The 64,435-nt window shown below is 49.6% G+C and overlaps 6 protein-coding genes across 8 annotated transcripts in view; 3 read left to right on the top strand and 3 right to left on the bottom strand.

The window, feature by feature from the left end:
• Positions 1 to 3,994: 3,994 nt before the first annotated feature.
• Positions 3,995 to 7,339, bottom strand: Dand5 (DAN domain BMP antagonist family member 5). Its single transcript, XM_015489599.2, has 2 exons — positions 6,658 to 7,339; positions 3,995 to 4,466 (listed from the first exon to the last, which is right to left on the bottom strand). The coding sequence occupies exons 1-2, from the start codon at positions 6,919 to 6,921 to the stop codon at positions 4,218 to 4,220; spliced, it is 513 nt and encodes a 170-aa protein (XP_015345085.1). The 5' UTR covers positions 6,922 to 7,339; the 3' UTR covers positions 3,995 to 4,217.
• Positions 7,340 to 18,628: 11,289 nt separating this feature from the next.
• Positions 18,629 to 20,622, top strand: Gadd45gip1 (GADD45G interacting protein 1). The gene is made up of 2 exons (XM_015489115.2): positions 18,629 to 19,015; positions 20,269 to 20,622. Exons 1-2 carry the CDS (start codon positions 18,666 to 18,668, stop codon positions 20,588 to 20,590), a joined length of 672 nt encoding a protein of 223 aa, XP_015344601.1. The 5' UTR covers positions 18,629 to 18,665; the 3' UTR covers positions 20,591 to 20,622.
• A 512-nt stretch (positions 20,623 to 21,134) lies between these two features.
• Positions 21,135 to 27,350, bottom strand: Rad23a (RAD23 homolog A, nucleotide excision repair protein). 3 transcript variants are annotated; one of them, XM_015489112.2, is made up of 9 exons: positions 27,139 to 27,350; positions 25,846 to 26,007; positions 25,525 to 25,706; positions 25,332 to 25,387; positions 25,081 to 25,208; positions 24,749 to 24,827; positions 24,521 to 24,654; positions 21,946 to 22,110; positions 21,135 to 21,862 (listed from the first exon to the last, which is right to left on the bottom strand). In XM_015489112.2, exons 1-9 carry the CDS (start codon positions 27,208 to 27,210, stop codon positions 21,749 to 21,751), a joined length of 1,092 nt encoding a protein of 363 aa, XP_015344598.1. In that variant the 5' UTR covers positions 27,211 to 27,350; the 3' UTR covers positions 21,135 to 21,748. The 3 variants fall into 3 exon arrangements, with proteins under 3 accessions (XP_015344598.1, XP_015344599.1, XP_015344600.1); XM_015489113.2 differs by having other exon boundaries at positions 24,521 to 24,651; XM_015489114.2 differs by having other exon boundaries at positions 21,674 to 21,862; positions 22,011 to 22,110.
• Positions 27,351 to 29,591: 2,241 nt separating this feature from the next.
• On the bottom strand, positions 29,592 to 34,164 carry Calr (calreticulin). Its single transcript, XM_015489111.2, has 9 exons — positions 33,986 to 34,164; positions 33,530 to 33,631; positions 33,128 to 33,331; positions 32,551 to 32,645; positions 32,240 to 32,449; positions 32,038 to 32,151; positions 31,711 to 31,854; positions 30,447 to 30,539; positions 29,592 to 30,357 (listed from the first exon to the last, which is right to left on the bottom strand). The coding sequence occupies exons 1-9, from the start codon at positions 34,074 to 34,076 to the stop codon at positions 30,154 to 30,156; spliced, it is 1,257 nt and encodes a 418-aa protein (XP_015344597.1). The 5' UTR covers positions 34,077 to 34,164; the 3' UTR covers positions 29,592 to 30,153.
• Positions 34,165 to 39,075: 4,911 nt separating this feature from the next.
• On the top strand, positions 39,076 to 46,982 carry Farsa (phenylalanyl-tRNA synthetase subunit alpha). Its single transcript, XM_015489110.2, has 13 exons — positions 39,076 to 39,263; positions 41,236 to 41,373; positions 41,459 to 41,557; positions 41,630 to 41,748; positions 43,197 to 43,289; positions 43,381 to 43,509; positions 43,582 to 43,697; positions 45,161 to 45,245; positions 45,325 to 45,424; positions 45,519 to 45,687; positions 45,767 to 45,844; positions 45,961 to 46,075; positions 46,585 to 46,982. The coding sequence occupies exons 1-13, from the start codon at positions 39,117 to 39,119 to the stop codon at positions 46,718 to 46,720; spliced, it is 1,524 nt and encodes a 507-aa protein (XP_015344596.1). The 5' UTR covers positions 39,076 to 39,116; the 3' UTR covers positions 46,721 to 46,982.
• A 4,109-nt stretch (positions 46,983 to 51,091) lies between these two features.
• Syce2 (synaptonemal complex central element protein 2) overlaps positions 51,092 to 64,435 on the top strand; it is a 15,175-nt gene continuing 1,831 nt past the window's right edge. Inside the window, exons 1-2 of the mRNA XM_015488825.2 lie at positions 51,092 to 51,227; positions 62,911 to 63,085. Of these exons, the coding sequence (XP_015344311.2) occupies positions 51,127 to 51,227; positions 62,911 to 63,085 (276 nt within the window). The 5' untranslated portion in view covers positions 51,092 to 51,126. The remainder of the gene's footprint in view (positions 51,228 to 62,910; positions 63,086 to 64,435) is intronic.

The raw sequence follows: 64,435 nt of genomic DNA, 5'->3' as shown, positions 1-64,435 counted from the left end.
CGCGTGAATGGGGCATTGTTCATCGCGGCGCCCGGGCCGGGCTGTCCTGGACCCACCCGGACCCACCCGGGACCGGCAGAGGCAGAGGGACATCAGAGGTGAGAGAGAGACATGGAGAGACAGAGGTAAACGAGGAGATGAGGTGGAGAGAGGGGAAAGGTGGGAGAAATGGAAACCCAAGGAACTGTTAGGGTTGGGACGGCGAGGACAAGAGGGGATGGAGAGGGACAAGCAGGACTTGGGAGGGGAAAGAGAAGAGGTACAGAGGTGGCAGACCAGGAAGAAACAGAGATGGGAGGGGAGAGGAGGAGAGCCCCAGCCAGACAGAAGAGGTGGGGCTGGGAAAACATGGGGACAAGACCCTTCTCCAAGACCCCTGAGCTCACTGTGCCCAGTGCTGAGCAAGGCAGAGGACGGGACCCCAGACAAGGACTGTCACAAGCACTGAGAGGCGGAGAGGTGGAGGGCTCCGGTCCCACCTATCCAGTCCTCTTTGCGCGCTCTGGGTCAACACTCTCAGAACACACACCTGTGTCCCACTACCCAGGCATCATCCACAGTGACGCAGCTACCGGGGACACTGCTCCTGACACTCCAGGGCGCCTTCACCCAGGGACTCACAGCCTCATGGGAAACACAGTGGTGCTTCATACGTGTGGTCACAGTCACAATATGGATCCATTCAGATGACGCATTACACAGTCAAGGACACAAACACATTCATATGACAAAGACATAGGCTCCCCACACCAGAGTGACACCTCACTGTGGCTCTGTCACATGAGGACTTTGTCACACATGTGGTCTCTGTCAGACATGGCCATACACCATTACACAGGCTCTCTGCCCTGGACCATTGGGCACCCAGACATACACTCCACCCTCACCTCAACCTGGACACTCACTGACACTCATGCATGCACCTTCCACTGCACACCTGACCCACTACTTGGGTGGGTGACCTATCCTGGGGACAATTTGGGGGAACTTTGGAAATGCTGAGTTCAGTTCTCCACATTTGAGCCAGGGAGAGCTGATAGAGGCCAGTCCCCAGTGGAGACTAGGAAGGCTGAAGCACAACCCAATCTCAAAGGAATGGGTCAAGCCAGGCCAGCGAATTTCCCTAACTGGACTGGGGCTAGGGCTGCCAGTCACAAATCTGGACCAAGGGCGGCCCCTGGTGGCTACATGTAGTCTCTGCACTCATCCTTAGGGAGATGACTGGCTGCCCCGATGCACAGTCCTGGGGGAAGACAGGCCTAGGCTGGAAGGCCAGAGTCCAAAAGTGAGAACCCAGACTCGGAATTCAGAAACTGTATCCAGACCTCAGAATGCGGAATAAACACCTAGATTCTGGGCTTGGGGACGTAGGTCAGTGATACTGTTTGCCTAGCATGCACCAGCTCCTGGGTTCTATCCCCAGCACCAAGGAGGGTAGAGAGAGAGACAGATAGACAAACAGAGGAAAGAAAGATCTAGATTCCAACAATACCAAAATCAAAAATCAAGATCCAAGAATGCAGCTGCTCATGGTCACTGAGGGAGGCTGAGGCAGGAGGATCACGAGTTCAAAGCCAGCCTCAGCAACAGTGAGGCCCTAAGCAATTCAGTGAGACCTTGTCTCTAAATAAAAGACATAAAAGGGCTGGGATTTGGCTCAGTCAGTGTCGAGGGCCCCTGAGTTCAATCCCTGGTACTTCCCCCCCCAAAAAAAATCTACGAATGCAGAACCCAGAATCTAAAATCCAGATCCATAATCCAGATCAAGAACCCATCCTCCAGAACCAGAATCCAGAAATGTAGATTATAATACTCAGAATTAGAATCCAGCTCCAAGAACCCAGAACCTAGAATCCAAAGACCAGGCTACAAAATTCAGAGCCCTGAGCCCTCTTCTGAATCCTCTGGCTTAGAGCCAGGCACAGGGACTGGTGACGGTGGGAACAAGGCTAGAGGGCAGGAGAGGAACCCAGCAGTGAGCTCATGCCCCTGCTGCCCCATGGCCTGCCCAGCCTCCCCCGTGTGCGTTCTCTCTCACACACAAAGAGGAACACACCACTTGAAAGGCTCCTGCACACACAGCCACACCCTCAGATGCCTAGCTCGTGACTGGCAGATGCACCACACACACACATACACACCCTGACACAAACGTCACCCAAGACCGAGAACCGCACCATCAGCTGCTCTCCCAGCACGGAGATGTGCTCACCTGCACACCCACGCGCTGTCAGGGCTGTGCCCCAGCCGTCCCACCTCCAAGACACAGCCACCACCACCCAGAGACACAGAACCCCACGACTCTCAGCCCTGCACCCAGACACATTGGAAGAATAGTGGAGGAGGCTGGGATGGGTGTGTACGTATACACATGTGCACGCTCACACACACTCCTCCTAGCAGAGAAGCCCGTGCCTTGGCAGCCACGCAGCCCCTGGGAATGGGACCCCAGGGATGAGGCTCACCATGTACCCCCACACCCACCCCAGCCCTCCCCTGCCTGGCCGGCTGGCGGGCTTTAATACAGATGCCAAACTCATAATTGTAACTGAGGGTGACAGGGTCACCTTGAGCCCCAGATGCTCGCGCGGTGACAGATGGCGTTGGCAAACCTGATTAGCGGCCCCTGTGCCAGCGCCTGTGGCACCTGCATCCCCACCCCTCCCCCGCTCCCCCAGCACTCATTACCCACCCATTACTGGGCCTGGGGGATGGGGTGGGGGCTGGCTGGCACTGCCCGGGAGGGGACAGGGACTCTGGGGGCCCCCTGGCACCAAGGTCCCCAGCTGGCTCTCCTGGCTGGCAGGGGGTGGGCACAGCTGAGGGGGTGAAGCCTCTTGCCCGCTAGCAAGGGGGAGCTAGGACTGACTGAGCTGCCCACTCGGACATGCCCAGGGGTTGGCACCAATCTCTAGAGGGAGGGGGAGGGGGCACTCCCGCCCCAGGGCCCAGTGAGCCTCCCTGCTGGCCTCGGAGCGGGGTCTTGAGAGCCGCCTGCCTGGCCCTTTCCCACCCCCTGGTGCAGGCCTGTGGGGTCAGAGGTCGCAGGCTCCCACGCCTGCGGGCCCATCTGTTTCCTCGCCGCCTGCTCCCTCACCTGGGGCCTTCCTTCCTGAGGCAGGAAGAGGGCTGAGGGGGACCCGGCCGGCTCCCCCGCCTGCGCTCCGGGGGGCATTTGGAGGCAACACTGACAGTGCCACATGTCCCTGCCTCTATGCCAGACAGGCCCATCTGCCAGGGCCCTGGTTCCAGCCGCCCAAAGCCAGGCTGCCCTCACCCGCAGTAGACCCTGGGCCCCAGCTGGAGAGGGAGCACCCCGATACCCGCACCCCGTCCCGGGAACCCGAGGTGGAGAAACAAGCACACGCAGCTGGACCTGGCCGACCTTTATGGCCCCGCGGAGCGCCACGCTGGCCGTGGCTGTATGGGTGGGCCTCGGGGTGGGCGGTCACCAGGGAGCCACGGCCACTGTCAAGGTGAGAGGCAGCTGGGAGGGGGCCTGCCCCTGGCCCGGGACCCAGGTTCCCCGCAGCTGCAGCTGCCTGCCTGCCTAGGCGTTTGTGTCCCCAGGCCAGGATCATAGCTGTGTCTCCTGGTGGGGTGGGGCCGCCTGTCCTCCCGCAGCGCAGCGGGAATGTGCTGGGCTCCTTCCCTGAGAGGCAGCTGAGCCCAGTGGTTAAGATCAAATTCGTGCTGGACGCCGTGGTGCGTGGAATCCCAGCGACTGAGGCATGAGGATTGCAAGTTCAAGGCCAGCCTCAGCAACTTGGTGAGACCCTGTCTCAACAACCTGGTTTCAATCCCCAGGAGCACAAAAGACAAAAAAATATGTGAATGTGGGCTTGGCCACTGACTGCACGGTGACGCTGGGTGCGTGCCTTGCAAAGTCAGGGCCTCAGTTCCCTAATCTGTAAAATGGCATGAAGTTGACCCTGCCTCCGTAGGCCTCTGAGGATCACCTCCTGAGGAGGACACGAGTGAGCACTTGTCAAAGAGCCTAGCAATCAGTGGGCAGTCGGTAAGTGCGTGCTGTGGCTATTAGTGGTCCAGCCCCATGAATGGGGCTGTGCCTAGTGTCCTTGGGAGCAGGGTGACTTTGGAGAGCCGTCTGTAGCCCTGCTTCCCTGGTCTCGTGACCCAGAATCCATCATCTAGGTCCGTGTCGTCGTCCCATCTCTCCGAGATTCGTGTCTCTGTGTGTCCGTCACAGTGCTGCGTCATAGCTTTGGTCCACACCGACAGCCCTCCACCAGCCTGGTGGACACCTTCACCCGCCGAGGGGAGGAGGCTGGGCTGCCCAGCCGACACCACAGGACCACGGGTGTCCAGTGCTGGCGAGTGGGCACGCAGCTGTTGCAGAGGACAAGTGGGGTGGGGTCTGAGCCCGGGATGTAGAGGGAGGAGCAGCGGCCAAAGCAGAGGTGATTTCGGACACGGACAGCAGTGCAGCCAGGCCGAGAGAGCACCTGAGACCAGAGGCAGGGTGACAGGTTAGGGCAGCAGAGTGAGGCTCATCCACTTCCACCCACCCTGAGAGGTATGGGTGATGCAGCAAAGCTGCCTGGGTTCCAGTCCTGGCTCTGCCATCTCCTGGCTGTATGGCCTAGGGCAAGTTACTCAACCTCTCTGGGCCTCTGTTTCCTCAACTGTAAAATCAGTGGAGTTCAACTAGGAAAAGAAGAAACCACTCTGGGTCTTTCAACAGAGAGGATTCATTCAGGGAATACAGCAGCTTAACCAATCAGGAGATAATGACAAGAACAACTGGACACGGTCACCAGCAGGGCTGCTATCACCCCAAAGATGAGGGACAGTGGGAGGAGGTAGTAATAAAAGAGGCCAACTAGGCATGGTGGTGCATTCCTGTGATCCCAGCAGCTTGGAGGCTGAGGCAGGAGGATGGCAAGTTTGAGGTCAGCCTCAGCAACTTAGTAAGACCCTGCCTCAAAATAGAAAACAAAAAGGGCGGGGGGTGCAGCTCAGTGATAAATTGCCCTGGGTTAAATTTCCAGTAGCCCCCCCCCCCAAAAAAAAAAGGAGGCCAGGAGGATTAAACAAACAATTTAGTGTATTTCCTGGCACACAGTTGGTGCTCAATAAATGTTAGTTCCTCCTATGGCCCCCTCTATCATCTCACCACTAAATCGTGGCCATTTTCTGCTTAAACCCTGCACCCCTCCCCCAGCACAAGAGGCTTCTCATCTTCCTTAGAATGAAATGCAAAGTCCTCCCCAAGGCCCAGAAGTCCCTGCACACTCTGCCCTGTCCCCTCCCTGCCCTCTGCCCTCTGGCCTCTGCCTAGATCACCGTTCCGTCCACCCTTCCCGGAGCTGACTCCAACTCATCCTCCCTCCAAAGCACCCCACAGGGAACTTCCCTCCCCTTGTGACAATGCTGTCCTGCGTGTCCCTAAAGCGATTGGTTGATGTGCATCTTGGGACACTGTTCTGTTTTTCACCCTCCTCCCAGAGGTTAAGCCACCTGAAAGCAGGAACCTCGTGTTGTCCTGGCCGTGGCCCCAGTCGGTAGATGCCCAACTCCTCCCCGCGTGTCCAGAGGAGGACGCCCAGGCTCCAGGGCAAGGTCCTGCAGTGCTGAGAAGGCCGCGTGCCCTCAGGGCCCCTCTGTGTCCCTCCGGGGCAGCCAGATTCCAAGCCAGAGTCCCTTCTGCTCCGTGAAGCTTGCACCACTGGACAGGGCGGCCTTGAGGCTGGGGTGCCACAGAGGCAGGACTGGGCACAAGGCAGGTGGCTCCAGGGCCAAGCAACTCCTGCCACCTGGATTCAGGGTTTTCTGGGCAAATGACAAGCCAAGGAGTCTGGGACATTGATGGCTGGGCACGGATTTGAGCACTTGGCATCCTTCGCTGTGCCCGACTCCCTTCTGTAAAGGTGGGAACTGAGGTTCAGAGAAGGCAAGCTACTTACCCTGAATCACACAGAAATCATTGATTAAGGAAGGATGTGAATTCAGCACACTGAATGCATTCCCAAGGCCCTTATGGAGCACCAGCTGGATACAGCCATGAGATTGCTCCCCACGCCCACTCATTCAAGCTGCCTGATAGCCCATAGGAGGCAGATAATTCTAGGACTCATTCATTCACTCGAGAAACACGGAGTGCGCTTGGCTCTGCTTGTTCTGAGTGAGGTGGGAGCCATGGGGCCTCTAAGGGGAGAAGGAACATGACCTGACCCAGGGGTCCACGGGCACCCTCGGCCACTAAATGGGAACATAGACTTAGGAGGAGGAGTGGCCCAAAGACAGGAGATCAGGTGAAGGCACCCTCCCTCCCACATGAGAGGCCAGTACCCCATTTGGGGGTTGAGCCCAGGGGTGCTTGACCGCTGAGCCACATTCCCAGTCCTCTTTAACTTTTATTTTGAGACAAGATCTCGCTAAGTTGCTTAGGGCTTTGCTAAGTTGCTGAGGCTGGCCTTGAACTTTTGATCCTCCTGCCTCAGCCTCCCCAGTTACCAGGATCACAGGTGTGTGTCACTGTGCCCAGCAATCCTGTACCCAATGGACCCGGGAGAACACTGAGACTCAGAGCCATGTAGGTGGATGATGCGGGTCATGAACTCAGATCTGCCTGGAGCCATAGCCTGGGCTTCCTGCAGGCGCTGAGACCGGCCCACCCCCACCCCGCACACTCACCTGAATGAAGGGCACAGCCTTACACATTTCCTGGGTCACTTCTTTAGGGTCCAATGGCAAAGACACGGAGGTGGCCACCTCCTGCCCATCCTGCAACCCATCTGTCCCCAGCCTCCAGGGTTTCTGCAGGCCCAGGAAGGCCTTCCAGCTGCCAAGGGCAAAGGCCGGCCCCGGGGGAGCTGGGGGTCCAGGCCTCCCTGAGCCTGGGGGCAGCCAGGCCGCACTCAGCAGCCCCAGGAGAGTGGTCAGCCATCCTTGGGACATCTGCTTAGCTGTCCGTCTGTCAGTCCAGGGTGGGGCTCAGGGTCCTGGGCAGTTGACCCTGCTGTCTAGCGAGTGGAGTCTGGTCCCTCAGACCTGCTTTTAATCACTTGTCCCCACCTGGGCAGCCTGGGAAGCGCCTCTGCAAACTCACAGCAGGGAAGAAAGTAAACCAGACCTGCGGGGTTCCTAGCAGCCTGCTGGGTCCTGAGGGCTGGGCCTGCAGGTGTGTGGGCTGTGGGATCAAAAGAGGCAAGTCGAGGGGGTCGAGGTACAAGTCTAGGGACAGGAGCTGAGGGACACCATGCCTGATAGCCCTGCAGGGATACTTTTCTTTGCAACCAGGCTTCTTGGGTTTCCACCCCCATATGCCAACTTCCTGGCTGTGCAACCACAGGCAAGTCCCCGAACCACTCTGGGCCTCAACTTTCCTCTTTTGTAATATGGTGTTGATAACAGGCCCTACCTTGTTCTAAGGACTCAAGGAGACAATTTAGATAAGGAGCTTAAAACGGAGGTCAGTTTGCAGTAGCATCATGAGCCAGTGCCTTCCTCCAAACACACACACCAGGGTGCTGCAGATCAAACCCAGGACCCTGTGCAACTAACCAGACCAGCGACCCCTGAGCTGCAGCCCCAGCCCCGGTCAGCGACAATTAACATGATTGGGGCTACTGTTTTCCCTTTAGTACTTGCTGGAAGCCAGGCATAATTCTTTCCCATGAAGATACGCAGAGAATAAACAGAAACTGGGTCCCTCCTGCCTCACATTTTACATCAGAGTGTCTCAAACAGACAATAAAGGACAAATGATTTCAGCTTCAGGATAAAGACATTAAAACAAAATGTGCTTTAGAGGGTTCAAGGCGGGGGCGTCTGTCCTAGGGTGGTCAGGGAAGTCCTCCCCAAAGAGGTGACACTTTTGCAAAGGCCCGAGATGCCGCCAGAGGCTTGGGAACAGCTCGGTAGGGGGTGGAGGTTGACCTGCTGGAAACACGTCCCGGGCTTTGGGCATCCCGAGGCGGCTGCAGGTCCCGGCCGGGTCTTAGCACCTGGGTGGCGCGCATCTTGCACCAAGGTGCGGAGCTCCAGGCGTCCGGGCCGTGGGAAGCCGCGGAGCTGGCTGTTCCCGAGTCCCCACCCCGGGAGCTGCGACCGTGATGGGGCGCGCTCGCCCTCTGGCGGCGGTTTCCGGGACTGCGCGGCTGCTGCGCGGAGGACACCTGCCTCTCGGGTGAACCACCTGCAGGAGCGCGGGCGGCCCCCACTCAGCCCGGCTGGATCCAACCTCCCTCCTCTCCCCGAACCCGTCCTTCCATGTCCTGTAGATCCAGTCAGCTGCAGGTCGGTTCTGGCAGAGGCTGATTTCACATTTTGGACTCCCTGTGCCACCCCAACCCAGGCTGACACCACAGCACGAGGGTCCGTATCAGAAACCAGCCAGCATCCTCCCGCTTCTCACTCCTACCTCGTCCCCTCACCTGGATGCGGCTCCCATCACCTCCCACCTGGATGGGCACATTCACTACCTGTGTCCCAGTTCCCGCCATCACCCCTCCCAGTCTATTCCCCTCACTAACGGAAAGAGGGCGCCAGTGAGCACCTGAGTGGGGTCTCAATCTTCCTGGGTTCAGAACCTTCCATGGCTCCTATCTCCCTCCTGACTCAAGTCAAAGTCCTCCCCCAGGCCCATCAGGCCCTGTATAATGTGCGCTCGTCTTTCCACCATCGACTTCCCACATTCCCCTCCCCCTTCTCACCCCCTCAGCCACCCAGCTCATGCCTGCTTTCCCAATTCCTCAGGTATGATCCCACGATCCTATGCAGCTATAGACACCAACTTCCACGGCGACAGGTTCTGCATTCAAGGATTCAGCCAACCATGGAGGGTGCACTCTACTAGATATGTCTGGATTTCATTTCTTGTCATTATCCCCTAAACAAGCTGGGACAACTATTGGCATAGCACATACATGGCATTAGGCACCATAAGTCACCTAGAGATGACAGAAGCCTCTACGAGGGTGTGCATGGGTTCTGTGCATTTTATACACAAGACTTGAGTGTCCCCAGGTTTTTGTACCCACAGGAGTCCTGGAACCAAGTCCCCACAGGTACCAAAGAATGACTGCAGAAAACTGAAGAAGCTCTAAGTTTCCGCCTGGAAATACACCCACCAAAATTAAGTAAAACTAAGTTCCTAGCAGGGTGTCCATTATGCTGACATTTTAGAGGAGAAAAAAAGGGAATTAAAATGTGTGGACTTATATTGCTTATTGAAAAGAATAGCAGGGTCTTCCTGCTGAGGAGGGGCATGGGATGAGGAAGGTTCACTTTAGACTCTGAAATTTATTTTAGGGCTGAGGATGTAGCTCAGCAGTAGAGGACTGCACACGTGAGGCCCTGGGTTCAATTCCCAGAACTGCCTGATCTGTCAGCAAGGTTCCCCAGGACCCTCCCTTTCCCCACCTTCTTTACTCCCTGATGACAGACATTAATTTTCTCTCCATTCTGGGGGCTGGAGTCTAAGATCTAGTGTTGGCAGGGTTGGTTTCTTCTCAGGACTTCTTTTCTTAGCTAGTAGATGGCCACCTTCTCCCTGTGTGTCTATGTCCAAATTCCCTCTTCCTAGGTGGACACCAGTTATGTTGGATTCTGGTCCACTTCAATGACTTCATTCTAATTTAAGTACATCTTTAAAGGCCCTATTTCTGAGATCCGGGGGCTTAGTGCTGTAACATGTCAATGGGAGCACAATCCAACCTCAAATCCACAAGTACTGGTTCACATCACAACATGGGGTGAGGCTGGACCACATGCCACATGAAAGGATGTGACATGCTAGGTCACATAGTAGATGGTTCCATTTATACAAATTTCCAGAGAGGGCAAATGGAAAGGAAATGTGTGTTTTTCAGGATTAGGGGGGAGAATGACTGTTTAAGGGGTGCTGAGTTTCCTTTGGGGTGATGAAAAGTGTTGGAAGTTGTAGCCCTGGTGGCTGTGTGACACTGTGAAAGTATTCGAAAGCTGTGGTCGACTTGTGTGTGTGGTGTTGGGGATCAAACCTGCTGCCTCTCACACACGAGGCAAGTGCTATACCACTGAATGACATCACCAGCCCTTTCCCTCTATTTTAATTATTTCTGTGTTCTGCCCACAATGACCAGAGCTTGTTTGGAGCCAGGGGTGCTGCTGTACTTAATTTCCTATATCTTCAAAGGTCAAATGAGAAGTGACTTTGAGTCAAATGTGAATAATGAGAAAGAGCCCACCACTGGGCACAGTGGTGCCTGTCATCCCTGCAGCTCTGGAGGCTGTGGCAGGAGGATCTCAAGTTCAAAGCCAGCCTCAACTAAAGTGAGATGCTAAGCAACTCAGTGAGACCCTGTCCCTAAATAAAATACAAAATAGGGCTGGGATGTGGCTCAGTGGTCGAGTGCCCCTGAGTTCAATCCCTAGTACCCACCTCAAAAAAAATAAAATAAAATAAGAAGAAGGAGCCCTCCATGTATACACCTCGGGGAGAAATGTTCTAGGCAGGGTCATAGTAAAGGTAAGGAGTGCAAAGGCCCTGAGGCAGGGCTGGTAGGAGGCCATGTGCTCCTCTACCTCCTAATAAGTCTTCCTGATTTTACATGTTAACTCAATGTCTTTTCTGCTCAACAACCAGAGGAGAATCAGAAATCAGACCCATCATTCCTCAGCTCCAAGACCTTCCAGGGCTCCCTGTTGTCCTTTGAATAAAACCCAAGGCCTGCTGGTCACGGTGGCACACATCTGTAATCCCAGCAACTGGGGAGGCTAAGACAGGAGGATCTCAAGTTCAAAGCCAGCCTCAGCAAAAGCGAAGTGCTAAGCAACTCAGTGAAACCCTGTCTTTAAATAAAACACAAAAAAGAGCTGGGATGTGGCTCATTGGTGAGTTCCTCTGAGTTCAATCCAAAAAAATCCAAGGCCCTTACTATGACCCCCGAGGCCTGCGTGGCTGCCCCTGCCCACCACTCACTGCTGTGTCTCCTCCCTCACTCACTTCCTTCACTGGCCCTTAGACACACTGGCCATCTGTCCCCCCTAGCAAACCCAGGGGAAAGACTTGGATGTTTTGAACATGCACCTCAGGGAAACTTCCCCCTGGGGACACAGGACACAGGAAGGGACACAGGAAGGCCCACCGTAGCACTGCTCCTGCAATCAGGAAAAATTAAAAACAAATGTCCAAACAGCCCAACGGAATAACTGTAGTTTATTTGTGCCACGAACAATACAAAGCAGACCTTTTTACAAAGTATTTCCACAGGAGGATCTCGGGGGAGAAAACGAATCCCACCCGAGGACCAGGCAAGGACGGTGTTTCCCAAACAGGCCTCAACGATGTGTCCTGCTCTGCACACGACATGCCACGACAGGTCTCTGTGGCCTGCCCTTGCGCCTGGATGTGTGTCAGCCTTCGTTACTAATCAATAAAGATCTGAGGTGATCAGTTTATAAAGAGGAAAGGTCTATTTTGGTGGCCGGGGGCTCCAGTCCCTGTCAGTTGGCCTCCCACGGTGGGAGCAGGTGGGCAGCCGGGCTGCTCTCCTCGGGGCTACTGAGAAGTGAAGACAGGAAGAGACTAGGCTCCCACATCCCTGAGGGCACCGCACAGCGACCCAAGGTGACCCCTCTTAAAGGGTGCACCTCTCCTCCCCAGTAGTGCCCTGGGCTGGGGACCAAGCTGTCAATAAATGCACCTTTGAGGGAAATTCCAGATGTAAACGGCAGTACTGGGCGACCCTCCAGCTCAAGTCTGTGCTGTTCTTGTGTTTGTGAGGTCCTGGGGGTTAACCCAGGGCCACTCTACCACCGGAGCTACATCCTTGGTCTTTTCAAATTCTATTTTGAGGCAGGGTCTCCTTAGGATGCCCAGCCTGGTCTCAAACTTGCAATCCTCCTGCCTCAGCCTCCTGAGTTGCCTGGATTCCAGGTGAGTGCCATTGCGCCCAGCTTAGGCAACCTTTGTGACTGGTTTGACCCACAGACTGCAACGGAAGGGATTCTGTGTGATTTCTGACACTCAGTCATAAAAACGCCATGCACTTCAGTCTGATTTGCTTGAGACTCAGCCTCCAAGCATCGAGGAAGTCCCAGCTGGCCCATTCAGAGAGTCTACTGTGCAGATGTGCCAGCCAATAGCCCAGCTGAGGCCTCAGCCAGCATCAGCCTTGAGACATAAATGAATGAAGATGACTCCTGATATTCTGGCCACCAGGTGTCAAATTGCTATTCTTCCATTCCAGGCCTGTAATCTCAGCCACTTGGGAGGTAGAGGCAGGAGGATCACAAGTTTGAGGCCAGCCTGGGCAATTCAGCAAGACCCTGTCTCAAAATAAAAAAAAAAAAAAAATTAAGCCCAGGTGCAGTAGTGCACACCTGGAATCCCAACAGCTCGAGAGGCTGAGACAGGAGGATTTCAAGTTGAAAGCCAGCCTCAGCAATGGCGAGGCACTAAGCGACTTAGTGAGACCCTGTTTCTAAATAAAATACAAAATAGAGCTGGGGATGTGGCTCAGTCATTAAGTGCCCCCGAGTTCAATCTTTGGTGCCCCCCCCCAAAAAAAAAAGAAAAGAAAGGAAGGAAGGAAGGAAGAAATTAAAAGGGCTGGGGACGTAGCTCAGTGGTACAAAGCCCTGCCTTCAATCCCCAGCATGGGGAGTGTGTGTGTAAAACAGTTAATTTTATGTGTATTTTCCCACAAATTTTTTTAAAAAGACACAACTTTTGGGCTGGGGCTGTAGCTCAGTGGCAGAGCGCTTGACGAACATGTATGAGGCATTGGGTTTGAGCCTCAGCACCACATAAAATAAATAATTAAATAAAGACATGCTGTCCATCTACAACTACAAAAAAATTTTTTTTAAATACAGAACTTTTATTTATTTTTAAATATATTTTTTAGTTGTTGATGACCTTTATTTTATTTGCTTATTTATATGTGGTGCTGGGGATTAACCCAGTGCCTCATCCGTATGAAGCAAGAGCTCTAGCGCTGACTTACAACTCCAGCCCAATAACACACCTTTTAAATTAAAAAAGTTTTCCACACCGGGCACGGTGGCACACGTCTGTAATCCTAGCAGCTCAGGAGGCTGAGGCAGGAGGATTTCGAGTTCAAAGCCAGCCTCAGCAACTTAGCGAAGGCACTAAGCAACTTCAGTGAGACCCTTGTCTCTAATAAAATATTTTTTAAAAGGCTGGGGATGTGGCTTGGTGGTTAAGAACCCCTGGGCTCAATCGCTGGTACAAAAAATTTCTTTCTACAAATCATTCTTTCTATAGTTGTAAATCTAGAACTAGATAGATAAACAGATAAAACTCACTTGGTTGAAGACCATCATCTCATTGATTTCCTGAATCAATAAGGTGTTCAGTGACCCTCAAAGTGGGTATCTTGGAGATATGGGGATCTCTATGGACACATGGAAGGCAGGAGGTTAAGTAAGGAAGATAAGTTGCAAACTACAGCACACTGGATACCCTTTATGTAAATTGTTAAAAATAAATATACATTGTATACTATTACCAAAGAGCTACATCCAGAGCAGGCAAGGCTGGTCTTGGAAGAATAAAACTAATTTCAAAAAAAACTTACTGTTGCCAAGAGCAAGGAGGGAAAGAGGTGGCATTGAAGGAGACTTTAATAGTATCAGTCAAGTTTCATTCAAAAGAATTTCCTTTTTAAAAATATATATGCAAGCCTGGGGTCGTAGCCCAGTGGCAAAGCGTTTGCCTAATATGCTTGAGGCACTGAGTTCGATTCTCAGCACCACATATAAATAACTAAAATAAAGGTCCATTGACAGCTTAAAAAAATACACACACACACACACACGCATGCACCTATGGAGCAGGCCTGAAATCCCAGTGGCTCAGGAGGCTGAGGCAGGAGGATCACAAGTTCAAGGCCACCCTCATCAACTTAGCTAGGCTCTAAGCAACTTAGCAAGACCCTGTCTCAAAATAAAAAGTAAAAAGGGCTGGGGATGTGGCTTCGTGGTTAGGCACCCCTGAGTTCAATCCCTGGCACCAAAAGATAGATTCCTGCATACAGAGGGGAGAGTGGCAGATGGCTCAGTGGTAGTCACTTGCCTAGCATGTAGAGGCCCTGGGTTCCATCCCCAGCAGTGCAAAAGGGGGAAAAAAAGAACCAAGTGTTACTCTGTTAAATCTGGCCAATGATATAAATGGCTACTCTCCTGTCTTTGTCAAGTGATTCATTAACACCATCAATTAGGACGTTATGAAGCCACTCTCCAGGACACCCTTAGAGCTGCACCGTGCAATTAGGTGACCGTGGAGAGTACACTTTGGTTTTTCTTTTTCCTCCCTCAGTGCTGGGATGGAGCCCAGGGCATCACTCATACTAGGTGAGGGCCCAACCAATGAACTGCATCCCCAGCCCTTGTTCTTGTTTTGTTTGGAATTGTGGTAAAAAACAGGCATTTACCATTTTAGTCCATTTTCCATGTGCAGCTTCGTGGCGGGGAGCATGCTGTTGGGAGGCTGTCACCACCTCCATCTTGCTAAACCGAATCTCTCCCTGTTAGACACTGACTTCTCTTTCCTTCTCCTATTTTATTTATTTATTTTTATTTAGCTCAGTGGCTGGGCAAGGGCTCTACCACCCAGCAACATCCATCCCAGCCCTCCTCCCCCACTTTTTGTTGTTGTTGTTATTTTGAGATAAGATCTTGGTATGTTTTTCCAGGCTGGCCTTGAACTTGGGATCCTCCCACCTCAGCCTTCATGATCTCTGGGATTCCAAGCATGGGCCACCATTCCTTCTTCTATTTTAAATAAACATTTACATATTTAAATTGGAGTCAAGGGTTCAGGGAATTAGGGGATGGGAGACAGGTGGGATTGACACTTATTGTCATTTTAATTTTATCTATCTTAATTTTATCAATCTTAATTTTATCTATCTATCTATCTACCTATCTATTTATTTTATTTTGAGACAGGGTCTCACTAAGTTGTCCAGACTGGCCATAAGGATGTGCCCCTCACTGAGCTACACCCAGCGGCTGTTTTTATTTTTTAAATTGTGAGATATGAGTCTACAGAAAAGTGTACAACACACGTATATCAAGTGATAGACAACTTAATGATTATTATTCAGGAATCACTATAACCCAAGTCAGGAAATAACGGTGAATGTCGCCCAGATAAAGAAAAGCAAACAGAACTGGAATGATCAGCTAAGAGGCATGTTACCAAACAAACCCCTTGTCATAGATGTCTCTCGTCCTGCCAGAGGTGCCCCCACCCTGAAGTCAGAACAACCCCTACCTTGCTTTTCTTCACGGGTTACTCCTGAAGGTGTGCACACCCATAAACACCAGGACTTTTCTTTTTTTTTTTTTTCAGAGTAGAAATTAGAAGTTTATTAAAGGACAGCAGAAAAGACTTCTCCCAGAGGAAGAAGGGGACCCAAGAGGTGGAATCCCAAGGACTTTTCAACTGTAAATGAAAATTGGGACCATTTATATGATTTTACAAAATGGAAAAAAAATTTTGAAAACCTGTGTCTAGATAAAAATTTAAAATATAAAAAGGGGGGGCTGGAGCTGGGGCTCAATGGTTAAGCACCCCTGAGTTCAATCCCTAGTACCAAAAAAAAAAAAAAAAGACACTGGGGTGTTGAACTATGACACAAGAAAGGAACACTGACTCCAATTTTAGATCAAATTAAAGCTAGCTTGTATTGTGTACACAAAAGCTGGCCAGCGACTGTCTCACCTGAAACTTGGGCCAGAGAACAGCCCCCAGCTCTCCAGAAAAAAGGTTTTAAAGCACAAAAAGCTGCAAAGGGGGGCGTCTTGAGAACTTACAGCTAACAAGATTTTGACAAGCATAATACAAAGGCAGACAGCAGGTAAACGATCTACATGGCATGCTATTTGAAGGTATGGAGTAAATTCAGATCCCAACATCAGAATTTATGAGGCGCTGCTGAGGTTTCAGAGAGGGTTGTTATCTGGTCAAGGGAGTGAGAATTTATGAGGAGCCACTAAGAGTTTAGAGAGAGTTGTTATCTGGTCAAGGAGACCCAGGCATGGGTGAATTCAAGGCACAGGCAGGAATTTCAAACAAGTTTAGAAATTTCAGTAATTACAGTAAAATATAAATTAACTTTTCATAACTTTGTCAGGATGAGATGGCTCCCAATCTTAAGATGGAATTAGGCTGGGTTCATCAGGGGATGGAGCCCCTGATCTTGCACAAGGTAGGCAAGCACTCTATCACTGAGCTACAATCCCAGACCTTTTCATTTTCAGAGAGGGTCTTGCTAGGTTTCCCAGGCTAGTCTTGAATTTTTGATCCTTTGAGCGTATGTATGTGTGCCACTTCACCCGGCTCTTGAGTACAATTCAGTGGCATTAAATACATTCAATTGGTGTGCAATCATCATCTTTATCAATTTACAGAACTTTTTCATCACACCAAACAAAAATTCTTCACTCATTAAGCAGTAATTTCCCCAGCCACCTCCTCAGGTCCTGAGGACCTCGATCTACCTTCTGTCCCCATGAAGTCGGCTACTCTAGTAACCTCAGAAAGGTGGAATCACACAATGTTTATCCTTTTGTGACTAGCCTGTTTCACTTAGCATAATGTTCATCCATGGAACTTGCACATGCTAGGCAAGTGCTGTACTGCTAGGCCCCACCCTTAGCCCTTTTTATTTTTTTATTTTGAGACAGGGTCTCACTAAGTTGTCCAGACTGGCCTTGAACTTGTGATCCTCCTGCCTCAGCTTTGGGAGTAGCTGGGGTTTTAAAGGAGTGCCACTGCACCTGACTTCATTCCTTTTTAATGCTGAAAAAAATATATATTTTTAAAGATAGTATTTGCTTTCGACATCTTAATCAAACATTTTAAACATTTTTCACCATAAAACGTTGGATTACACTGGAGATGTAGCTCAGTGGTATAGCATGTGCTTAGCACATATGAGGACCTGGGTTCAATTTCCAGCATCAGAAAACAAAAAATAAACAATTAAATAATTCTAATAAAATAAAAAATAAATCAGGCATGGTGACCTGTCTATAATAGCCCCAGTTACAGGAAATGCCAAGGTAGGGAGAATGCATTGAGTTCAAGAGTTTCAAACCATCCTAAACAACACAGTGAGATTCCTTTGCAAACAAACAAAAATATATTTGCACATGCTGGGTGCCGGGAATGCACGCCTGTAATACCAGCAGTTTGGGAAGCTTAGGAAGGAGGATCATGAGTTCACAGCCAGCCTCAGCAATGGTAAGGCACTAAGCAACTCACTGAGATCCTGTTTCTAATTAAAATACAAAAAAAGGGCTGGGGATGTGGCTCAGTGGGTAAGTGCCCTTGGTTTCAATCCCTGGTATCAAAAAAAAAAAAAAAAAAAATCAAATTTTAAAAAGTAAAATGGAGCAGGAATAAATACTTAATGCCATCAACAGCATTTAAGGAAGTGTTCAACATTTAAATGTTCTACAACATAAAACAGAATTTAAATATTCAATTTAAAGTATAAAGCAGGGCTGGGGATGTAGCTCAAGCGCCAGCGCGCTCGCTTGGCATGCGTGCGGCCCTGGTTCGATCCTCAGCACCACATACAAACAAAGATGTTGTGTCCGCCGAGAACTAAAAAATAAATATTAAAATTCTCTCTCTCACTCTTAAAATAAAAATAAAGTATAAAGCAAAATGTATTTAGGTCTTAGTATTGAATTTTTTTAAAATTTATTTTTATTTTTTGTAGGGGGACTGGGGATTGAACTCAGGGACACTCAACACCAGTCCTATTTTGTATTTTATTGAGAGACGGGGTCTCGCTGAGTTGCTAAGTGCCTCACCCTTGCTGGGGCTGGCTTTGATCCTCCTGTCTCAAGCCTCCAGAGCCCCTGGGATTACAGGCATGCACTATCATGCCCAGCTTTAATATTGAAATATTTATGTTTCAAGTAAGTATATATATGATTGTGGTTTTTTTTTTTAATTCACTTTTTAGTGTAGTTGGATACAATACCTTTATTTTACTTATTTATTTTTATGTGGTGCTGAGGATCGAACCCAGGGCCTCGCCCGTACTAGGCGAGCCACAACCCCAGCCCATAAATGATTGTTTAAAATAAAAATTAGGGGCTGGGGTTGTAGCTCAGTGGTAAAGCGCTTGCCTTGCGTGTGTGAGGCACTGGGTTTGATCCTTAGCACCACAAAAAAAATAAATAAAGATACTGTGTGTTCATCTATAACTAAATAAATATTTTTTTAAAAAAAATTAAAAATAAAATAAAAAATTAGGTATTGTGCACAAGTGAGAATACGTAACAATGAATCCCACCATTATGTACAACTATAATGTACCGATTTTTTGAAATACTGGTAAAATATAAGTAAAAATTAGGGCTGGAGGGTGTAGCTCGGTGATAGAGCGCTTGCCTAGCTTGCACATGATCCTGCATCCCTTCCCAGAAAAAAAAAATGAAAATAGGTTTTAAAATAAAAAATTAAATGCTATTTTAAATATGTAAGACCAAGTGTCACTTTAATAAATATCTGTTTAAATAAAGCTTAAAGCTATACTTGGAGACGTATAAAACATTCACACACACACACAGAAGGGTCGCCCTCTGGCCCTGCCGGGGCTCCAACACACCTCGCGCTCAGGCAGTGCCGTGGTCAGCCCGGCTGTTCGCGAGGACCCCACACAAGCAAGATGGCGGCGCCCTGGCGGCAGACGCGCAGCCTGTTTGGGCTGTCGGTGACCCTGGGCCCGGGCTCCCGTAGCTACCGGGCGCCGCCGCCCCCGCGCCGCTCTTCGGGTCCCTGGTGGCCAGACCCAGAGCACCCGCTGACCCCGCGCTGGCAGCTGGGGCCGCGCTACGCAGCCAAACAATTCGCACGACATGGCGCTGCCTCTGGTGTAGCCCCCGGTTCACTGTGGCCGTCTCCAGAACAGCTGCGCGAGCTGGAGGCCGAGGAGCAAGAATGGTACCCAAGCTTGGCAACCATGCAGGAGTCGCTGCGGGTGAAGCAGTTGGCTGAGGAGCAGAAGCGTCAGGCCAGGTGCGTGTGTGCAGGAAGGCTCGGGGCTGCCCTCAGTGGCCCGCCATTCGGTGGGTAAACTGGGCATGTTCGGTAGGGGGCGTGGACTTAAGCGCATGCTCAAGTAACAGCAAAACTCATCTGCAGATGTTTACTGAGCCTTACTATGTCAGTGACCTGTCCTAGGCGCTAAGGACATAGCAGTGAACAAAACCGACAAGATAGGTTTAGATGGCAACAAAAGACCGTTAGGAAGATAAACAGGGTGGGTTGCATTCTAGAGGACGACTTCGGTTTTGGAAACCTGGGGTGCCTCTGAGAAGGTGATGTTTAAGCAGAGCCCTGGGTGATCAGGCAGTACGGAGCGATTTCAGGTAGAGAAGCAACTGGTGCAAAGGTCCTGAGATGGAATCGTGTTTTAAGGAATAGCCAGGAGCCCACTGTATCTAGAAAAGAATGGGAAGTGAGGTTGTGACCTCAACTCCAGACCTGGAACCCAGAAGTCGGATTTGGAAGCCGATCTGAAGGATTAGATTTTAGGGAAGAATGGAGGTGCGATTGGGTGCATCTGGTTGATGCTACTTCCTGGGGGAGGGGCCTGGTCAAGTGTGTTCCTGGTGTTTAATCTTCTTGTCCTTCCAACAGCCTTAGAGGAGAACATCACTCATTTTAGAGATGAGGAAACAGGCTTGGGAAAGTTAGATGTCCAATCACATTGGCAGTCAATGGTGCAGCTAGGTCTCCAGTATCTCTGCCCCTCCCCCTAGATAACCCTGGCTCCGGAGTTAATTCTTCAGTTTCACTTTTCTAATTCTTGAAATGGGGCTATCATGGGTATCTACAAATTCACAGGACAGGATGGAAACGTCCAATGTGTCTTGCCTTCACTCCTGTGCCTTAGAATTGGACCTGGCATACAGTAGGTACTCAATGAAGTCTGGAATGGAGGAGTGAAGTTATCTATGGGAATGGCACTTGGATGGCTCAGTAGACAGCTCAATGAAATGTTGGGCTGACTTGGCATCAACCCCTGGGGATTTTTGGAGCTTGGCCCACTCTTGTGCTCAAGTTCACACGCAAGTTACACAGACCTTCATGTCTGTTTCTTCACTTGTCAAGTACTTTTCCCGACAGTTAATGGCAACGAATAGTCTTCTCATGTTTTTCATCACAGTGGAGTTGGGAGAGGCAGGTGGTGGGCAGAGGCCTGGTGTGTGGGGGGGTCTGCTCTGGCAGTGTCCCTGCCCTCATTGCCCTCCCTCCTTCCCCTGCAGGGAGCAGCACATTGCAGAATGCATGGCCAAGATGCCACAGATGATTGAGAACTGGCGACAGCAGCAGCGGGAACGCTGGGAGAAGGTGCAGGCAGACAAGGAGAGGAGGGCCCGACTGCAGGCTGAGGCCCAAGAGCGCCTGGGCTACCACGTGGACCCAAGAAGCACCCGCTTCCAGGAGCTGCTACAGGACCTAGAGAAGCAGCAGCGCAAGCGCCTCAAGGAAGAAAAACAAAGACAGAAGAAGGAGGCGAGAGCTGCTGCATTGGCTTCTGCTGCAGCAGCACAGGACACAGTAGCCTCTGGGGCCCCCAGCTCCTGAGCTGTCTTCCCAATAAAGCCTGCTGCCTGACAGATCCGCCTCAAAAGGCTGTGTCCTCTCTCAAACTGCCTCCCTGGGTTCCCTGGTTTCTTCCCTGAAACCTGGGACTAGGGATTCCCACAACTGGCTCTGTTCATACTGGGATGATAGACCACTAACGGGGGGGCTTCAGAGGAAAAGAAAGGGAGATTTGATGGGCAAATAATGGAGGAGCAGATGGCAGCAGAGAAGAAGGCTTCTGTTTACCAACATTAATCTCCAGTAATTAGCCAATTACCAGGGGGGAAGTGCAGCCAAAACAGAGTGCCATGATGATGGTGGGGGGCAGGGAGAAGCAGCCATTCCAAGGCTGAGCTGGGGCCAGGGCCCAAGGCCTGGGAATGAGACAGCTTCAAGGGGGAGGAGACACTGGGGCCCCATCTGCAGGAGCTCACAGGCCCCTCTCCCCCTTGTTGGCATTTCTGCATCTCCTGTGCCCAGCTAGCTTCCAGACCCAGGCAAGCTGGCCTGGGAGGCCCCAGCAGGCAAGGACCATTGTTAGGGCTGGTTTTTAAAACTTTATTCACTTCAAAACCTTTATCAGAGACACGGTTCTGTTCTGAGGTTGGGGTGGCCTTGGCCTCCAGGGCTGTTAGCTCTTCTGCAGGCTGGAGGCCAAGGCCAGACTGGGAAGGGGGCCTCAGGCCTCTTGGGGCTCACCCCAGATGGAAAGATTTAGGCCACTCCAATGGAGGATCAAAGTTTGGGGCTCCAGCTTCCCCTCATCCTGGAAGAGGGAGGGGTGGGAGGGTCCTCAGGGGCGCTTCGGGGGATGGGGAAGCAAGCAGCCGCCTCTCCATCTGGCTGCAGGGAGCTGGGACAGAGGCCAAGAGGGGCCCATCTGTCGCCTCCTGGTCCTGCCAGCAACTTTTGAGCAGGCTGGGCAGAAAAGGAGGATGGGGGACAGCTGTCTGGCCTGGGTCTTCTTAGGATGGGAATGAGGGCCACTTTAGGAGGGTGGGAAGCTAGGCTTTGTTTTTTGGTTTTTTTTTTTTTTCAAGGTTTTTGATTTTTTTCCACTTCTTAAATAAACATGAATATATATATACTTTTTTCTTTTATAAAACTTTTGTGGAGGTGGGGTGGGGTGGGGACGGTGGGCGGCCTGGCCTCCCAGCATCACTCGTCATCAAAGTTCTGACTCAGGAGAAAGTTGGCAGCCAAGTTCTCGTTTTTTTCACATGCGAAGTAGGCCTGGATCACCAGACTCTCTGGGAAGCCCAGGGCCTTCAACTGTGGGAAGATGGGCAGGGGTGAGCAGGTGTATGTGTGGGGGCTGCCCACCAGTGAGGTCACCCCCCAGCCAGGCCTCTTACCCTCTCTATAGCTTCCTTCTCCTGCGGCGTCACCTGGATATAGTTCATCTCTGGGGCCTCCTCGCCTATGGCACCCACCTCCCCCTCCACGTCTGAGATGTCTGCCAGCTCACCAGGGGGTTCATTCAACATCTGGATGAACTGCTCCTGGTGTCTGCTGATTTGCTGTAGAAGAGGGCGGAGGAGAGATGGTGATCCATGTCTCTTGTCCCTTCTCCCCAGGTTCCCAACACAGTTTTTGCTTTTCCACTCATTCAGCAAACACTCAGAGGTTGTCTATTTCTTCTAAACACAACATAATAGAAAGAAGCCCTTTCTGTCCTAGTGGGATGAGGTGCCCAGATGGAGAGAGGAGCTATAAGCAAGCAAATAAAAGACCAGACAACTGCAGACATGGGGCTAACTGAGCGAGCCAGGCAGGGTGGTACAAGCCCTTAATCCCAGCTACTTGGGAGACTAGGGCAGGAGGACTAAAGTATAAGGCCAGTGCCAGTGCAGTGGCACATACCTATAATCCCAGGAGGCTGAGGTAGGAGGATCACAAGTTCAAAGCCAGCCTTAGCAATTTAGCCAGGCCTAAGCAACTTATCGAGACCCTGTCTCTAATAAATAAAATACAAAAAGAGCTGGGGATGTGGCTCAGTGTTTGAGTATTCCCTGGGTTCATTCCTCAGTACCAAAAATAAGTAAATATTAAATAAAGTACAAGGCCAGTCTTCACAACTTAGACCCTATCTCAAAATAAAAAGGGCTGGGGATGTAGCTCAGTGGTTTAAAAAAAAAAAAGTACCCTGAGTTCAATCCCGGTACTGACCAAAAAAAAAAAAAAAAAATAGCCACTGAGGGCCAGGTGGAAGGGGCCTGTGGTTTGTGGCATGGGAATAAGGGTCCCTCTAGATAGAAGCAACAAGTACAAAAATCCTGAGGTATGAAAATTGGGCATGTCTCAGAAACATAATACCCACATGGCAAGAACAAGCAGACAAGAAAGGGAAGGGGGAAGAAGAAAAGGAAGGGGGAAGAAGCAAGACATGAGATCAGAGGAAGGCTGGGGCCAGGCACTTTATTTCAGTGCAATGGGAAGTCGTAGTGGTAACAGTTAAACAGGAAAAATGTGATCTAGGTAACTTTTTTTTTTTTTGCAGTGCTGAGAATCCAACCTAAGACCTAAAACATGCTAGGCAAGTGCTCTACCATTAAACTACAACTCAGCCCCCATGTACATTTTAAATTTATCTCATCTGAGTATTAAGAATCTGGAGATTCTGATGCATCTCTACGTTTGTATATATCTAACAATTTCCGCATTTAGGAAAAAAGTGCTTTTTCAGGAATAGGGCTTTCAGTGAACAATGGATCAGAAGGACTATGTGGAAGTAAGAGGCTTTAAAGCTGGGAGTGGTGATCCTGATTCCCAGTGAATCAGGAGGCTGAGGCAGGAGGATCCCAAGCTTGAAGTCAGCCTCTGCAACTTAATAGCAAAACAGTATCTTAAAATGAAAAAATAAAAGGTGATGGGAATATAGCTTAGTAGTAGAGTACCTCTGATTCAATCTCTAGTACCTTAAAAAAAAAAGAAAAAGGAAAAGTAAAAGAGGCCTCAGAGGAGGCTGTCAAGGTGTCAGGTGGGCCAGACATGGTGGCACACGCCTGTAATCCCAGCGGCTCAGGAGGCTGAGGCAGGAGCATCACGAGTTCAAAGCCAGCCTCAGCAATGGCGAGGTACTAAGCAACTCGGTGAGACCCTTCTCTAAATAAAATACAAAATAGGGCTGGGGATGTGGCTCAGTGGTGGAGTGCAAATTCAATTCCCAGTACACACACACACACATACACAAAAGGTTTCAGGGAGGAGATGAGGAAATGAGGCAGCCATAGAGGCAGGGGCTGGGCTAGATGGAGGAGTAGGGCTCATCCCCAGCAGATTCACAGAGCCAGGGACTTGGGCAACCCAAGCACAGACAAGAAAGTCTGTTCTTGAATATCTGAAGTCTACAAAGCACTTTCATTGAGATGTGAAGTCAGTAATGGATGAAAGTAGTATTCAGGGAGATCTGGGTTTGTTATGTAGGCTGAAGGGTCACCACACAGTAAGACCCTAGGATGGTAACAGGAGGACTGAGCACAGATTAAGAACAGAGGGGAGAGGAAGAACCAGCATAAAGGACTAAGAAGTAGGGGGAGGAGCAATAGACTGTGTCCTGGGTCAGGAGAGGGAGATACTTCCCCAAGGACCCAAAAGAACTTGCTACATTCCTCCAGTCCAGAGACTGGGCCCAGGACCTGGACAAGCATCCTCCAGCTGCATGACCCCAAGCACACAAGCTGCTCTACGCTTCTTCTGTCCTCTTTGGTAGGGTGGGGGGTGATATGGATGCACCCATACCTCAAAGAGTAGTCAGGAGAATTAAATGCAACTAGGTACCTCAACAGATCCCAGAGTAGGGGGTGGGGCCTATGCTTAGCTCTCTGCTTTCTACGGTAGAGAGCAACTCCTTCAAACGATGGGTTGTGGGACCCCCAGGAAAGGGGAAATGGTACCTGCTATAGCTCCCTCTGCCCCCGGGGGCCACACCTGCAAAAGTTGAGGGTTCTCCTGGCCCAGCTGCTGGAGCAGGGCAGGCAGCAATGCTGGGTTCTGCTGAATCACCTGCCTCATGTTCTGAAACTGGGGCTGGTCTCGCAGGAACTCCAGAGGGTTCTCTCCTGCTGACAGCAGAAAAGGGTGTAGTGAGATACCCACTCAGGGCTGGAAATGCGTGGATAGCCCACACCCCACATGCATACTTCCCAGTTCACTCACCTGCTTCTGTGGCTGGCTGCTCAGACACCTGGCTTTCCTGGACAGAACCATGTTCTGGCTCAGGGCTCCCCGGAATTCCCTGTCAGGGATCCAGTTTAGTTCTCATGCACAGACCCCTCTGCCTCCCTCCTGCATGCCCAGCCTAGCACCAAACAGGTGAGGCCTCAGCCCTGCCCTCCAGCAGCCCACCCACCACTCATGTCCAGCCTCCTGGGGGAAGTCTTCTGTGGTACAATCACTACCCAGAGGGGGCAGGATTGGGTTCCCCGACTACTGATAAAGGCAATGAGGCCCGTAGCTTCCCTTGAAGTGGGGGAGGGGGAGCACCTCACCGTGAGCAGATACTCCACAGCTCGGTGGGGGTTGTTGTAGCTGGCTCTCAAGGCAGCCACGACCTGTTCCCGCTCATAGCCCATGGACATGATCTCTGTCAACATCGTCTCATATTCAGAGCCGGTTACTGTGGAAGGAGCAGCAGGACCTGGGTCACCAAGGACAGGGAAAAGCATCTCCCAGGCCCTCCCAAGGCCCAGCAGATGGCTGGGGCACCCAGTTGCCTCTGCCCTGGGGACCACCCACCCACCTAGCGTGGACGCTGCGTCTTCCTCTCGCCCGCTGCTACCTGAAGAGGGAACAGAGCTGCAAATTCAAGAGAGAGAAATCGGACCCTGTCTTCTGGTGGCTCCCCCTCCCCCCAGGGGCACGGGATTCCGTGTGTGGCGCTGAAAAGTGCCTGGAGAATAGGGCCCAAGGCGGGGCTGCTGCCCCTGTCTTACCCTGACACAGACTCTGGGGACGTCGTGGGGGCTGACTCCTCCGATGGGCTCTTGTCCTCTCTGGTGGTAGGTGGGGGATGGGACATGCCTGAGGCAGGCGCTGGTGGGAAGGGTATGGAGGACTCTGGGACAGCAGTGGGTGAGACCTCTGGGGGTGCTGAGGTACCCTGACCAGCTTTGGCCTGCAGTAGCAAGAAAAGAAAAGGTGTCAGCAGCTGTATAAAGCCTTAACATCCCAGCCCATCTTTGCCCCGCCCTGTTCATGGCTAATCTCTCCTGGGCACACAGGCTCTTCACCAGCTCCCCAGCTAATCTACCCACCTTGGTCACCATGACAACCACAAAGTTCTTCTCATCAATGCGGTAGTCCCTGATGGGGACATCATCACTCAGGATTTTGCCGGCATAGATGAGTTTCTGTCCAGCCACTGGGAAAGCATCACGGCCCTTCTCAGCTTCTATCTTCTCCTTCAGCACCTTCACCTGCAAGGGAGAGGCGAACAGTCATTGCAAACCCTGAGATTCTCTCTTCCCTCTGGCTGAGGGAGAAGATGTAAGCCCTGACAGCAGAGAGGTTTCATACCCAAACATGCTAAGATTTGAATTCACTCAATCATCCATTTAACAGCACTTACTGAATACCTATTATGTGCCAGGTAGTATTTTAGACACTGAGGCTGTTTCAAACAAAACTCAACAGAAGTTCCTGCTTTCCCAGTGAGGACATTAAAGTAAGCAAAACATATTTCAGGTGACATAAAATATTCCACACTGCGAACATTCCGCAGTAACAGTGGTCAATACTCACTAAGGGGATTTTAAATTGTTAGAACTATTTGTAAATGTACATGTATTGTACTTTTTAAGCCTCATAAAGAATGTATGAAGTGGAAACCATGGGTCTCTTTACATTTGAGGAAACTGAGGCACAGAGAAATTAAGTAACTTTCCGAAAGTCAATATACTTGAGCTGATTAAGAAAAAAAAAAGTTTCTTTTACTACGAAAAATGGACAAGTGTTGAGGGTGTAGCAAAGCCTGGGTTCCATCCCAGCACCACCAAGAACAACTTCAATGTCTCTGTCTCTCTCACGTGGTAACGGTGCAAAATAGTGCCAAATACAGTCAGACACTCGTTTTTAAACAGAGTAAACGGCCAACAAACACGGACCACCGAACTGTTAAGAGACCATTTATTGTCATTATCATCAGTCGGCATCTTTTAGTCATTATTGACAGATCCTCTCGTCGATGACCCAAGGAGACACCTGCAAAGCTGGCAGCGCGGAGCGCCGGTCCCGGACAGCGCGGCGGGGCTGGGAACCCGAGCTCCTAGTTCCCGCCCCCCGCGAGGGCGCTGACACCGGAGCCAGGGCCTGGCAGGCACCGGGGGGTGGGGCCTAGCCCCAGACGGGCTCACGGGCAGCGTCCGAGCCGCCGAGGGTCGGGACGAGGCACAGCTGGGGATCCGGGAAGTCCGACAGGCAGGGGCGGGGGTGGGCAAGGACGGCCCGCGCCGTCCTCTCCGCCCCTCCCGTTGGATCCCGGCCTCCCCGCCCCCACCCTATCCCCGGCACCCGTCGCTCCCGCCCCTGGGCTCCGGCCCGGCCCGCACCGTCTCGTCAGGCTCCATGCGGATCTTGAAGGTCTGCTGCTGCAGCGTTTTAAGAGTGATGGTGACGGCCATGGCGGGGCCCGAGCGACGCGGCGGCCCCGGAATCCTCACACAACATGCAACTCACGCCGCCGCCATCTTACTGCCCAGCCGCGCCAAGCGCCAAGCGCTTCCGGGGCAGGCGGTGCGCGCGCTGACCACCACTGCACGTGACCTGCGAGGGCCCCTCAGCCCTCTAGAGCATGCGCATCCGTTCTCATTTAGGCCAGGCATGCGCAGATTAAACTCTACCTTAAGGGATGGAAGTTTTTTTTTTGCTCAGTGCTCTCACCGGTCAAATGACTTCCTGAATGACGCCATGCCCGTTAACGGTGACGTCATGTGGCTGCAAAATGGCTCTCGTGACCCCAGTTTCACCCCAAATGTTTCTTTGTTGATATTTAACTGTTTTAATGTACTTGTTATAACATTTCTTTTTTTTTTTTCGTTTTTTGGGGGATACTAGGGAATTCAGCTCAGGGGTGATTTACCACGGAGCTGCATCTGCAGCCTTTTTAAAAAATTTTGAGACAGGGTCTTAAGTTGCTTAGGGCCTCACTAAGTTGCTGAGCCAGGCCTTGAACCTGTGATTCCCCCTGCCTCAGTCAGTTGAAATATTTGTATTTGTATTTCTTCCCTAAAAATCTTTGTTCACGCTGTCCACCCACAATAGCAGGAAGCTTCTAAAGCTCTAAAAATGAGGTACTCTGTTGTAAGGTTCCCATAATCGCCAATAGAAAATTTATTTGTAAAGAGCTGTGTCAGACATTTTGTGCCCCAATTCACTAATTCTTTGAGGGATATCAGATTTTTTTTTTTAAAGAGAGAATTTTTTAATATTTATTTTTCAGTTTTCGGCAGACACAACATCTTTGTTTGTATGTGGTGCTGAGGATCGAACCCAGGCAGCACGCATGCCAGGCGACCGCGCTACCGCTTGAGCCACATCCCCAGCCCCAAACATCAATCTTTTTTTTTTTTGTGGTACTGGGGTTCCAGGGCCTTGTGCCATGCGAGGCAAGCACTCTACCAACTGAGCCCAGATATCAGATTTTTTGAATGACCTTGGTTTCCATTCCAGAGTCCAGTCTCTCCCACTCCTCCTCTGCCTACTACATTCATCCACCATCCTGTGACAGTGCTAAGTACTTGATGAAGGTGTCAGCTTTCAAGGCCTCCTCGTTGAAAACATAATGCTTCTCTTCATAAACTTTCCCTGGATACACCAATGCTCTAGGATTCCCAAGAGGTTCTAGGAGGGACCAAAGGACCCCAAAGGGAATGGAAGCATGAGAGGCCAGTCCAAGGGCATGAAAAATGGCTGGGTCTTTAAGTGGTGGCCCACACCTGTAATCCCAGCAGCTTGGGAAGTTGAAGTAGGAGGATTGAGAATTAAAGCCAGCTCCCCAACTTAACAATACCCTTTCTCTAATAAAATACCAAAAGGGGCTGGGGAAGTGGCTCTATTATTAAGTACCTCTGGGGTTCAATTGCCAGTACCCCCCCCCCAAAAAAAAAGGCTGGGTTACTATTAGAGAATTAGGTGGAGGTGAGACTGGGGCTTGACCTCTCATTTAGTAGGTGGAGTATTGGGGGGTGGAGTTCAGCTGGAGACAGGGAGGCCAGAGGCTGTGGCAACATCCCAGTGTCATAACTGTCCCCTATTTCTGCCAGACCAAATATTCACCCAACCAAAGCACCAGGCAGCCACCACCTGGCACCTCACCCAAGTCTAACTCCTGCCACTTCCACTGGATTCTAAGTCTAGACTCCTCAACCAGTTGGTCAAGCTCAGATAAGGGCCAAGGAGACAATTACTTATGTACCATTCCTTCAGCAAGGAACCCAGATTCCTCCACCCACTGGAGTTGAAGCTAGGGCCTCATGGGTCCCAACAGAGGGTGGTGCAGGACACCCCCCCCTTATCTCTTTTTTATCAACTCAATCTTGCTCCCTCCCATGGGGACATTCTTTCAGATCCCAACTTGGCCCTTAAGACTATGGGTCCTAGGGCAAGTTACATACCATGTCTGAACTGGTATGTAAATATGTTCAAAATTGCTCCATCACCCATCTTGTTGAGCAACAAATACATATAGCTCTGAAAATGTACCCTTTACAACATGAGGTCACATCCATGCTGTACCTGACTGACGTCTTGTCAACCCGACACTAGAACCAACACTCACCGGTTTGGTGCAGGGTTAATGTGCAGTTTGAATAGTGGCAGTCCTTCTCCCATTGGTTTGGGAGATATAGAGTACATGAGTCCTGTCATCTTGTGGAACACTCAGTTCTTTGCAGCTGAAAAATGAGTCTTATTCAGAAGCTGCTCCCCCCCACCTTGAAAAAAAAGGCCAACCTAGGTTTCCTGAGTCCATCTCCATCCTCCCCCACAAGAAAAACACAGGGGGGAGACACAAAACTTAATTTAATAGAAATTTTGTTTGTAGTTCTTACATTCTCAGTGTGAGCCGAGCTGGAACCCACTGCCCCACCCAGAAGTGGCCCAGTCCTGGAGGCAGGGGAGAAAAAAGGGGGGGGGGCAGGAAGAGCCCCAGTCTTCCTCAGTGCTGGGGAGCTGAAGATGCCACCCCTTTCTCCTGCCCCCCTCTGGTCTCCAAGAAGGAGAGCAGATGGAATCTCAAGCCTAGGGCTTCTCCACACCCTCACCCCCAGGGTTGGAGAGTAGTAGCTAAGGGACCAGGAACAAAGGGGACAGAAAAAGGGAAAGATGTTGATTGAGAAAATGAGAGGGGTGGTGAGGCCTGAAGGAGAATTGAAGGAAAAAACACCAGTAAAAAAAAAAAAAAAAAAAAAAAGGCGGGGGAAATAACCAAAATCCACCCCAAATCTGAACCCGCCTGGAAAAAAATGAAAGTTCTTGAGTCTCATAGAGACATTATTTGGCGTGGCCAGCTCTGCAGTGGGAGCGTCCAGGCCTCAGTCCAGCCCTGGAGGTGGCCGGTGTGGCCTCTACAGCTCATCCTTGGCCTGGCCAGTGGCATCTTCCTCCTCGTCTTCCTCTTTGTCCTCCTCATCCTCCTCGTCCTCATCTTTGTCCTCCTCATCCTCCTTGTCTTCTCCCTCTTCCTCTTCCTCCTTACGCTTCTTTTCCTCCTCTTCCTCTTGAAGCCTCTGCTCCTCATCCTGTTTGTCTTTCATCTGTTTTTCTGCATCCTGCATGGACAGATCATACCCCTCAGCACCTGATCCCTTGCCTGCTAGCCCTGCCTGCCCCCCAAATCAGAACAAGGACCCAGGCCCACCTTTGTGACACCCCATGTCTCATTGCCAAACTGTTCTGCATAGTCCTCATCGTTGGTGATGAGGAAGTTATCAAAGATGGTACCAGACTTGACCTGGAGAATGAATGGAAGAAGAGAGTCAGAAACGACACCCACAGTGTTCCACCTGTGTTTCTATAATCACTATACATTGTTACTATTTATTTATTTATTTATTTATTTTTAGAGAGAAAGAGAGAGAGAGAGAATTTTTAATATTTATTTTTTAGTTTTTGGCGGACACAACATCTTTGTTTGTATGTGGTGCTGAGGCTCGAACCCGGGCCGCACACATGCCAGGAGAGCGCGCTACCGTTTGAGCCACATCCCCAGCCCCCAATTTATACATTTATTGAAAAGGACTTGAAAATTGTTAATGGAGGAACACAAATTCAAAGCCAACCTCAGCAAAAGCAAGGCACTAAACAATTCAGTGAGACCCTGTTTCTAGATAAAATACAAAATAAGGCTGGAATCAGTGGTCAAATACTCTGATTTCATTCCATGGTACCCAGAAAATTTTAAAAACTTTGAAAAGATAAATAAATAAAAGACTGTGGGGGCCCACTGCCTGGATTCAAATCCCCATTCTGCCATTTTATGCATGTGACCTCAGGCTGCTGAATTCACTTTTCCGCACCTCAATTTCTTCACTGGTTGAACTGGGGACTCACTCCCTTGTTCAGGAATTTTTTAGTGATCTAGTATGCCAGGAATTGTTCCAAGTAACTTTTTGTCAATTATTTTTTTCTTTTTGGCAGTGTTAGGGATGGAATCCATGCTTCATGCATGCTTGGCAACTGCTCTACCACTGAGCTGTGCCCGCCTCCCGGACCTCAGTGTTTTTTCTTTGCACTACTGGGGGATCAAACTCAAGGTCTAGCATGTCTTGCCCATGCTAGGCAAGCACTCTAACCACTCCAGCCCCTCCATTTTCCTCTCTGCAGTGCTACGAGGGAACCCAAGGCCCTGTGCACACTAGACAAGTGCTCTACCATCTGGCTACTCCTGCAGCTCCCCCAGCTAATTTTGTGTTGTCTATATTTTATAAAATGATTTACATTAGTACTTGATTAAATACTTGGTACATAATAAACAGACCCTTATTGATGTTGTGAGGACTCCCTCAAGTCAGACCAGGAAATACTTCAGAAAATGTACCATTTCTAGGTCAGATTTGCCTGGCACTGAATCCTGTGCCTGTTGGTTTCCTTTAGGTCTCCATTTGAGGTCCTTTGTGTCTTACCTGCCAGAGATCTAGGCCCAGCACAGCAAAGTTATCATAAGCATAGATATTGGCATCAGGAGAGTATTCAGGGTTGTCAATTTCTGGGTGGATCCATATGCCCTTGTAATCTGGGTTGTCAATCTGGCGTGGCTTCCACTCACCCTGCAACAGAAGGGAATCAAAGTGAGCAGAGATGGGTGCATGACCCACTGTGACCTGTAGCTCTGCTCAGAGTCAGGTTGACCTTGCTTTTGTGTTTCTGTGGCACAGGGGATAGAACCCTGGCCTTGTACATGCTAGGCAAGAACTCTACCACTTAACTGTACCCGCAATCTCCAAACTCACCTTGTACTCAGGGTTCTGAATCACTGGTGGTTCCCACTCTCCATCCATTTCTTCATCCCAGTCCTCAGGCTTCTTAGCATCAGGGTCAGGGATGTGCTCAGGTTTGTCCCAGTCCTGGATGTACACAAGGAAGTCAGAGTGGACCCAAGTGTTCCCTACATGCTATGCAGTGGTGGTGGAAAGCCCCTGCCCAAACACCAACCTCAGGTTTGGAGTCTGTGGGGTCATCAATCTTGGCACGCTCATCCCAGTCTTCTGGCTTGGAAGCATCAGGATCCTTTATCTTCTTGGGAGGCAAGAAGTCCCAATCATCCTCCAAGGAGCCTGATTCCACGGGGCTGTTGTCAATTTTCACCTCGTAGGTGTTGTCGGGCCGTACAATCAGTGTGTAGAGGTGTGTGAATTCATCATCCTGAAGAGGATAGATGCTGAGTGGCCCCACCTACCAGGCTGGCCTCCTGCTTCCCAGACAAGTCACTAGCACCACCCCCAGGGACACACCCCCAGGCACACCTTGCACCGAATGTCCTTGTTGATCAGCATGTTCTTGCCCTTGTAATTGAAAATGACATGAACCTTCTTCGTGCCTGGGCCACAAATGTCTGGGCCTAGATGGGATTGAGTGAAAGTCACAGGCTGCCCCTTGCTGGACACACAAAAACAATTCTTAAACTCAAGACAAAAGATGTCAATGTAAGAGGCTGAAAAAATGAGGTTCAAATCCTGATTCTGCAATTAAGGGGCTATGGCAAGAGTCTTAAGTAAAACAAAAACAGAAGAGCAAAACTCTAAAATTCATTATCCTCATTTGTGAAATCAGGACATACCTAGATATGAGCATACAAATTTGTCTAGATCTGCAATCATAACACAGAAAGACACTACCTGTCACCTACCCCTTTAGCTATCCCAGACTCTCCCCACCCTGACCTCTAGCTACCCCTCCAAAGGAAAAAAAAATTCCTGATTACTTAAGTGCTTTCTATGGTCTTATGAATTCTTCTGGGTTAGGAGGAATCCAAGAAGTTTCATTCATTCTCCACCTTCCAACTGAGAGGACAGTGGTCAGCACCGGGGTGGGGCCCCTCACCGAACATGATGTTGTATTCTGAATCTCCATGCATGTCTGTCTGGTCCAAATTATCAGGAAACAGCTTCACGTAGCCACCCCCACAATCAATGTTCTGCTCATGCTTCACAGTGAACTGCACCACCAGCGTCTGGCCCTTGTTGCTGAAAGGTTCGAATCTGGCCGACAGGGCATAAAAGCGGGCATCCTGGCTGGTCTGCAGCCCTGATATGGGATGGGAGTGTGATTACTGTTGAGCTCCAACCCGGGGAAACTAGACCTCCCATGACACAGACGACTCTCCCCAACCTTCCTTCCTCCACCTGCCCAACTCCTGGGGGATGCCCGGGTTGGGTGCGTACTGACTACAGCTTCCGCCAAAAAAGTCCTCCTGGATCCCAGCACCCACTCCCTGGCTCTTACCTTTATCCTTCTCCTGGTCACCGTAGAACTTGCCGGAACTAAGGACGAATTTGCCAAAATCTGACTTGTGTTTGGATTCGATCCAGCGGTAGGTCCACTCGTCTAGGGGGTCAGAAGAGTAGATCAGTGCGGTAGTGCTGACCACCCCCACCAACACCTGCCTGAAGCCAAAAGCAGTTGGGGGGCGGAAAGGAGATCCCTGCCTCTTCCCATCCCAATCTCCAGTTTGACAACTCTGGAGACTCAGAGATCCTGGGGCGAACCCTAACTCCCACCGCAGGAGGCCGCTGCATCTTCCACGTTCCCCAGGGACGCAGAAGAGGAATCGCCCGCGGCTATAGTCTCTAGGGACTTCTATGTTGGCCCTCTGAGCGGTAATTACAGGCGACAAGGCAGTTCTGGGCTGGGGGACAGGCCGCGTCGTCGAGGCGGCCTCAAGGACGGATCAGCCGTTACCTCCGTCCAGAAACTGCTCCTTGAAGTACACGGAGGGCGCGGCGGCGACCAGGCCGAGGAAGCCAAGCAGTATCGGCACAGGTAGCAGCATGGCGGGCCGAGGGGGCGGCGGCGCGCGGGCCCTTTAAAACGATCCTCCAGCAGGGGCTCTGCAGTACGGACGGACGCCGTCGCCGGCTGCGCGATTATATATCCGCCCGCCTCTCAAGTCAACCTGACTCTGCCTTTGGGCCCGCCCCCACACCTTGTCATTGGTCTACAACCACAACCGTCCCTTTTCATTTGACCCTTGTCGGGTCAGCATGTTAGGCTGTGCCTCGGAACGCAGGGATCCCAGATGGCCGATTTCTATTGGTTGCGCTACCGGCCAATGAGGGTTGACCACGCGTTGTGGGGGACGCCCACCGACGGGGTGGGGGCCGCTAGCCCTTCGAGCCGGGTCAGGTGACCAGGTCTCAGCCCAAACCCGGCCTCCCCCGCGCGCGTCGCTCCCATCTGGGCGTTTAAGGAACCCGCGCGAGCGTTGTTGCCGGGCGGGATGGGGATCCTGTCCCAGCTTCCTCCGTCCCCTCTCCTCTGCGTGGAGGGGTGGAAAGTGATTTCCTAGCCACTTTCTATCCTGTATCTGGGGAACCCCCCGCCCGGACGCGATCTTTCCGCCCAGGTTGGTGCACGGGGCACCATAGTTCAAGGACTAGGGCTTCACTATATCCCGGTGTTACAGCCATGCGAGTAGCTGGCTACCCACTAGTGCTCTGGCAATCTGTCACACTGCTGCTGTGTGCCCTAGGGCAAGTCACTTAGCCTTTCTGAAATCATCAAAGCTCCTCAGAGACCAGGAGGGGCGCTCAGTTGCTCTCCCGCAGAAAAGCTTTCAGTGGTGTCCAGGGACAGAAAAGAGGAACCACAGAAGACTCAAATAAGTGACTCTGCAAACTGTGACTCCTGAGTTGGAGATAGGACTATTCCTCTAGTTGCTGGCTGTTTTACTTTCCTCTCAGTGGGTAAATGAAGGGGGTCTCTGTCTTGTGGTCTCCCACAAACGGCCAGGCTTTTGCAATTAAACGGCTATGGGCAGAGACAGGGGGTTCCGTTTAGGAAGAAGAAGGAAAGACACAGATGGTTATGGAGATAGAGCCCTAAGGAGATAAGCAGAACCCTTGGATCTAGAGTCTTCTGAAGACGTGACTGACACTAGTTCCTTCCCCACACACACACACACTATGAGGAGGAAGGAGAGCTAGGGGTTTTCCAAACGTTGAGCAAATTGGTTCTGGACCTGGGTACGCTGGAGTGGACTGGGGGAAGGGTGACTCCTGGCAAAGGGTGGAGAGGGGTTGCTTCCTCACTAGTGCTGGGAAATCAGAAGGGGAGGAATAATGAGTTGAAGTTGGGGCTCTGCAGGTCCACACAGGCGTGGCCACTATTTAGAATTTTCCAACCTAGTCCCACGCCGGACGATGCCCAAGCCCACACTGACTGACCTTTTCACTTTCCCTCCTGTCCTGTGTCATGGATACATGAGCTTGGCGCTTTCTCCCTGAGCCCCCACCTGCAGCACCTGCAAAGCACACTTAAAAACTACTTGGTGTGTGATGGAAGAAAGGAAGGATTCTTGTAGAAATAAATAAACCAAACCTGGGAAAGTGCTTTGAAGCTGAGAAGAGAACTTTGAGGAAAGTGACCTGAATAAAGGAGCTCATCATAGGATCAGAATTGGGAACTATTAGTAATCACATATGATAGGTTCGACTAATTGTGATGTGAAATGAGTAAATGTGTTCAGTTTATAACAGTGCCTCAAAGGCCATGGTATTAGCTCAGTGGTGGAGTGCTTACCTAGCACTTGTGTGAGGCCCTGGATTCAATCCCCAGCACTGCCAAAAGAGAGGAAGAGTTCCGCAAGGCTGGAGATGTGTCTCAGTGGTACAGTGTCAGCTTAGCAAATGAGAGGCCCTGGGTTTGATTCCCAGCAGTGTCAATAAATAAATAAATTAATTAATTAAATAAAAGGTGCATGGTTTATACTTGATTTAGTATTAGCAAATATTATGTACATATGTGCATGATATATCATTTCTTATAGTAACCTGGGCTCACCAAGCATGGGGGCAGACGCCTGCAATTACAGTGGCTCTGGAGGCTGAGGCAGGAGGATCATGAGTTCAAAGCGAGGTGCTAAGCAACTCAGTGAGACCCTGTCTGTAAATAAAATATAAAATAAGGCTGGGGTTATGGCTCAGTGGTCAAGTGCCCCTGAGTTCACTCCCCAGTACAAAAAATAATAATAATTAAAAATTAAGGGCTGGGGTTGTGGCTTAGTGGTAGAGTGCTTGCCTAGCATGTGTGAGGCACTGGGTTTGATCCTCAGCACCACATAGAAATAAAGATATTGTGTCCACCAATATCTAAAAAATAAAATATTTTTAAAAATAATAATCTGGGCTCATAGAATCTCTGTCAAGAAAGAAAAAGTTGAAGCTCATAAAAATTAAACATGGGGCATGGGGTGAACCCAGGGGTACTTTATCAATGAGCTACACTCCCAGCTCTTTTAATTATTATTTAATTAAATTAATTGGTTAATTTGGCACTAAAGATTGAACCCAGGGGGTGCTTACCACTAAACTACATCCCCAGTCCATTCTGTTTTTCATTTTGAGACAGGGTCTGGCTAATTGTCCAAACTGGCCTCAAACTTGCAATCCTCCTGCCTCAGCTTCTGGGGTAGCTGGGATTATAGGTGTGCATCACCATGCCTGGTTAAGATTAAAGCAGTTTGGGGGCTGGGGATGTGGCTCAAGTGGTAGCGTGCTCGCCTGGCATGTGTGCGGCCCGGGTTCGATCCTCAGCACCACATACAAACAAAGATGTTGTGTCTGACGAAAACTAAAAAATAAATATTAAAAAAAAAAGATTAAGCATTTTGGTGATTAACTTAAGCGGCAGATGTTAGATTAGAAAATAACAGTGTTCCAGGGCTAGGAATGTAGCTCAGTGGTAAAGCATGCACTTAGGATATGCTTGTACCACAATAAAACAAAACTCCCCTCAAAAGTATTTCTTTTTCTTTATTCCTCTCTTTCTCCAACTTTTTTTAGATACGGGTCTTGCTATGTTGCCAAGGCTAGCTTCAGATTCATGAACTCAAGCAAGCCTCCTGCCTGAGCCTCCTGATTGCTGGGATCACAGGCTTGTGCTATCCCTGAGCTACCTGTATTTATGACATAGTTGTCACTGGTCACATATGACTATTGGTCCATTTGAAATGTGGCTGATCCCAAATGAGATGTGCTGCATAAAATACACATCAGAGTTTGAAGAAAATATGAAAAAAAATTGTGCAAAATATTTCATTAGTAATCTGTATTGTAAGGGTTGAAAAAATAACCTGGACATAACAGGTCATGTAAATTCTCAAAGGGAATTCCACCAGTTTATTTCTTTCTAATATTTTCTTAGTTATCAACAGAACTTTATTTAATTTATTTATTTATATATGGTGCTGAGAATCAAACTCAGTGCCTTGCACATGCTAGGCAAGCACTCTACCACTGAGCTACAACCCCAGATGCCACTAGTTTCTTTTTTGAGGTTGCTCCTAGAAAATATTAAATTACATGTCTATTATTATTACTATTACTGTTATTATTTTGCAGCACTAGGGATTGAGTCCAGGGCTTTGCACATGTTAAGCAAGCACTTTGCTACTAAGCTACATTACCAGCTCTTTTAAAAGTTTTTCTAACAGGTGTGGTGAGTGAACACCTCTAATCCAAGCAGTTTAGGAGACTGAGACAGGAGGATTGCAAGTTCAAAGCCAGCCTCAGCAATTTAATGAGGCCCTGAGCAATTTAGGCAAATCCCTGTCTCAAAATTAAAATAAATAAATAAAGGGCTGAGGATGTGGCTCAGTGGTTAAGCACCCCTGGGTGCAATCCCATTTTTTTTTTTCACTGCCAGGAATGGAACCCAAAGCCTCATGCACACTACATTAGCTCTCTACCTCTAAGCTACCCCTCACCCCCAGCTCCTAAATTTCTTTTGAGACAAGGTAGCCCAGGCTTTGATAGAATTTGTGATTCTCTTGCTTTGGCCTCCACAGTAGCTGAAATTAGGACTATGCCACCACATCCAGCCACCATATTTTATTTCCATAGGAAGAAACTGATGTAGACGATGCTTCTCCTTTTTCTGCCTCTTCCTTTTTCCTTTTTTTCCTCCCCTGCTACTGGGGATTGAACCCAGGGACACTCTGTCCCTGAGATACATCCCCAGCCTTTAAGTTTTTATTTTGAAACAGGGTCTTGCTAACTTGTCAAGGCTGACCTTGAACTTGCAATCCTTCTGCTTCAGCCTTCTGAGTACTAGGGTTAACATGGTGTACCACCATGCCCAGCATAAAACCATGCGTTATTGCCCTGACATTGATCTCCTGAGATCTGGAGGGTTCATTTCTGACCTCATTTCTAGCCATTCCCTATAGAAGCTTGGGCAAGTCATATCAGCCTCTGAGCCTCTGTATTCTCATCTGTGAAATGGAGAGAAAATTATATGGATATCTGCACCACAAAGTTTTTTTTTGAAAAAACGAAATAATACACCTGAAACACCCCTTATAGTTTAGCCTGCACCTTTATTGTCACTAGGTGGGTTCCTCTCTTCTCTACAAATAAGGATGGGCCACACCCAGCCTCCCTTTCAGAGGTTCAAAAGTAGCTGATACAAGCAATTTTACCATGTTGGGAGCCTGCTACCTTCTGCCCTCTGTAAGAGCAAGAGAGAATCCTAGAAGGGTAGAAGGGTTATGAGCCCATAGAGGGTGAAAAAAGCTCAAGGTCATAGCCTACTGCTGGTGTGGTTGCATGAAATTCAAAACAAAACTGTTTCTAACCTTGAGGTCATCAGGTGCAGCTCACTGCTCGACCAATAGCCACTGGTCCAGCCACTATAGAGGTAGGAACCTAGTTCTTTCCACCCTTTGAGGCTCAGTTGCCACACTTTAAGATGGCGACGTCCAGAGTCTGTAATCTGGTTTTCCACACTGAAGATGGCGACACGCTCGGGGCGCCGGTTCCGGTTCCGGTTCCCCAGGCCGGGACTGAACACGCTGAGCGCTCTGGGAGCAGCCATGGCGGATGGTCCTGTGGCGGAGCTGCTGTTGCAGCGGCTGGAGGCGGCAGATGGCGGCCTGGACAGCGCGGAGGTCGCAACCCAGCTGGGCGTGGAGCACCAGGCGGTGGTGGGCGCGGTGAAGAGCCTGCAGGCTCTAGGCGAGGTGATTCAGTCCTGCGATGCGGGGCCTCCTTGCTTCTGCCCCTGTAGCGCCCTTGCCTGCAGAGTTCTCCTTCCAGGCCAGACTCCCTCAGCCTGGTTAGGAGTAATTAAAATGGGCCCATCCGGGTGTGCGCTGACCGGGAGTGTGGAACGAGTGAGCCTCGGGCACTGGTGAATGTGCCTCAAGCGTTGAACGTCCTTTGGGGGAGGATCAGCATGCTGTCGGAGGTGGGGGCGTTGTACTACAGTGGACTAGGAAGACGAGGCAGCAGCGTTACAATCTACTAAGGAGGTGCCAAGTGACCGGAGTGATTGGGGAGGCACAGGGAACCCAGCGGTGAGGTCTTAGGAGAGCTGCCCGCCTGGTGGGTCCGTCACCGTGAATGAAAGCCGTGGCGTGTAAGGGATCCACTCTAGGGTATTGGGGAGGGCGTCGGGAGGCCGAGGCAGGTGTCAGAGGAGAATCAGCATGGCCAGAATTGCAACTCTTTACCTCACAGGGGTACTGGGGAGCCACAGAAGTAGTAGCTAGTCAGATGTGGGTGATGTCTACATTATCTTTGGGAAGGACTGACAGGGAAGGGCTAGAGGCGAAGGCAGAGGCTGGCATGATGTCTGGCTGTGGGGAGGCAGCTGGAAAGGGGGCCACAGAGGAAGATTCAGGCCAAAGAAGGGGGAGCATGGGCAAATTCCATCTTGGGCAAATGGAGGGCCCTGGAATCATGGGATGAGGATGCCAGGAGGCTCAGTGAGCCACCGAGGGGGCTGGATTCATTAGGCCAGGATCTAATGAATTTTATTTGTCAAAGCAGTTTCGTGCCCATCCTACTCTCAGTTTTACTTGTCTGATCCTCTCCGTAAACCGAGGATTATTTTCATTTTGCAGATAGGACAACTCATGCTCAGCATAGATAAGTAACTTGATGAGTGTCACTAGAAGGGTCTGGTGAACCTGGATTTGAAATGTAAGTGCTCAGACTGCAAAGCCTGAGGGCCTCAGTGCAGAGGAGAGTTCAAAGTCACAATGTGTGGGTGACAGTGCTTTGATCCATGTGAAATTGATAGTTTTGTAGGTTAAAGAGAGTTAAGTAATGACAGTTTAATGGGAACCAAATGACAATAATAATAATAATAGAGTTAACCTAACATGTTAGTCACCCAATATTCTTTCTGTGTACGAATTCACTTACTCCTCAAGACTCATCAAGGTCCCTTAAGGATGAGAAAAGTCACTCAGGGCTGCAGGTGTAGCTCAGTGGTAGAGTACTTGTCTAGCAAGCACTGAAGATGTGAGTTCCATTCCCTAGCACTGGGGAAAAAAAAAATTAGGGAGGTTAAGCAACTTGCCCAAGGTCACACAGCCACTGAAGAGCAGAACTGGGATTAAAAGAAAGGCAAACTAGAGCCTGTAGACCCTGTCCACTTGACCTTGTCTGTGTCTTTGTGACCTTGGACCTTTCCTCATCTTGGAGCCTCTGGTTTCTATTTGTAATGTGGACCTCCATTGCCCTTCTTTGGTACTCTAGGCACTGAAATACAAACACATAAATTAGAGTCAAATCTATTTACCTATGACCTTGAAGTATATCACAGTTTACAAAGTGATAGTAAACATATAGCCACACCCAGTGGTGTGTGCCTGTAGTCCCAGCTACTCAGGAGTTAAGGCTAGCATGGGGAGCCTAGTGACAATGTTCCTGTGTGGCATGTTGGGGGTACTGAGAGGGAGCTGTCCAGCCCACGCCCAGCCACGGGTGTGGCTCATGTAACACTGTCACTGTTACATGAGAGAAAAGGAGGCGGGGCAAAGGGAAATCCTCCCTATGGGGTCTTTTGGCCAGAAAGTGGTACAGCTGGCGTGTCAAACAGCTTTAAAAGCTGTTCTTCAAATCTCAGGCCCAGTTCCTCTGAGAGGGCCACCTGGCTCTGAACCCATCCCTGCCTTCCTCTCTCCTGTCCCCATTTCTGTGCAGGTCATTGAGGCTGAGCTTCGCTCTACCAAGCGCTGGGAGCTTACTGATGAGGGTGAGGAAATTGCCCGGGAAGGCAGTCATGAGGCCCGGGTGTTTCACAGCATCCCCGCAGAGGGCCTGGCCCAGAGTGAGCTCATGGTAGGAGTCTGGGGAGCAGGACCTAGGGAGGTGAGGGGGTGACGGTCGCCTTTGTGCCATACTTACTGTAACCTAACTCCCCCAGCGCCTGCCCAGTGGCAAAGTGGGTTTCAGCAAGGCCATGTCCAACAAGTGGATCCGTGTGGACAAGAGTGCAGCGGAGGGGCCCCGTGTGTTCCGAGTGGTGAGTTCCTGCAGATGTGTGGGCAGGTGGCAGACAGTGGGCCCCTGGCCTTCACACCCCTTGCTGTGGCAGGTGGACAAGGTGGAGGACGAAGTGCAGCGACGACTCCAGTTGGTCCAGGGCGGGCAGGCTGAGGAGCTGGGTGAGAAGGAGAGGAGCGAGCTCAGGAAGAGGAAGCTGCTGACTGTAGTGTGAGTGGCGCCCCCCCAGGCCAGGCCCCCACTTCCTGTGTGGCAGGTTGGGGGTACTGAGAGGGAGCTGTCCAGCCCACACCCAGCCATGGATGCTGCTGGGCTCACGCAACCCTCCTGCCAAGTGCTGTCTCCCAGTGGCCTTCCATGCAAGGTGTGCCACCACCTCCCTGCTTGTGTGTCATTAGCAATTGAACCCAGGGCGGTGTCCACCAGGCTACAGCCCCAGCTCTTTATTTTTTGAGATGGGGTTTCCCTAAATTGCCAGGCTGGCTTCACACTTGGAATCCTCCTGCTTCAGCCTCCTGAGTTGCTGGGATTAAAAGCATGTGTCACACATTCAGCTGCGTGTGTCACCTTAAATAGGCAACCCTGACATCCTCCCTTCCCCACTGGAGTTTCACAAAAGCCCCTCACTGCTGGTATCCATGTCTCCTGCCCTGTCCCTCTCCTTCACAGTACTTAGCACTGCTTGAAGTCTAGGGGATGTGCCCCACAGCTCTGGGGGCCGGGGCAGGCTGGGAGTTCTGCTCTCAGTGGCCTAGAGAGCACACAGGAGCTGGGCTGAAGTCCAGGCTCTGCCACTTACCAGTAGTGTGACTCAGCCAAGGCATCCAGCCCTTACCAGCCTCAGTTCCCTTCTCACAGGATTGTGGGGTGGCATTAGTGGATCAGAGCCTGCATGGGGAATAAACTCTTCCCAGCTGTATGCTTAGCACCTTGAATTGACCCTGACACACATTTGGGCTTTTTTTTTTTTTGTATCAGGGATTGAACCTGGGGAGCACTTTACCACTTAGCTGTATCCCCAGCCCTTTTTATTTCTTATTTTGAGGCATGGTTTCACTAAGTTGCTTAGGGCCTTACTAAATTGCTGGGGCTGGCCTTGAATTTGCCATCCTCCTGTCTCAGCCTCCCAAATCACTGGGGTTCTAAGTGTGTACCACTGTGCCTGGTTCTTTATAAGTGTTTGTTGAATGAATATGTGAACAAACACAGGGATAGGTGGTAGCCACGTAAGAGTATTTCAGGTGGAAATAAATATCAGGAAGAACATGAAGCAGTCGTCCAGGTGGTATGGCACATATCTGTAATTTTAGCTACTCGGGAGGCTGAGGTAGATCTTTTTGAGTCTAGGGGTTCCAGACCAGCCTGGGCAACATAACAAGACCCTTTGTCGACATAGGTGTGGTGGTGCACATCTATAATTCCAGCTACTCAGGAGGCTGAAGCAGGAAGATTGCAAGTTCAAGAACAGCCTAGGCAGATTAGTGAGACCCTTTCTCAAAATAGAAAGGGCTGAGGGTGTAGCTCAGTGGTAGAGCCCCTTGTTCAAACACACACAAAACAAAGCCAAGTGACTTGGCAATGGTTTTAGAACTGGCTTCAGATGGAAGATCAAGGAGAACCTGTTGATGACAGTGGCCTCCCCTCCCCTTTGGCTGCAGGACCCTGAAGACTTACTGGGTGAGCAAGGGCAGTGCCTTCAGCACCAGAATCTCCAAGCAGGAGGCAGAACTGAGCCCGGAGATGATCTCCAGGTAGCAGTGGCTCCAGGGCTGGGGGCAGGTGGAAGCCAGGGAGAGGGGTGGGCCTCCCTCACCAGGCCTGTGCCCTCCGCATCCTCCACAGTGGTTCCTGGCGGGACCGGCCCTTCAAGTCCTACAACTTCGCTGCCCGTGGCGTGCTCCCTGACTGCGGTCACCTACACCCGCTGCTCAAGGTCCGCTCCCAGTTCCGACAGATCTTCCTGGAGATGGGGTGAGCACAGGGCTTGGGGCCGGGGGCGCAGCCACTAGGGGCAGGCAGGGCAGTCACCGCATTTCCCCGCAGGTTCACCGAGATGCCGACTGACAACTTCATTGAGAGCTCCTTTTGGAACTTCGACGCTCTCTTCCAGCCCCAGCAGCATCCAGCACGTGATCAGCATGACACCTTCTTCCTACGAGGTGCGTCAGCCCTGGGTGCCTGGCGGAAAGGACAGAGGAGGAGCCTGGCCTGGTTGGGATCTTTAGCCTGTGGCCGTCCCATTTTATAAAATGAGATTTGCCCTCCATGTGGCCAACAAAGCACCTGGGAGCCTGTTCATCAATCTTTTGTGATGGCCTTGTTCCACTGACCCTAGTCTCTGCTCTTCCCTGATAGTGCCTGGCTGTGCCCACCTCAGGGCCTCTGCTCATACTGTAACATCCACTGAGACCTGTTTTGTCTGAGATCTTTAAGGCAACTCTCGGGTTGTGAGTATGGCTCAGTGGTACAGCACTTGCCTAGCCTGTGTAAGGACCTCAGTTCCCCCAGCACTGCATAAAAAATTAATAAACAAGGACATCCTGATATATCCCCCTTCCCTGCTCCACCCTATAGCCCTGAGTTTGTGTGTGTGTTGCTACTGGGAGAACCCAGGGCTTTGCACACGCTAGGCAAGTGCTGTAGTCCTGGGCCACATCCCCAGCCACCAGCCCTAGTCTTCATTATAGTTTCCTTATTTCTTCTCTCCCCCTCCTCCCTCCCTTCCTTTTACACTGTCCTTGATGTCATCTAAAATTGAGTGACTTTCCACAATGGTGGATGTCTCCCCCACCAGATCAGACAAGGTCCTTGGGTACGCATTACCTGATCTGCAGCAGTGAAGTCACTGTCATCTTTGTTGTGGCACCCAAAACCTACTAAGCACTCATTATATACCAGTCACTGTTCTGATCTTCCACCAGCTACAGAAAAGTAGTACTGTTAGCCCTCTTTTATAATTGAAACTGAGGCACAGAGAGGGACCATCCTTGTCCTGGTCCACACAGCTTTTAAGAGCTGGAGTCAGTATTCATTGGGTCTCAGACTTTCCAAGAGCGAGCACCAAATTTGTGTCTCTGGAAGGGAATCTTAAGCATTTGCACAACTGGGGGCCGAGGTTGGCTCAGTGGTAGAAAACTTGCTTAGCATGTGCAAGGCCTTGGGTTCCGTCTTAAGCTGTGCGGTGAGGCAGGCGGTAAATGCCACAAGGAGTGGTGTGTGTTTGTGAGTGTGGCGGGCTGAGGAGGAAGGGGTGGTTGCCGTCAGGTTCAAGTCTGTTTAGCAAAGACTGGTGAGGGAGGGGCTGTGTTGGGAGTGAAAGCTCCAGGGAGAGGGAATGGCCCGTGCAAAGCTGGACTGTGCCTGGTGTGCCCACTGGGACGCCTGTGACTGGAGTTGGTGATCAAGCAGGAGTGTGAGCAGACAGGGCAGGGAGGCACTGGACAGGGCTGTGGGAAGACTTTCTCCAAGCAAGCGAGGAGCCACTGAGGGTCCTGGGAGAGAACTGTGGCAGGTCGAGCATGCCAGGCACCCTCTGGCTGCTGCCACCACCACTGTGCACACCTGAAGCAGTGGCTCTGTGAGAATGTTCGTGGACCAACCAGATGGCACTCTGTCCTGCCAGATCCTGCCGAGGCCCTGCAGCTCCCAATGGACTACGTCCAGCGCGTCAAGCGGACCCACTCCCAGGGCGGCTACGGTTCACAGGGGTGAGGCAAGAGCAGGACCTCAGGGTTGCGGAGGGGAAGATGTTGGGGGCTTGACCACAGTGTGACTTTGCTCCTGAAGGTATAAGTACAACTGGAAGCTGGATGAGGCTCGGAAAAACCTGCTGCGCACACACACCACAGCGGCCAGTGCCCGGGCCCTGTACCGCCTCGCCCAGAAGGTGCGGCTCGGCAAGGGCCGGGGGCGGGCGGCTAGTGCCACTGCTCTGTGGGCTTTCTGACCCCAGGCCCTATGGGCCTGGCTGTTGCCCCCAGAAACCCTTCACGCCAGCCAAGTACTTCTCCATTGACCGCGTGTTTCGGAACGAGACCCTGGATGCCACGCACCTGGCTGAGTTCCACCAGATCGAGGGCGTCGTTGCTGACCACGGCCTCACCCTGGGACACCTCATGGGTGTCCTGCGGGAGTTCTTCTCCAAGTTGGGTGAGCAGGCGACTGGCTCCGTGGTGCTGAGGGCACTGGGAGGGTGCTGGGGTCACCAGCCTGACTCCCACCCCCACAGGTCTCACCCAGCTGCGCTTTAAGCCCGCCTACAACCCTTACACTGAGCCCAGCATGGAGGTGTTCAGCTATCACCCAGGTACCCCTGGCTGAGCCAGGTCCCCCACACTGCTGAGCCCCCGGCCCACTTGCCCAACTCACTGCCAGGCCCAGCCAGCCACATGCTGCCCTGTCTTCTGTATCCCACACCCACAGGCCTGAAGAAGTGGGTGGAAGTGGGGAACTCTGGGATCTTCCGCCCTGAGATGCTGCTGCCCATGGGGCTCCCTGAGAATGTGTCGGTCATTGCCTGGGGCCTCTCCCTGGAGCGGTGAGTACTGTTTGGCTGCCTCAGGCAACTTCATGTGTTCTTTCCTGGGCAAGCTTGCGTGCCTGGCCCTGGGCTGTGAACGGAGAGCTCACAGCCCTGCCTCCTCTGAGCAGGGGAGCAAGGATGACTAGCAAGATAAATAAGTAAAGTTAGTAAATGAAATGAGATCCATAAAAACCAGAGTGTCCAAGGACAGCAAGTATTAGCAAGAACAAAGCAGAAGGGCTAAGGAGACTGTCGGGGACGGCTTTGTGGAGCACTTGGCCTGAGCAGGTTGGAGATAGAAGGGGTGAGCCAGGGGGATCTCTGGGAAGGTGTTCCACACAGCGGGTGGAGCCAATGCAAAGGAGGAAGGGGGAAGAGACGAAGAGAGGAGGCAATGTGCAGGACCTTGTGGGCCACAGAGAAGACGTTGGCTTTTACTTTGAAGAAGCTGAGAACCTTCAGAGAAGTTCTGAGCAGAGAGCATGACTTGACCTGGTTTTAAACTGTGACCCTTCCTCCCCAAGCCCAACGATGATCAAGTATGGCATCAACAATATCCGGGAGCTGGTGGGCCACAAGGTGAACCTGCAGATGGTATATGACAGTCCCCTGTGCCGCCTGGACACGGAACCAAAGACCCCACAGACACAGGCTGCGTGACACAGGCTGCCCCAGGATCGCCCATCCTCCCTGGGTCCCTGCCGCCCAGCCTTTTTACATTCTTCATCAGTGACCCCCTTGTATTTATGAGGCCTCCGTGAAGCCAGTCCTCCTCCCACCTCTGCACCCATCCCAGAAGCAGGCCCCAAGGGGTGGGTGGCAGCTTCCTTCTGTTGGCCTTCTGTGGTCTGCTGATCTTATGAGGTGGGCCAGGGGAGCCCTGGAGCCCAGCTGCTGTTAATAAAGTGGGCACTTGCCCTCATCTGGTGCTTTCTTTAGGGGCCCCGTGTGTTGCTCCATGGGGAGGACATGGGATAATGGGTCCCTGGATGTGGGTGGTGGAGATGAGTAGGGGGACCTGGGAGGCCCTGCCGGCTCCACCAAGCCCTCCTCTAGGTGAACGGAATAGAAACACCCTGTGCCGGGACGCCACTGGAGATCCAGAGGCCAAGCTCCCCGCCAGGCAAGGAGGCTGGTTCTCTGTGTGTGGTACAGGGGACTGAGCCCAGGGCCCACCACGTGCTAGGAAGCGCCCTACTGAGCTACAACCCAGCCTTTTTTAAAAAATTGAAATGGAGTCTTGCCGAGTTGCCCAGGCTGGCCTCAAACTTGTAATTCTCCTGTCTCAGGTTTTCAGGTAGCTGGGGTTATAGTATATGCCATGGCACTTAGCTGGAATTTTTTTTTTTTTTTTTTAAGGAAATAAAGTAGTTTTTTTTTTTTTTAATATTTATTTATTTTAGTTTTCGGCGGGCACAACATCTTTGTTTGTATGTGGTGCTGAGGATCGAACCCGGGCCACACGCATGCCAGGCGAGCGCGCTACCGCTTGAGCCACATCCCCAGCCCCTAAAGTAGTTTTATGTTGAGCCAAATATGAGTGACCATGGCCTTTCTGGAAACGTGGATTAAAGTTACCCTGAAAGGCATGTTACTGCAGCAGAGGTTACAGCAGGCAGCTTTAATATTCACAGAACAAAAGAAAGTCATAAATTAACACGTTTACCAAATGCACTGGTGGGAGCCTCAGGAGCTGGGCTACTGCAAGGGGGAAATCTCTTCAGGTTTGAGGTGGGATCTAATAGCATCGGAGCTTTGGGGTTGGTGGAGGCTGGAGGTCTGCTCAACTCAGGGTGCCTTCCAAGAGGTTTACCTAATAGGACAACGTTGGGTCAGGTACAGAGGCTGGAGGTCAATGGCTACTGAAGGGATTAAGATGTGGACCCGCAAGTCCGTCTGTCCAGTCAGCAGGGCCAGTGTGAAGCAGCTTCTCCACAGAACTTAGGTTCACAAAGAGGGGATTTCTTTGGCTTCTTTTACTTCATTTGCAAAATAAAGAGCGCTGAATAAAATATCTGTGGTGGGATTTTAAGCTCTAAAGATCTAGAATTAATCAGTGGAGAGGAGGTAAGAAGAGCACAGTGGCCAAAATCAGACGGATAAAACGGCTCAAACACCTGCACCACCAATTACATTTTCCAACACCCAAACCAATCACGATTCTCTGTAAACCAACTGGTTGTTAAAGTATTCAACTCAGTTCTGAAACTAACTACCCATAATTAGCACAGGCCCCACAGGCCAAGGGCTCAATTGAGTAGGTCTGTCCCATCAGAGGCCAGTCTCAAGCCCGGGGGCTACTTGTACTTCTGACCTCGGGTTCCATCACCTCCTCAGGTTCAATAGTTTGATAGGATGCTCAGAGAACTCAGCATGCTTAGCTTACATTAATGACTCAGGGACAGACAAATGGAAGAGATGCATAGGGCGAGATGGGGCTGGGGGTGGTGACATGTAGCTTCCAAGTCTTCTCATGTACTCTTTGGTACCCTCCAGGTATCAAACTGGAAGTTCAGGAGTTTTGTTTGTTTTCAATACTGGGGACTAAATCCAGGGCCCCATAATACTAGGCAACCACTCTCACTAAGCTACCCCTCAGCTCTTTTTATTTCAAGACAGGGTCTTGCTAAATTGTGGAGGCTGGCCTTGAACTTGTGATCATCCTGCCTCAGCCTCTCAAGTTAAGAGAAGTTGGTTTTCAAGAGTTTTTAATAGAGCTTAATCTCCAGTCCTCTCCCATTCTGCCCCTTCAAGGAGGTCAGTGGGTGGGGCTGAAAGTTCCAGTCCTGGTTCACTAGGTCTTTCTGCCAACCAACACAATCTAGACACCCCACCCTATGTCACCTTATTAGCATAACAGGATTATTTTAGGCAGGGAATGGGGAGATGCTAGGGATCAAACCCAGGGCTTTGCACATGCTTAACAGTAAGCCTTTGAGATTTTTCTGTGTCATCCTCAAATCTTCAAACCCCAGGCTGCAGGAAGTGCATTTTGTTCAACTTGTGGCTATTTGCTGAATCTTTACTTTTTACCAGATGTTTTTCCCTGGAGCTTTTAAACAGCCTCATTTTAGCTTTGTATCACCCTGGTAATAGAATGAGGATAGATTCCGAGATTGAGTGGCACTTTTGTGATCACACTGCTGGTAAGAGTCCAGATTCAAACTCACCTCCAGAGTGTGGGCATCAAGATGTGTCCTAGTCAGGGTGTGGCTATGGACAGATGCTGAGGCAAAACAGGTGAACAATGTCATCAGATTCATGCTACATCCTCCCTGACATGGACATTGCAATATATCACTGGTGAGAAGCTCCATCTCTATTTTTATTTTGAGACAAGAATAAATTTCTGAGGCTGGCCTCAAACTTTCGATCCTTCTGCCTCAGCCTCCTGAGTAATTAGGATTATAAGTATGTACCACCTTGCTGGGCTCCTCAAACTCTATCCAACAAAACCTCAAAACCTCCCACAGATCTCTGGTTTCCTGCTGGAAGACCTCATGGCTGTTCCTTTACATCGACTGCTTTCATCTTACGACCTTTGCATACACCTGTTGGAACCTTTTGCTCATTTGTGTGTGTGCATGGGTGTGGTGCTGGGGATGAGTCCAGGGCTGTGCACATGTGAGGCAAGTGCTCTACCATTCAGCTACATCGCAACATATACCACCCCTTTTCTTGAGATGGGTTTTATTATGTCGTCCCACAGGCCCTCCATTTCTTAGCCTTAGCTTCCCCCAGTAGCTGGGACACAGGCATGTACCACCAAGCCCATTCCCATTTTTAAAACCATCTTACTGGGTTGCAAAAGTTCTTTGTAAATGCAGTTTACAAGTTCTTTCATAAACAAATATATCTGCAAATATTTTCTCCCCATCAGGCTTCCTGTACTAACTGTTGATTACTGCTGTTTCTGCTGTTATTAATAAGCGGCGCCACACTGTGGAGGCAAACCCCACATTGCTTTCAAGGAGCTTCTAGTTGAACTAATTTACAGTTGTAAATGTACAACTCAATACTGGGATCTAAACCCAGGGGCGCTCTACTGCTGAGCTGCATCCCCATCCCTTTTTGAGACAGGGTCTCGTTAAGTTGCCCAAGCTGGCCTCGAACTTACCATCCTCCCGCCTGAACCTCCGAGTAGCTGAGGTTACAGGTGTGCGCCACCAAACCTGGCTGCATAAACTTTCACACCGAGGATAATAGGGAGCCATGGTCATAACCAAGGGACGTCAAGGGCCGGAATTCTTTATTGGAAAGGTTTCTCCACAGAGAATGGACGAAATGAGCCGTATAGAATGAACATCACGCACACCCCTCCCCACAACCCGGGCTCCACGAGGCGCCCTGGAGCTTCCCGCATGCGCAGACCTAGGTGCTAAAAAACACCTCCAGCTGCGCGCGCAACTCCTGGACAGCTCAACCGCCACTTAACCGCCAGTCACACCGGCTGCGTGCGCAGGTTCTCGGTGGGGGCGGGACCTGGAGGGTGAGCTTCAGCACGTGCGCTGGTGCCGGGGGCGGGGCCGGCGCGTGCGCAGAGAGCGGGAACCTAAAGGCGGGAAAAGGATGGAGCGACCAGGAGTAGGCAGAACTGTTTTCCTTCGCGCGGGCGGAGGGCTGACGGGCAAGGAACGGCCGCGATCCCGGGCTTCCCCAGCAGAACTGATCCCGGCCACTCCTTTCCTACCATCGGGGTCGCCTCTCGCCGGGCCCGGCGCCGATTCCCGACTGACCGGCCAGGCCCTGACTGACTGACGAAGGGACGGTGACTGACGTGCAGACAGCCTTGGCCAGGACAGACTTAGGCGCATGGCGCGCGGCAGCAGCAGGGTAGAAAGAGGCCCAGACACCCGTGCTCTGCCCCTGTTTCTTTTCTTCTGCTCCTTTTCCTACCTCTTCTCCTTCCTGGAAGGACTGGAGCCGACACACAAGCCATTTGGCAGCCCAGGCCCCACGGCGCCCCTCCCAGAGCCTGTGCCCTCACCCCGGCCCCTCCAGGTCTCCCCGCCGGGTCCCCGGCCNGCCCGCGGCTTCTCAGGCGCCGGCTGTGCCCGCAGGTGGACATGCCCCACGTAGAGTTCAAGGACCAGGAGCCGCAGGCGATGGGGGAGCACCAGCAAGGCCAGGAGCACGGCGAAGAGGAAGCTGGTGGAGGGTCAGCTAGGTGAGGAGACCCGCCCAGCGGTCCTTCGGGTCACCCGTTCCTTCCACAGGGTTCCTCCGGTGTTTGTCCTGGTGCTCTTGTTCCACCGGTGGAGGGGACATCCTCCATGTGCCAGGCACAGTTCTGGGAGCTGGGGACGCAGAATGAGCTGACCCCCTAGAGGAGGAGACAGAAAGTCCCCACTAGGCATCCCTCTCCTGGGCATCCTCGGGTTTGTTCAGGATGCCCCCTCAGGTACCCAAAGCTGCATGTGCCCAAGTCCTTCGTGGAACGGTATGTTTGAGTAGAACCTACTCACACCTCCCTTGACTTTAGGTCATCTCTAGGGACTTATAATACCTAACGCAGGGACCCCCTGGAGATAGTGCAGGTTTTGGTTCTAGACCACTGCAGTAACATGGATATTGCAATAGTCACACTAATTTTTTTATTTACAGTGCATATCAGTTAGATTTATATGACACTGTAGCCTAAAAAGTGTGCAATGACATCGTGGCAGAAAAAGATAACTTGTATACTTTAATTAAAAATACTTGGGGCTATAGCTCAGTGGTAGAGCCCTTGCCTCACTGTGAAGCACTGGATTCGACCCTCAGCACCACTTAAAAAAATAAATAGATATGGGCTGGGGATATAGCTCAGGTGGTAGAGTGCTTGACTCGCATGCAAAGAGTTCAATCCTCAGCACCACACACACACACACACACACAAAAAAACTTAATCGTGCAAGGCACTGTGGCCCACGCCTGTAATCCCAGCGGCTTGAGAGGCTGAGGCAGGAGGATCACAAGTTAAAAGCCAGCCTAAGCAACTCATTGAAACCCTGTCTCTAAATAAAATTTGTTTATAAAAATGGGCTGGGGATGTGGCTCAGTGGTTGAGTGTCCCTGAGTTCAATCCCAGTACCTAAAAAAAAAAAAAAAAAGCAGACACACAATTTCTTTGACGCCCAATAAAGGGAAGTCCAATGAAATGATATTTGCCTATAGAATTTAAATGCTATGTAAATAGTTGTCATAGTGTATTGTTTAGGTAATAATAGCAAGGGAAAAGATCTACATATTCATCAGAGATGAATTTTAAATATTTTTACTTTTTTAAAAATTTTTTTAAAGAGAGAGAGAAATTTTTAATATTTATTTTTCAGTTTTTCGGCGGACACAACATCTTTGTTTGTATGGGGTGCTGAGGATCGAACCCGGGCCACACACATGCCAGGCGAGCCCGCTACAGCTTGAGCCACATCCCCAGCCCTTTACTTTTTTTGATATTCAAAATATGTATAAAATTTTTTTGTGGTGCTAGGGATCAAACCCAGGGCTTTGTGCATGAGGCAAACACTCTACCAACTGAGCTTATTCCTGGCCCTCTTGTGCTATTTTGAATTTATTTCCTTTTTTGTCTGGTTTCTGTTCTTGTGACTAAAAGGCTCAGGGGTCACTCCAGTAAAACTGGGCTGACTGGGGCTGCACAAAATAACCACAAAAGAGACACAAATATCTTTTTGTTTGGGGTCGATGTGACGGCTCCTCTGACCTTAAGGGTCTGCAGGAAGAGAGACAGCAAGAGCAAGCGCTGACCCCTTTTATTGAGGAGAAATTATTTAAATGAGGCAAGGGGTCAAGTTTCAGGGGGCTGAGTCTATCTTCATGATATCCACTGTCAGCAGGTTGACTGACACCTGGGTAGGCCACACCCAAGGGCACAGTAAGAGAAGGGGACACACACAAGGCACTTCCATGGAAGATTCTATCCTAAACAGGGCAAGGGGTTATATTACAAAGGAACAGGTGAGCATAGCTTCATCCATGGGGCTGTAGCAAGACACACCCATGCACGAGACATGGACCCTCGCACCCAAGAAGGGTAGGGAAAGCTCTGTCACATTTCTGCGACTGAGTGCCTCAGCACCCAGCCGGGGAGTGTGACTCAGTCACATGTAAGGTTGGTCTCCCACACTTTTTCTTTTTATGGTACTGGGTATCAAAGCCAGGGCATTGTCACATATGCTAGGCAAGTGCTACATCCCCAGTCCCTATTCTGAATATTTTTAATCTGTGATTGTTTGAATCCATGGATGCAAACCTGTGGATATAGGAGGGCTTACTCTATCGCAGTCAGAGTATGAGGGGTAAATGGGGAGCCAGTGATGTGGCCAGTGTAGATCAGATGGTCAAGAAAGTTTTCATGGAGGAGGAGAAAAGTGAACCTTTGGGTAGGGAAGAAACTGCTCCAGGCAGAGAATAGTCACTGGAAAGGCACAGAAGGAGAACTGTGCTGGAGTAGCATGAATCAAGAGGGAAGTGGTCATATGCAGACTTCGGATGTTAACTGCCTATGTGATGGTTTAGAGTAGAGGAATGACACCCTGTGACTACAGCAGGAGTCAGTAGACTATTGATAGTAAAGTTTTTAAAAAATATATTTATTGTTTATTTTTTTGTGGTGCTAAGGATCCAACCCAGTGCCTCACACGTGCTAGGCTCTGTCACTGAGCCCCAGCCCCAGCTCGATAGTAGAGTTTTACTGAAATATAACCATGCTTGTTCCTTTACTTGTTGTCTGTGGCTACTTCCTGCAGAGTTGAGCTTTTCCAATAGAGACAGCATAGGCTATAAAGTTGAAATGATTTACTGTGTAGTCCTTTATAGCAGTTTGTCCTCTGTTGGACTAAAGTATTAAAAGGCTCCCTCTGGCTGCTGTGTAGAGAATAGATTGTGGAGGCAGGGGAACCCATGAGGAAGCAATTGGAATGATCTAGGTATAAGATGACTGTGACTTGGCCCTGAGTGGATCTATGGCAGTAGTAACTGATCAGATTCTGGATATATTTATAAGAAAACAGAACTGACAGAAATTGCTAATAGATGAGATGCGGGGTGAGAGAAAGAGAGATGTCAGTGATGGCTAAAAAATGTTTTTTTCCTGCACTTTTATTAATTCATCACATATTTATTGAGGGCTGGGTTGTGGCTTATTGGTAGAGCACTTGCCTAGCATGTGTGAGGCACTGGGTTCGATTCTCAGCACCACAAATAAATAAATAAATAATAAAGGTCCATTGACAAGTAACATTTTTTTAAAAAAGTATTTATTGAAATACAATTTATCTGGCTTGGACAGACAGATACAGTTCTGTATGCTTGGAATATAAGAGTGAAAAAAATCAGAATTCCTACTCTCTTAGAAATTAGTTTCTTTCTCTTAGTAGTATGCATTTTTGTGTGTGTGTCTTGATAACTTATTTCTTTGTAGTGCTGAATAATATTCTCTTTCATGGATGTACCCTGGTTTGTCAATTCACCTACTGAAGGACAACTTGATTGCTTCCATATTTTAGCAATCATGAATAAAGCTTCTAAAAAGAACTAAACACTACCAGCTCAGCCCAGATTCGGCTCCCAGATCTTTTGTGTGTGTGTGTGTGTGTGTGTGTGTGTGTGTGTGGTGCTGGGGATTGAACCCAGGGCCCCTGTGCATGTGAGGCAAGTACTCTACCAACTGAACTATATCCCCAGTCCCTAATTTTTTTATTTTTATTTATTTAATTTTTAGTTGTAGATAGACACAACACCTTTATTTTTATGTGGTTTTGAGGATTGAACCCAGCGCCTCACCTGTGCTAGGCAAGTGCTGTACCACTGAGGTACAACACCAGCCCCTGAAGTTTTCAATTTTAATGAAATACAATTTATCAGCTTTTTCTTTCATGGATTATGCTTTTGATGTTTTAGCTAAGAAGTCAACTTCAAACCCAAGGTCATCTAATCTGGAAATCCAAAACAGTCCAAATTCTGGAAAAAAAATAATAAATATTTATTTATTTATTTATTTATTTATTTATTTATTTAGCAGTGTTAGGAATGAAATTCAGGGCCTTGTATAGTCCTACTTGAAACTTTTTGAGTGTTATGTAGGCATTCCCAAAATTTTAGATTTTAGAGCATATGAAATTGGATTTTTAGATTAGGGATGCTCAATCTATAACAGCACTATTGAGATATAAGTCACATGCCATACAATTTACCTACTTGAAGTATACAATTTAATTGTTTTTAGTATATTCATAGAGCAATACAACCATAAGTTACCTTTAAAACATTTTTATTGTTCCAAAGAAATAAACCTCATATTCCTTAGCTTTAACCCTTAATCCCTGCACCTACCCCAGCCTGTAACTACTCATCTGCTTTCTGTGTCTGTAGAGTTGCCTGTTCTGGACATTTCATATAAACAGAATCATATATTTGTGGTCCTTTGTGACTGCCTTTTGGGGGCAGTGGTACTGGACACTGAATCCAGGACCTCAGTCATGTTAAGCAAGTGCTGTGCCACTCAGCTACATCCCCAGCTACATCTTCCAGCCCTGTGTCTGTCTTGTTTGACTTAGCACACACCTGTAATCCCAGTAGCTTGGAAGGCTGAGATAGGAGGATGGAGAGTTCAAAGCCAGCCTCAGCAACGGTGAGGCACTAAGCAACTCAGTGAGACCCTGTCTCTAAATAAAATACAAAATAGGGCTGGGGATGTGGATCAGTGGTTGGGTGCCCCTGAGATCAATCCTGGTACCAAAAAAGAACCCAAAACTAAAGGACTTCATTTACCCCCCCCCAAAGTATGAAGGATTGAACCCAGGGATTTCTACCACTGAGTACATCCCCAGTCCTTATTTTTACTTTATTTTAAAACAAAATATTTTGGGGGATGGATGTTTAAATTTCTTTTGAGTACACATATACAGCCAGCCTTCTGTATCCTCAAGTTCCATATTGGCAGTTCTGTGTCTTCAAATTCAATCACCAAGAATGGAGACTATTAGGGGAATAAATGTCATCTGTACTGAACAGGTACAGACATTTTTTCCTTATCATTTTTCTCTAAACAATACATCATAACAATTATTTTGCATTAGGTATTTCAGGTATTCTAGAGATTATTTCAAGCCTACTGGAGGATTTTGTAGGTTCTGTGCAAATACTATGCCATTTATAGAAAGGACTTGAGTGTACCCAGATTTGGTATCTGAGGGGTGTGGAACTAAGATACTGGATACCAAGGGATGAGGAGACCTGCTGGGTCAAAGAAGTGACATACTCAGGTTCCTGGTGTAAAAAAGCTGCTTTGTGGAGAGCTGGGAGCCAGTGTAAGTGGATGTGAGGAGATCGGGTTGGAGGCTCTGGCAGGGGTAGCATCTAACTGGGCAGAGGATAAGGCGAGAGGAAAGGGTTGAGTGAGGATGCCTCCGGCCACGTTGTGCTGCCACCAGCTCCAGCTGTCTTCCCAAGTTAGCATGTAGTGACTTCATGTTGGGAGCTTGAAATTGGCTATGGTGGCTGACAAACACTACAAATCAGATAGGCAAGGTGGTGCATGCCTGTAATCCCAGCAACTCAGGAGGCTGAGGCAGGAGGATGACAATTTTAAGGCCAGGCTGGGCAATCTAGTGAGACCCTGTCTCAAAAAATAAAAAGGGCTGGGGATGTGGCTCAATGGTAGAGTGGTAGCTGAGTCCAATCCTCAGTACCAGAAACAACAACAACAACTACAAATCAGGGTTCCCCTCCACCCACCCCCACAACCAGTCACTCAGTGCATTACTTCTGCCTGCTTTCTGGCTTGTCATGGTTTCCCCGAAGGTACTGGCTTCTCTGAGGAGGCAAGAAAAGAGTTCTGTGTTTCCCTTTGTTCATTGTTTGTTTCTGAGGTGTTTGAGGTGGCCAAGAGCATCCACGTGAATGTATCCAGCCCAGGTAAGAAATGACGGTTGGATTATCTGGCCCAGAACTCAGGGTGGGGCAGGGGCTGGATGTGACGCTGTGGGAGTCATTGTTGCAGTGGCAGCTGTGGAATGAATGAGCTCACGGGAACAGGGTGAGAAGAGGCTCAGAACAGGGCCTGGAAGACTCCAAACAAAGCCAGCTTCCCCCATTCCTTGGTTGGAAAGCAGACCACATGGTGGAATGCTTTCTAGGTGTGTGCTGTCAGAGACCAGAGAAAGGAAAGAAATGGTTGAAGTCATCTGTTTGTTAATCTTACCACAAATATGCATGTTAAGACCAAAATCTGTGTGGTGAAGAGATGCAGACAATTGCAAATCATTTAGAGACCTCAAGGAGCACACAAGAGCTTTGGGCCAGAAACCAGATGGATTAAAATCAATGCAGAGGCCAGTTAATAGATCCAGCAGCAGATACTCAGCAACATGATTAAAATGTTAACACATTTTGGGAGAGAAAAGAAGAGGGTGAGGAACTGGCTCATCAGCTTCGATTCAAACCTTCCCCCTTCCTGGCAAGTACCTCAGCAAAACATCGCTTTGCCCAAGCGCCAGAGATTCTGTTGTGTTCCTCCTTGAATGTTTGATTAGCTTGCCTCTCCTCCTGGGACTGCCGCCCACGGTGGTCATAAGTGGCTGGCGGATTGTTTACTTGTATATCTGTTAGAGGCCACGGAGGGAGGGCCCCACCAGCGGGCGGCTCTGGCTCACACGCCTGCCAATCACAGCTTTACCTGGAGCGAACAGATGGTCTCTTCACTTAGACCCATTTCCTGGGCCCCCTGCCAGCCTGGGCCCTGCCTGGGAACTATGTCCTAATCCTCGAAGCCGAATTAGGGACTCCTTAGAAGGACAGACATAATAGATGAGCACAGCGATGTGTTTACAGCCCCTACCCCACCACCGACCCCTGAGCAGGCCATACACACCAGGCGTGCTGTGTTGGGCTCACTTCCATTCCCTGGCCTCTGTCCAGGGTTGGGCAGCAGAAGCAGGCCCAGGAACTGGGGAAGCCAGTGGAGAGGACACCGTGCATTTTGTTTATTAAAGCTAATTGGTGAATGCAGGCCCAGGGAAGCCTATGATTCATTAGCATCCTGATTAATATGCAGCTGCTGAGTATTAAGAAAAATGAAATAGAAAGGACTAAATCCCCAAAGGAGAGGTTGGAAAAATAAAGAAGCTCTCGGCAGACATCTGATGCAGGCCTTTGTCCCACACAAAATTTGAAATAGTTGAATTCAAGTGATTTTTCACCATTTGCAGAGCTGCCATGAAAACCAGTTCCAGCTTCATCCCTTGAGCCTTAGAAAGGAGCATCTCGAAACTGTTAGCAGCTCAGGCAGGCGGTGAACAATTACAGAAAAAGAAACACCTGGCGGTATCATTGATTTTTTAACCTGAGGTCCTTAAACTCTTGAGCAATCCAGGAGAGGTTGAGGCAAGGCAAACTAGGGGTAAAAGGAGGCCTGCAAACAGGAATATCAGAACCACCTCTGTCAGTGGCTCATTCACTTAGGTATCCAGCAGACATTTAGGAAGGCTTTGGGGGACTGGAAAGCAGAGACGAGCAGGATGAAGGCTGTGCCCTCCAGCTGGTATGTGCACTAAGGGGGAACCAGTGTACCTAAGCTATGATAGCGTTGTGACCAAGAGCAGTGTAGTGCAGGAAGGGAAGTTCCAAATGTCACTTCTGTGTGAAGGAAGCAGAAAGGGAAAGTCATCCAGGAAAAGGGTGATGGATTTGGAGAAATTGTGGAAGGTTCCAGATTGCCAGAGATGTAGTGGGCAGCAGAAAACTGTAAGGCTGGAATGAGGGTGCAGGCCCAGATGCTGGAAAGCCTCATCCGCTGTGTGAAGGAATATAGACTTGACCTATGGCTGCTAGGAGACCACCTTAGGCTGTCAGGTAGGATTAGGAGATGGAATTGCAGTTGTGAAGGTCACTAGGGCTCAGATGAGAAATGATAGACATGGAACTGCAAAGGGTGATAAATTGGGGGGAGATTCGGGTGGTGGAAATGAGAGCATTTCAAGGATGTGGAGGAAGAGAGAAGCCAGACTCCAGGCAAAGTTGGAGTCTGAGATGCCTGGGGACAGCCCTGTGGAGAAGAAGCCTGTGGCAAGGTGTACATGTACATCATCAGGAGCTCAGGAGAGAGAGATCAGCTGGGGATGGGCTGGGGGTGGTAAACTGGGTGGATCACCAAAGTGTGGCTGGTATTGAAAGCCATTCATTTATTCAACCCATTTATTATTCCTCCCATGAGATCCTGAAGACCTGAATGAGACATGGCCCAGCCCTCCAGGAGTCCAGCAAAGGCTGAGTGACACTATAGGCACTATGCACTTAAGTCAAGCCCAGGAGAACTTTATAGAGGAGCAAATCTTTGGTGGGAAAAGGGACTGCCCAGGCACACCAGGCTACAAGCCTACCTTTGGAGAATGACAGGCTGTTCACTGTGGAGGGGCGAGTGGGAGATGAGCTGGACAGGCTACAGGGAGGAGCCGTGCAGGCCTTATTACCCAGCAAGGGTTGGAACGGGGGTGTTCAAGAGGGCACGAAGGGAAGAGAGCAGAGGCCCAGGCAGGATCTGTTTCCACACAATGGGAATAGCAGGGAAATATTTCAGCTGCTGCCAAGAGGTTCAGGGTGTTGCCCAGGAAGGCAGCAGTACTGGAGGTCGCCGGGAAACCCAAGACCAGGTTCTCTTAAGTCCTCTGCTCCATTTTCATCCTGCAAAGCATGGCCATTCCTTTTTTTTTTTTTTTTTTTGGCACTGAGAATTGAACCCAGGGGCACTTAACCACTGAGGTACATTCCCAGCCCTTTTTTGTATTTTATTTTTAGATAAATAATACAGGGGCTCACTGAGTTGCTTAGGGCCTCACTAAGTTGCTGAGGCTGGCTTTGAACTCATGATCCTCCTATCTCAGCCTCCCAAGCCACTTGGATTACAGGTGTGTTCCACTGCCTGCCAGCTGTTCTCTTAAAAGCCATCCACTCTAATCTCCACTGAATCCAGATAACACAACATCAAAATGTTGAAATGCCTGTCCCGGCTCTGAATGAGTCTCTTTTGCTTACCCCTGGGAAAGAAAAGTAACTGTGGGCTCTAAGGTCAGGAACTCCTCAGTAAATTTTTGTCCCACTCCAAAATGTCTTTAAAAAATGCCCAGAAAGCAATGCTTTACTGTGTGTTTTTCTATAGCCAACTTTGCTATAGACTCTGTTGTCTTATTGGAAGCACTTTCCTAGCTTGGTGAATTCATTGGCAATTTTGTCTTGCCTTGAAGGAGGATGAGCTTGCGTTGTGTGAAGCCAGGGGAGGGAGAAATGGGGAGGGCCGGCTCCTTCATTCCTGCCAACAGACAATGGAGCACTGGGTGCTGGAAGCATGGATAGAAACAGGGCACAGTCCCCTGGGATTTACAGGCATGAGGAGTGACAAATAGAAGCAGCAATATAGATTTGCAGGGAGTCATGGATTTTTCTTTTTTTTTTTTGGTACTGGAGACTGAACCCAGGGGTACTTGACCAATGAGCTACATCCTCAGCCCTGTTTATTTATTTATTTATTGGGGATTAAACCCAGAGGTGCTTTAATTTGTTTATTTTGAGACAGGATCTCACTAAGTTGCTTAGGGCCTAATTTGCTGAGGCTGGCCTCAAATTTGTAATCCTCCTGCCTCAGCCTTCCAAGCTACATGCGCTACCACATGTAGCACATAGACAACTTTTAAGCAGGTCAAACATTTGGGGTCTAGGTAGGTCTCAGAGGTCAAGTCAGGGAGCAAGTGCAAAGAAAAAGAGGCAAGAAACAATCTGGCAAGGGACACATGAGGACAAAGTCACAGCCAAAGCCTGGGTCTAGGATTTGCATGCAAATAACCACCCAGGCTCTGGATCATCAAGGTTCCACAGTGTTGTATTCTGAGCTAAAATGTAGAATTTAGGCAGGCAGGAGACTGAAAGCCAAGAAAAAGTTTATGGAGAAAGCATCCAAAAATGAAGATATATTTTCCTAAGTGCAGATACTCTTCTATTTACAATGAGGTTATGTTGTAATAAGCCCATTGTAAATTGAAAATATTGTCAGTCCAAGGCCCTGGGTTCGATCCTCAGTACCACATTAAAAAAAAAAAAAAAAAAAAGTAAATAAGAGCATTGTACCCAACTACACCTAAAAAATAAATATTTTTTTTTTAAAAAAGGATTGAGGGGGGGCTGGGGTTGTGGCTCAGTGGTAGAGTGCTCATCTAGCACGGCTGAGGCACTGGATTCGATCCTCAGCACCACATAAAAATAAAGTAAAGGTTACTGTATCCACCTACAACTAAAAATATATTTTTAAAAATGCATTGAGGGCTAGAGGCACAGCTAGAGTTAATATTGGAGAGGCCCTGGGTTCCATCCCCAGCACCAAAAAAAAAAAAAAAAGAAAGGAAAGGAAAAGAAGGAAATGCACAGAGTGCACCTAACCTGTGGAACATCCTAGCTTGGCAACATAGCGCATGTAGAGTGCTGGTTGTTTCCCCTTGTGTTCTCTGCTGTCCTTGGCTGTAAGGTAACAATCATGAGTGGACCAACCCCAGAGTGGTGGTGAGGATGCAGAAAGACAAGGCATGTAGCTTAGTGTGGCGCCTGGCAGGTGGGAAGTGCTTAAGCTAAGGGCTTGGGATGTAGCTCAGTAGTAAAGCAGTCCTGGGGTTCAATCCCCAGTACCAAAAAAATAATAAGAAATTTGTACATACACACTTTGTGTGTGTGTGTGGGGGGGGGGTGGCTCTGGGAATGGACTCCAGTGTCTCCCATCTGCTAGACAAGTGCTCTACCACTCAGCCACACCCCACCATAAATATAACTTCTATGTGTTGTGTGATACTGGAGATTGAACTCAGGAACATTCTACCACCTAACTACATCCCCAGCCCTTTCATTTATTTTATTTTGATTCAGGATCTCAATAAATTGCTGAAACAGGCCTCAAGCTTGTAATCCTCCTGCCTTGGACTTCTAAGCAGCTGGGATTACAGACATGCACCACAATGCCCAGACCTGCTACCAGGGATTGAATTCAGAGGTGCTTAACCACTGAATCACATCCCTAGCCCTTCTTATTTTTTTATTTTGAGTCAGGGTCTAGTGGAGTTGCTGAGGCTGGCTTTGAGTCACCAGGATTACAGGTGTGCACCACCAGGCCTGGCTTAATTATAACTTTTCTTGGTGGGGGTAGTTCTGGGGTTTGAACTTAGGGGCACTTGACCACAGAATCACATCCCCAAGTCTAATTTGTGTTTTATTTAGAGACAAGGTCTCCCTGAGTTGCTTAGCACCTCGCTTTTGCTGAGGCTGGCTTTGAACTTGAGATCCTCCTGTCTCAGCCTCCTGAGCTGCTGGGATCACAGGTGTGCATCACCTGCCCAGCTTAAAATGAATTTTTTTTAAAAAGGGGCTGAGGACACAGCCAGTGATAGAACACTAGCTCTGCTTTCAATCCACACAGAACTGGGGGGCAGGGCAGTTGGTGTAATAAAACAACAGCAACAGATCCTGTCTTGGAACCTTGGACATACTTAGTTTGCACCTCTGGGTCTGTTTTCTCAATTATGAAATGGGATGCCAACTCCATTCTTCAGGGCATGAATGAAATAACTTAAGGAAATTGCCAGGAATGCCTTACAGGGTCAATAACTTTAGGGCTTTTCCCACTGTAGAGCTCATTCAGATAAGTCTGTCTTTTTTCCCTCCAGTTCTGAGGCTTCATGCATGCTAAGCTCACACTGTACCACTGAGCTACATCCCCAGACCAGATCAGCCACTCTTGGGAGAGAGTCTGGATCTGATCTCAGTTTCCTGTACTACATGAAGTCAGGTTTCTGGCCCTTGTGTGTCTCCACCTCCAGTGCCAACCGCCAGCTGCCCGCGCTGGAAGGAAAGCCAGTACCCTACTTCTCCTCTCTGGAGTCAAGCATTGATATCCTGAAGAAAAGAGCCCAGGAACTGATCGAAAACATCAACGAGAGCAGGCAAAAGGATCATGCACTCATGACCAACTTCAGGGACAGCCTCAAGATCAAGGTGACAGACTTTCCATAATGGGACTGGGGGTGTTCCTCATATAAAAGGGGAGGGAAGGCACCTTAGCTGGGCTCTGTTACATTCTAGGTACTGTGCTAGGCAATTCACACACAGTATCTCATTCTACCATTACAACAATCAAGAGATGGGACCCATTTCAGACGAGAAAAGTAAAGTTCAAAAATAAATCATCTGAGCCGGGCGCAGTGGCGCACGCCTATAATCCCAGCATCTGGGAGGCTGAGACAGGAGGATCATGAGTTCAAAGCCAGCCTCAGCAATGGTGAGGTGCTAAGCAGCTCAGTAAGACCCTGTCTCTAAATGAAATGCAAAATAGGGCTGGGCATGTGACTCAGTGGTTGGTGCCCGAGTTCAATTCCTGATACCCTTAAAAAAAAAAAATACAAAATAGAGCTGGAGATGTGGCTCAGAGGCCAAATATGCCTGGGTTCAATCCCTGGTACCCCAATAAATAAGTGATTTGGGCTGGGGGTGTGCCTCAGTAGTAAAGCACCTACCTAGCATACATGAGGCCCTAGGCTTGATCCTCAGCACCATCAAATTAAAAAAAAAAAATTTACTTTAAAAGAAAATAAAAGGCTTAGTTGGTAGAACTCTTACCTAGCATGCGCAAGACCCTGGGCTCAATCCCCAGCATCACCAAAAATAGAAAAGAAAAAGGAAAAATGATTTGCCCTAGTGAGGGAACCAGGTCCATCTGCCAAACCCAGCCTCTCACCTCACACAAATGTGAACAGCAGCAGGAGTAGGAACCGTTAATAGCTCATCACACCTGTGTGCTCTGGAAGTTGTCAGTGGTTTGTGACAGGACAGAGGTTCCCCCAACACTCCTGGGGCTTATGTCTGACATAGCCTGATGTTATGCTCAGGTCTGACATTAATGGTTGTGCCTCTTAAGAATTACAGTAGGCAGAGTCCATGAACTTGCAGTGCTCCTGGGTCCCTTAGTCAGACCTTTTTATTTTCAAATTCCATCTAGTCATTCTTTGGTATCTACAGTAGGATTTATTCCAGGACCCCCAAAATATATCATAATGTATGGATGTTCAAGTCTCTTATGTCAAATGGTGGAACAATTTTATAGAACCTGCACACATCCTCCTATCGACTTCACATCATCCCTAGATGACTGTTAATATTGAATACAATGTAAATGCCATGTAAAGAGTTGTTATACTCTAATGTTTAGGGAATAATGACAAGAAAAAGTCTGTACATGTTCAGTCAGATGTAATTGTTCAAATATTTTTAAATTTTTTTGTGGTTGTAGATGGAGAGAATGGCTTTATTTTATTTGTTTATTTTTATGCAATGCTGAGGATCGAACCC

The sequence above is a fragment of the Marmota marmota genome, unplaced genomic scaffold (assembly GCF_001458135.2).
Source record: "Marmota marmota marmota unplaced genomic scaffold, marMar, whole genome shotgun sequence".
Taxonomy (NCBI): Eukaryota; Metazoa; Chordata; class Mammalia; order Rodentia; family Sciuridae; genus Marmota; species Marmota marmota.
The sequence above is the reverse complement of the archived record's forward strand: the minus strand, read 5'-3'. Positions and strand labels throughout refer to the sequence as shown.

Excerpts from the sequence above, each read along its gene's own strand:
- Dand5 (XM_015489599.2), bottom strand. The coding sequence starts at position 6,921 with ATGTCCCAAGGATGGCTGACCACTCTCCTGGGGCTGCTGAGTGCGGCC. Across the intron at positions 4,467-6,657 it reads AGGCTGTGCCCTTCATTCAG|GTGCTCTCTCGGCCTGGCTG; the intron begins GTGAGTGTGCGG and ends CTCTGGTCTCAG.
- Gadd45gip1 (XM_015489115.2), top strand. The coding sequence starts at position 18,666 with ATGGCGGCGCCCTGGCGGCAGACGCGCAGCCTGTTTGGGCTGTCGGTG. Across the intron at positions 19,016-20,268 it reads GAGCAGAAGCGTCAGGCCAG|GGAGCAGCACATTGCAGAAT; the intron begins GTGCGTGTGTGC and ends CTTCCCCTGCAG.
- Rad23a (XM_015489112.2), bottom strand. The coding sequence starts at position 27,210 with ATGGCCGTCACCATCACTCTTAAAACGCTGCAGCAGCAGACCTTCAAG. Across the intron at positions 25,388-25,524 it reads TCCCCAGAGTCTGTGTCAGG|CTCTGTTCCCTCTTCAGGTA; the intron begins GTAAGACAGGGG and ends TTGAATTTGCAG. Across the intron at positions 24,655-24,748 it reads GCAGCCAGCCACAGAAGCAG|CAGGAGAGAACCCTCTGGAG; the intron begins GTGAGTGAACTG and ends TTCTGCTGTCAG.
- Calr (XM_015489111.2), bottom strand. The coding sequence starts at position 34,076 with ATGCTGCTACCTGTGCCGATACTGCTTGGCTTCCTCGGCCTGGTCGCC. Across the intron at positions 32,646-33,127 it reads AGAATACAACATCATGTTCG|GCCCAGACATTTGTGGCCCA; the intron begins GTGAGGGGCCCC and ends AATCCCATCTAG. Across the intron at positions 30,540-31,710 it reads TGGGCCTAGATCTCTGGCAG|GTCAAGTCTGGTACCATCTT; the intron begins GTAAGACACAAA and ends TTCATTCTCCAG.
- Farsa (XM_015489110.2), top strand. The coding sequence starts at position 39,117 with ATGGCGGATGGTCCTGTGGCGGAGCTGCTGTTGCAGCGGCTGGAGGCG. Across the intron at positions 39,264-41,235 it reads GCCTGCAGGCTCTAGGCGAG|GTCATTGAGGCTGAGCTTCG; the intron begins GTGATTCAGTCC and ends ATTTCTGTGCAG. Across the intron at positions 41,558-41,629 it reads GGCCCCGTGTGTTCCGAGTG|GTGGACAAGGTGGAGGACGA; the intron begins GTGAGTTCCTGC and ends TTGCTGTGGCAG.